Raw genomic sequence first — 72,089 nt, 5'->3', positions numbered from 1 at the left:
AGATAAAACGAGTGTGTAGTGTGTTCATACCAAGAAATGTGAACAAAAGTGCACTATAAAAATAAATCAGATCTATAACTGGAGCAGAAGGGGCGGAGCTTATAGGCCAGAGGCATCAAAATGAAAAGCACAATGTTGGATAAATTAGCGAGGTAATGCTTAGCGTTTGAACGGCTCCAATCTGCGATGTAGGAACCCACTGAAAAAATCTGTTCTACATTACTACATCGTAAATGCTTTAACGTATTAGATCATCGTACGTGATTTGAAACGCTTTATTATGTGTTAGAGCTGAAACCCGTGCTCGTGATTGATTAGTGGAGACACAGATTAGAGAAACTGAGAATTAAAACAAAGAGCGTTCATCAGGTTTATATTAATGTGCTCGTTCTAATACGTATAACGTTTCCATAGCAACAGCTCATTCACAGGGACGTGCACAGCAGACACTCCATATAAGCGGATTTAAAACATGTATGGAGTTGTTGACATGTAAGGAGATGTTTATTTAAAATTGTATGGAAGGAGTCTCCAGTGTCAGAGGTAAAGCTGTATCTTCAGGACAGGGGTAACATGACATGCTATGTTTTTTTTTTGTCTTATTAACTATAAGAGAGAGAGAAAAAGAGAAGCTGGTGAGGGAAAGACTGTTTATAGCTGCTATAACATAAGTGAGAACAGGAACTAAGTTGTTACATTAAAATGTGTCTATAAACAGATAAAAAGTATGACATATTGTTCGTTTTAAGATGTGTAAAAGGAATAAAACACTTCAGGACGTGCTGTTTTAGGAAAACAATCAACTTCAGGATGGTTACAGTGCCTCCGCTTCATCGCTCTACACTGGTGTGGATTATTTTCCCAAAACAGCACAACATCACAGCTGTGATGGATATGCGTTAGTTAAGGAGGTGAAATCTGGCTCTCACACACTCCTTGCACTGTTTGAGGCAAGTTCTGTGTGTGTATGTGTGTGTGTGTGTGTGTGTGTGTGTGTGTTCCCATGACCAGTGCAGTGAGCAGTTGTCTGAGAGGCTGCAGAAGCTCGACAGACTATAAAAGGGCGATGAGTCAGGCGACGACGTCGAGTCAAACGATGCCATATGGCTGCTGGAGATGGCGGGAGGTGAGAGGAAACACTCCTCTCTCTCTCTTTCCCTCTCTCTCTCTCTCTCTCTCTCTCAACGCCCAAGAGGATTCTGGGATTGTGGAACTGTGGGATTGTGGGATTGTGGGTGGCCCGGCTACGCTTTCACAGCTTCTCTGTGTCACTGATGGTGACGAGGCAGTGAGAGCTGAGGTCATCAGGTGTGAGTGTGTGTGTGTGTGTGTGTGTGTTTAGTCTGAATGAAGATCTCAGCAGGTCCAAACTGAGACCAGGCATCAGCTGTGAAACATGTCGAGCTATATCTGCCTCTAAAACACTTCATTATCATTAACACTTCATTAGAAGACTAGCAACTTTATAAGCCTTTATAACACATTCATAAGCATTATGTCAACCCTTTCTATATGAAGTAAGAATATAATTCTGTAAGTGTTATTATACAGTTAGAAATTTTTTTTTAATTCAACACATACCTAAGCATTTTGTGCATCTTTTAATATTATTTTTTCTACAAATATAAATTTCAGATCTTTATCTTGAATTTTTTTATTTTAATTTTATTTATAACAGTGTTACACATGCAGTTAGACTTTTTTTAAACAGCCCGTTCATACACATTTAATTTTTTTTTCTAAATGTTTTTTCTTACAATTTTTATTATTTTTTTTCTACAAATATACATTTTAAATACATTTTAAATACTTTAATTTAAATGAATAGAGTTATAAAGAGCATGCGTACTGCTAATTATTTTTGTCACATATTTATTATGCATTATGAATTGTTAACATGATGAATTATAAGTAGCGCTTATAACGCATTATAACACTGAAACCAAGCAGTGTTATTCAAACTGGGGCTTAATTCCTTTAGTATTGATATAATGTGTTATAAACACTGACTATAATGCATTCTGTTAACAATTTAAAAATGCATTATAAACATTGCTATAACCTGCAACACCTTTGATAAATAATTATAACAGTGTGAATAATGCCTCATGAATGCGTTATGACAGGTGATCAGTGTATTCTTAGGTCATTTTATATATGTCCTTTTTTTATAACAACATTACAAAATTCATAAGATTTCCATGAACCGTTCCATGAAAAGTGATGCTGGATGATTTATATAAAGGTTTATAGCAGAACTCATGAGGTGACATTAGCGTTTTTATGAAGTATAAGAGAAGATCTTTTCACTCTACTGCTCTTGCTGCGGCGTTACACACTCGGAGGAAAGCGCTATCTGCCCTCTTCCACATACATGCGCTCATAGATGCCTGTGATTGGCTAGTGTTGCTGTGATTGACAGGGGAGAGACAGTATGCCCCGCCCCCTGAAGAGCTGGGATTCAAACTCTTTTTATCTTTATCTGGAAACATCAGCTTCGTTAATATTGTTCACAAGCTCTCGCAGTCTGTCGACCATCTGGTTGTTAAGTGTTAAAGTTTCCCCAGCAACTGTTACCATGACACCTGTATTTCTATAAACTCCCGAGTCAACGCGAGATCCGTTTCTAACCCAGGATAAAGACGGGTCAGACGTTTCCTGTATTCCTCATTTCTCCCATGAGGATGATGAAGACGCTTCAGTCGAGTCTCAGCTTTTACGCAGTGATGTTTTCCTAAATAACATCCGTCTGTCTGCGCAGAGTTTATTTAAATAAAAATAAAACTCGGCGAGACCACCCGTCCTTCCCCATGTGGAGCAGGCTGTATTTGTCTTACCTCCTGAGCCCTGTTTAACCTCCTCGAGGAGCTAGAAAAACAAAAAATACAAGCAGAAAGACACATTATTCCTCCCAGCGTGGGGGCCATTACTTATCAACCTACACCAGTGACCTTAAGAGAAAACAGAAAGTGAGATTTCTCTTTGTTTTCATTTCCAACAGGGAAGTTTTAGGATTTTGAGGATTTTATTGAGTAATTATTCAGCGTGAAGGTTTTGACCTCTCTGTGTATGTGTTTATAATCTATACACTACACACACACACACACACACACATCTATAATCTTAAATATGATATTATGATCTTTAATATGATATTAAATCAGTCATGATGATATTATTTTTAATCTGTAGCATCTCTATTTAGATACAGTGTACATCTACTCCTACGTAAGCAGTAAAACACTGCATGTCATGCTGATTCAGGAAAATAATCAGCGACAGGGTGGTGTGAAACTTGATTATTTTCCTCTAACTGTACACCCCAAAGTGTTTTATTCCTCTTACACCACAGCAATTTGCCAACAATTACTTTTTTTTTTTTAAATTAAAGAATGACACGTCATAGATTTTATCCGTTTATAGTTACATTTAATGTTTCTGGGAAATGAGTTACTTCCTGTTCTCAGTTATAGCAGCTACAAACGTCATTCCTCCATCTCTTTTTTCTCTCTCTGGAAGTTAATAAGACAAAAATAAAAAATGCAGCTTGTCGTTTTTGTTATGGATAAACCACAAAGCATAACCTCCTCTGTCTTCAACCCCTGACACTGGAGACTCCTTCTATAAAAGTTAAATAAATGTCTCCTTACTTCAAGAAAACTTCACCATGTCAGCATTGGAGCTTCCCTCTGAATGCGCTGTTACTATGGAAACAGTAGCGTATTAGAATGAGCGCATTAATATAAACCTGTGATTTGCAGAATGTAAAAACTAACACACTCGTAGCTCAGTGTTTAATCCTGATTCACTTCAGATTTATTTATAATCTAAACAATTCCACTTCTCTCTCACTTCTCTGTGTGTCTCTGTACATATACGCTTTATTATCACAAGGAAAAGCAAATTCCAAGTCCAGAAGCAATCCCGAGCCGCCCATCTGACCACAGCTTCCCTGTTTTCCATCCACACCCACCTGCACACACACACACACACACACACACACACACACTCACACACACACACACACACACACAAGAAGAGTTTTGTTTATTCTCAGGGTTAAATGTTCACCAGGTGGTCCTGAAGATCTGATGAAGGTCCTCAACACAAAGTGACACATTTCCAGATCATTCCCAGATCATTCCCAGGACATTCCCAGGACATTCTCAGGACATTCCCAGCGCTCTGTTCTTCTCACGTATCCTGAGTGGTTTACAATAATCGAGCAGCTCCCGTCTCTCCACTCGCTCCGATAGAAAACCTCAGCGTGAAGGTGAAAAGTGTGTAAAGTAAGCATTCCTGTTCACAGAGGCTCCTCTGTGTGTGTGTGTGCGTGTGTGTGTGTGTGTGTGTGTGTGTGTGTGTGTGTGTGAGTGTGTGTGTGTGTGTGTATACCCTCTGTTTATTCAGGGGGATTTTTCTCCCACTAAAGAAAATGTGAGAAACTGTTTCATATGAAGTATGAAAGATGTGGCGATGTCATGATTTGACACACGAAAGTACAAAAAAGAAAAAAAAATCAATTTAGCTGATTTTTAATTAAAAATGATTCGTTATTAGTCGTGCAGTCCGAAAAACCTCCACAGACGACGTTTGCCGTTTTACTTCTGTGAATTCGGGAAGTAAATTCCTATCAGTGCCGAAAGACGGCTGCTGTTTTTCATCGTGTTGACCTAATTAGCACGAAACCTCAAAGTGATTAGCATCAATTTCCTAAAGCTGTAAAATCCCACAAGTTTACAAAGCTAGTTAGCGTAAATAAAGTCAATACAAACACAACAGTTTTTATTTTATTTTTTTTACAATAGAGCTGTAATTCCTGTAATTCTTATTTCATCATTTATGAAAAACTGTATCGTATATCATGAAGAACATTTTCTCACAGCATGAGTGTGTTTATTAACAAACACCAGATTTATGAGCATTAAAGAAGACAAACATATAAATATTAATAAATGGATAAAAAAAATCCATTTCAGTATTCAAGTCACAGGAAACCGTTATTCAGTTATGTCATTTAGGTCTGACATGAACATGTTACACTCATCATATCATTAAAATATAATTAGAATTAAATATAATATAATTAAAAGCTGTATAAATACGTTTTTTCCTGTAAAAAAAAACAAAAAAAAAAACACAAATTGGCATCAGTAGACACCTGAGTGAGACAAGGTGCATTGTGGGATTGTTTTCAAGATTTGGTTAAATTCGTGTTACATTCTGATCTTTATGAAATTAACCGAGTGTATAAAGTCTCATTAAATTATATCCCAGGATATAAAATGTAAAAAATGAAAAATATCACGTTAATTAACAGCACAAGACGGAATATATAGATTGTGTAATCGCTGATATGGTGAAGTTTTCTGTAACATTTATGGAAGGAGTCTCCAGTGTCACTCACAAGACACCAAGTCATAAAGATCTTCTAGAGTTACATCACGAGGACGTGTTTGCTCTGCCGATTAGCACTTTTAGTCTTTTAGTGCTAATCCATAATAATAAGTGGAGAACATTTTAGCTTACATCAATCCTGTTCCTAAATATAAATATAAATATAAATATAAATATAAATATAAATTCTTCAGTCAGATTATAACTGAAGTAGCATCAGTTTGCTAGGATTTAGTCCGAGTTAAGTCCAGAATTTACGTCATGTTTATGATATTTAAGCAGGGAAAGTTCCTCGTATTCAGAGTCGGGTTCCGCAGCTGGGTTTAATCTAACAAGATGGCTTCCGCACTCATTACTCAGCAGCACTGTCATGTGGGTGGTGTAATAACAGGTCACATGACCTGATCCAGCACTTCAAGCTGAACCTGAAAAAGAAGCTATTCTAAGATATATCGGAAGTCAATAAAACGTGTTGTAATGCAGATATTACTATTACATAATATTTAAAGAGTTTATTATTCATATGTTAATGAGATTCTTCTCATAAAATTGATATCATCCTCACAGGAGACACAACGTCTTGGGGGTAATATATAATGCACTGTTGATAATCATTTAAAAATTTTGCTATAAAAAATGTTTTTATGATTCAGAGGCAGTTTTATTATCTTTGCTTTACTACACTGACTTTATGGTTGCACAATGAAGAATCATTGACACATTTTTTGGAATTAAAATGCTGAATAAATCTGAAATGTTACAGAATAAGAAGGAAGACTATAAGAACATGACATAAGAACATGTTAGGAATGTTATAAAAACAGGATCTGAGGAACAATCCTATGTTATTGAACCACAGCTATGTAGCGTGGGTCGCTGTATATTTATGCAACATACATTTTATTTTTTCAGTTTGGAATTTGTGCTGCTAAGTTTAAAAGCAGCCTGGAGTGAAACACATCCAGCAGGAAGTGGGAGGAAACTCTTGCCAGGACGACTTCCTGTGGCCCACGATCCTGAAACGAAATGAGCCGTGATTAAACAAACCTGCAGTGATGGGTATAACGGGGTCACCTCAGGTCATTCAGGTCATTACAGCTGCATTGTGGGATTTTTTTCCCCAAGATTTGGGTTAAACTTGCTTTACATTCTGAGCTGTGTCAAATTAAGTAAGTGTATAAAGTCTCCTTGACATACCAGGATCTAAAAAATTACAAATATCACATTGTTATTAATAGCACAAGACACAGTCTACAGATTCCTTCTTAATGGTGTAAAATGTGTTTATGTAACAGTTATGGAAGGAGTCTCCAGTGTCAGCGCCTTGTAACAATCAGAAGTAAAGTTGCAACTTTAAGTTTTGTGACATCTTCAGAACAGAGTTTACGCAGAGTTTACGCAAACATGACAAGGATTTTGTACTATAAACGTATAAATGTAACTATAAACACTTCCATTACATACAGTACAAATAAAAAAACTGCTGTGGTATAAGAGGAATAAAACACCTCAGAGACGCGCTGTTACAGGAAAATAATCAACTTCAGGGTGGTATCAGTGACTCCAGTGACTTCATCGCACCGCCCTGTCATTGATTATTTTCCTGTAAAAGCACCACACACAGTGTTTTATTTCTTATATACTATAAAATTGCTTTCACATGATTATTTTTTTGAAATGATTCACTTATTGTCACACCTGATTTTTTTTAAATTTCAAATTTTTTTTCACATGATATGTACACATACGAGTTTGATTAATTCATTTTCACACGTGATCACATATTGATCAGATGATGTCACACGCATGACATGCTGAAATGTACCTTCCACACGTGACTCATGTTATTCACCTAATCACACATTCATTCACATCTGACTTTTTCCCCGACGTGATTCATTTATTTTCAGGTGTTTTTTTTCTACTTGCTTTACATACAATATGACATATAACTCATATAATCACACGTGAAAAGTGTGTGTAAAGGAAGTTCGTTAGAACATATCATATAAAGGAAAACATCTAAAATGGCTCTGAACATCATCAAATGATTCAGATTCAGGAAACTGAGCCTTAAAGAGGCTTAAGAGTTATTTAACACGAAGCAGTGGATAGAGTGAACGCGGGATGGACGGAGTGCATGTCCTGATCCGTCTCCTTCTCTCCGTGTGAGCGAGTTTGTTCTGCAGGAATGCAGTGAAAAGCTCAGGCAGAAAGATTGCAGGTGGAAATGAATCACTTCACAGCTGACAGGTTGGAAATGAACGTCCTGTTCAGCTCAGGAGCTTTAAAACGAGACAGCAGCTTCACTCCGAGTCGTAATAACCGATCGTTCACTCGTTCCAGCTGTAAATCTTCTGTCCAGCGTCTGGGAAACGACAGCTCATATTCGAGAGCTAAACAAGCATCTTTTGAACGCCAGCAATTTAGATGATGACAGTGCAGAAGGAGGGGAAGGAAACGTGAATGTTGTTGGGATGCGCAGCGCCGCACCGCCCGCGCTCATGGAGGATGATGGAAGGGTGCAGACGCCTCCAGGCTAATGATACATCTCTCCTCCACCAGATACTAAAATAAAACCGAATCTCACACACTGATAGTCGGGTTCTGTAGCCACGAGGGTTTAAACACAGCGAAGCCAGCTCTCAGATTGCACACCGCAACATTTCTGTAATTACACACATCTAGCTGCTGTGGTGGTGCTGTCGTTAGCTCGCATTGTGTTACTCTCATCCTGTTTAAAATTTTCCTCCACCAAAATAATGTCAAATTCTCCATCATACACAGAGTTTATCACTACAGGCCTGCTCGGTGTCTAGATTTCATAGATCTACATTAATGAGGTGTTGAATTCTGGATTGTGATTGGTCAGAAGGTGTTGATTAATTTTCTAGAACAGCAGCTCTGACAGTAGCGCAGCTGCAGATCACAGGTTTATATTAATGCGCTCGTTCTTTAATATATACGTTATCGTTTCTATAGCAACAGCGCATTCACAGGCTCCACATAACCTGATTAATAAACAATGTTGATATGGATATGGAGTGGAGAAATTCTCTATAAGGAGATGTTTGTGTAACATTTATGGAAGGAGTCTCCAGTGTCAGTGCTTTGTAACAGTCAGAGGTAAAGCTGTAACTTTAAGTTTTCAGGACAGAGGAGTTTACGCTTTTTTGAAGTTTCTCAGTAACATGACAAGCTGCGGGGTTTTTTTTGTCTTATTAACTTGAAGAGAGTGAAAAGAGAGGCTGGTGATGGAACGACTGTTTATAGCTGCTCTAACGTAAGCGAGAACAGGAACTAACTTCTTTCGCCGATGTTCCACAACATTAGATGTAACTGTAATTGGATAAAAATGTATGTCATGTGGTTCTTTGTAACTACAGTATTGTAATCGTTGATAAATTGCTGTGGTGTAAGAGGAATAAAACACTTCAGGGTGTTCTGTTATAGGAAAATAATCAACTTTAGCATGGTAACAGTAACTCTGCTTCATCACACACCCTGTTGCTGATTATTTTACTATAAGAGCATGACACTGTGAGGTTTATTATCTGAAACAAAACACAGGAAAAAAGGGAAAAAAGGGTTAATTTTCAGGGAATGAGTTTATTAAATGGTTAGTGATTCTCAGCTTTTGAAAAAAAAAAAGGTTCTACTTGAACATGTGTCTATCTTCTGTTCAATCCATATCCAAAAACCTTCAAAAAACATTTGGGAGTGTTTTCATGTAACATCCATATAATAAAATCCTTTTTCATTTTTCATCATTGAGGATGCATTGAGGATCATGTGACCCCACATCACTATATATCGTCATGGATACGCCGAACACGGCGCAGGACTACGACTCCCATCAGCCACTGCACCTCACCTGCTCATGACACTCACGTCACATGACTGTTTGTACCTGAGCTACGTTTACATATAACAAGCACTAGTATTTAAGTCATGTCCTGTACAGCACTCTGTGTCTAGTGTTTGTCTTTCGTTATTTTTGCATCTAATTCACGTCATGCTCATGTTGTTGCCTTGCCTTGTCTTTGTGTTTCATGTTTTATCACTTTCACTAAACTAAATCTGCACTTGCATCTGCCTCCTCTACAAAATCCAGGATATATACAGTAGATTACAGAATGATGTCATCAGTAACCTCGGCCTCTCCTCTAAATATCAGAATATATATATATAGATCCATAGGGAGATTATTAGCAGGTTATTAGCTCAGTGCACAAGGTGACAACTTTGAGCCTCATTTATCAAGCTGGATACGAACAGATTTATTTGTTTACACAAGAAATTCAGTATTCATCAGTGCTTGAAGTGGAAAAAAGTGCCAGTTCTCCCCTTATTCACATGATGGCGTGTGGCTCGGCTAATCGTTGAGTATTACGTTCTGAATTTCTCCAGTGAATTAAAGATACTCAGAGAGATCACTGACGTTCACGACGTAAATTTATTCACAACCATTTGGCAAACTACTCATTTTATAATATAGAATAATAATATATTATATTAAATATTATTTAATAATGTAATATCTGTATTTTACTGCAATAATGTAATAATATGATAATGCAATATCTGTATGATACTATATATTACTAGTTTCATTATTATTGTTATAATATTATGTATGTGTGTTTGTGTCATTGTCTGACTTACGCATTCTCTTTGTGCCTTTTTGGAGCCAGGCCAACATTACTGACATTAACATTACTTAGCATTAATGTTACATTACATAATTTAGACTAGCATTAACGCAATGTTACATAACATTAGACTAGCATTAACATTACGTTACATAACTGTAGACTAGCGTTAATGTTATGTTACATAACTTTAGACTACCATTAACTTTGTTACATAACTTTTGACTACCATTAATGTTACTTAGCATTAATATTACGTTACATAACTTTAGACTAGCATTAATGTTATGTTACATAACTTTAGACTATCATTAACTTTGTTACATAACTTTAGACTACCATTAATGTTACGTTACATAACACTAGACTAGCATTAACATTATTTAGCATTAATGTTACGTTACCTAACACTAGACTAGCATTAATGTTACTTAGCATTAACATTACATTACATAACGTTAGACTAGCATTAATGTTACTTAGCATTAATGTTATGTTACATTAGATAACTTTAGACTAACATTAATATTACATTACACAACTTTAGACTAGCATTAACGTTATTTATCTTGAGACTTGTTGAGAGAACAGGAACAGGTGAGCATCACGTAGTGCCCCCTGGGTAATGTAGTTTATGTAAGGTAATTATGAATCGCCGAGAGCCTGATATGAAGAGGACAGAAATCTTTTATCCACAGTGACTTACAGAACAGCTTTAGAGTCTCGATCACAAACACATCCTCATGCTAGTTCACTCGCTCAGGGACTAAGAGCCCCATCCTGAACATTTACTGAAAACCAGCCTTTTTATTTTATTGACAGTAATTAAAGACTAAAATAAAGAACAACAAATAAAATATTCATTGAGTTATGATAAAAGAAATGGCGGCGTATAAACGGAGGTCGGGTCGGTCCGTCTGCGCAGAGTCATAAGCCGTAAAAACAATCGCCTCAGCTGACTGAAGATTTAGTGCTTGCTTATTATTATTAATATTATTTTATATTCTATATACTATATAGTAGTGAGTCAAATTAACTTCTGCTTCTGTTTTTCAGCCTTTACCCTGATTGTTCATTTTGTGCTTCCAGCTGTCTGTGTACTTTACCTTTTATGGAGTTTTGTGGGCGTCGCTAAATGCTTTATACTTTACAGGTGATCAACATACACACACAAGTACGAAGGAACTCAGCGTTTCTGAAACTTTAGTAAATCCAGTGGAAAATTTTAGTTTGTTTGACTTACAAAAACATTTACAAGCAATTTTATTAAAAGATTGATAAACGAAGCGCAGTGTGTACAAATGAAGTGTTTAATAAGAAATAAAGCTGGCTCGTTCGTTCTCTCAGACGTTTGGAACGTGACTGTAATCTCCAGCTCTTTTTTATTTTTTCTTCGCTGTATGGCGCTGATCAAAAGTTTCTCCTCACCACTAAGTGCCATCTACACATCCAGCCTAAATATGAGGTTCCTCATGAAAGCAACCGTCTATTATCCAGCGGCGAAAGCGGCACGGCGTGCCAGTGTGAGGGAGGCGAGCTATTCCTGTAAACTTTCATCCACGCCTGTGTGTGTGTGTGTGTGTGTGTCTTTTTACTTCACCTTGAGCTTTTACTTTAAAGACGTTAAATATAAATCAGGAGAAATTAAACACAGGTGTGTTATAGACTGTGTGTTATTAACATAAGGATTATGACACACATGGCAGCCATTTCACCATCGCCATACAGATCATTTTGTAGGTGCACTATTACTACATGTAGCCCATCTCTTGTGTTGCACAAAGTATTGGCACCCCCTGTATCTTGCCAGTCAGTGGGAACGGACCACTGTTGAGTGGACAGCATCCAGGTGATGCTTCATTTATCCTCAGTACAGCAGAGTGTGTAAAGATCTTAAGTATCCATTCATTATGGCATAACAGTTTTTATTTAATGCCATGTGTGTTACTGTGTCTAAAGAAACGAGTAGAGTTCAGGCTTGAAAAAAAAATTCAAGCATGAAGCACGTTTCATTTCTCATAGATAGATAGATAGACAGACTGACTGACTGATGGACAGACACAGATAGACATATAGACAGCCAGAGAGAGAGAGAGACAGATGGTCATTGGTTCTCGTCATTGGTTTTGGTTTTGGTGTTGTTGTTACCTGAATGTGTTCACCTGTTCTGTGTTAGCTCATTGATTAGTTTGTTTATTTGTCATTTCTCTCTCCCTCCTCACGAAGTCTTATGATGTTTTTCGTCTCATTAAGTTCTGTGCCTTGTTTCCTGTTTCCTGGTTTTGACGGTGCTTTTCCTTGTAGTACCTCCACAGTGACAAGGAAAAGTACCTTTTAGTAGCTTATTGGTAAAAACACTACAACTGAAATTACACGTTGTTATTTTTTCATCTAGGTTTTTTTTTATCATTTTTATTTTCATCTATTAATATCATTTTGATTTTTAGAATTATTTTATTTATCCCTCTCCTGTGCTGTGGTGCTTGTGGGGTGAAAAAAAACCCTCCAGATTCCCGTTTTGATCCGTCTTTCCCCCTGCTCGTCTGCAGAGGTGGGAATGTCTTATGAAGATTGATAGTTATGGTTGTACTGAAATGATTGTAAAATCTACACACCTCATCTCTCTGCTCTGTTTAATCATAATGTTCCAGAGCCTTTTCAAACGCAGGGGGAGTTTCCCCGCCGAGTAAACAACACTTTCTGACGCTCTCGACACTAAAGAGTCTTTTTTTTTCTAAAAATAAGCTAGTTGAAGAGATGTGGAGGATGAACCCCTTCCCTCAAACAGATATGTGAGGAGCCGCGAGTCTCGGCTTGTCCAGGCGTCAGCCTTAAACTGTGGAGATGTTTCTAGAAGTTTCTCCCCCACTCTCGGAATGCCATAAATACTACACTTCAGAGCGTATATTTAGGCATGAATGAAAACATAATTTTAAAAGATAGTGTTAGATTATATTACGACAATAAATTGGGTGGAAAAAAGCTCACGTCAGGCCTGATATGGATAAAAAATATTCACTTTTCTGGAGATTTCTATTAATGTTTCCTACTTTAACATAAAAAATGAGATTTTTCAATAGAGTCCTGTATTAAATGTGTGATCACTTGTGTAAGGTAGAAACTGTAGAGTTTCACAGACAAGATTACATGCAGGAAAGTAGGATGGTTTACATTATTTTTGTTATATACAGTAATTAATAAGAAAGTGTGTATGTAAACATTTCAAGTGGTTACATCTCATCTAAAACAGACAAGCATTGTGGCAGTTACCACAAAACCTGTCAGTTATCAGTAACACAGCTGTCAATCATTCCAGATTTACATGTCGATTCTCTTATCTGTCATTTTTTTATTTAAAAAAGACTTTTTTCCGCATAATTTTGAGTGATAACTTGTAGCAGCGTACGTCTGTGTTGAACTGCAGAGTTAATATGCAAAATGTGTAAAGAATGGCATCGACACTGTCTCTCTCCTGGTTAAGATTAGCTTAATGTCACACGTCACGCTTTTGGGAAACGGGACCCAGGTCATTATCAAGTCACTCTTTTTTTTCCTTTATATATTTATACAGGTGTGAGATAAACCAAAGAGCACACAGACAGGATTTAATACCGAAACTGCACACATCTCTATTCAGAGGTTACGTAAAAGTTACGCACATGGGGCGAAGTTTGTCTACGACAGAGGCAGGTCTCAGTTACTCATGATTCTAATCTTGCACTTTTTTCTTAAGAGCGGTTCAGCGCTGTAAATATACTTAAAAGCTTTATGGAATGCTATTCGAAGCTGATATTAAATACATAAATACATTAAAATGACACTATTCATTAATTAATAATAAAGTGCATGTAGAGGTTTTTTCACATAGATGAATAATCTTAATCAGAGACATCACTCAGATCGAGGACTGAATTGTCGCTTGTATTTATGTTACATCATATTACATTTGACAGCAAAGAAAAAAAATGCAATTTCCTTCTTCAGTCCGCATTTTCTATCCCTATTTTTTCTATGTTTAATGGTGAGTGTTTGTGTTTAATGGCGGTGGTCTAGACCAGTGGTTCTCAACCTTTTTGTAGCCATGGATTCCTTTAACTGTAAAATAAATTCTACAGTTCCACTCAATATGGATTTATTTCATGAACATTATTTAGATTTTTGAAAATATTTTTTGGAACCATAGAGTTTCCTATTCCTAAACTTTCCACTGAGAGAAGACATTAGGTCTGAAATCACTTTGGTGCTTGGAACCCTAAATATAATAACTTTGATTCTTTCCATTACTGTAACAAAATTTTTTAAAAATCACAGACCCCCTGGCTATGCTTTCTAGACCCCTGTCTCAGACATTTCTACTGAAGAAAAATCTGGCAACCTTAGAGGTGTGAACTATAAAGGGGATTTTAATAATCTGAATGTGGAGCTCAGAAAATCATCAGAAGCATGTGCGTAACCCGACTCTGAATACGAGGAACTTTCCCCATGTACATACTGACATAACCTTTGGACTGTTAGTGCAAATCCTAAATATGGTCTTATTTATTTAAAAGTGCTTAATGAATAACGTTTACTTACACACTAACTAATCCAGTGTGTATCTAGTGAAGTCATGCGGTTGTCATGTTAGACTATAAAAGCATTGAAACATGCTCTTGCGCTCTAGTTCAGGCTGAAGCACTCTAACAGACTGTGATGGTTTTTCCTGAGCACATGTTGGACAGCACGCTATAAAAAACCCTGAACACAGATGTTCTACGGTTCACCGGCAGGATGAACGAGTGTGTGACTGTGTATAATGAACACATCTGTTCCCTAAAGCTCTAATTAGCGTCGAGTCAAATTTATCATGCGTCCGTCCCTGTCCACGTGTACATCCTGATTATTGTTAACATACAGTACGTATACGGTGTAATGGAGGGGTTCAGTAACCATGACGACACACTTAGAGGAAATCCACCTGTCAGGTTGTTAGGTCGACTAAGTAGTAAAGAGTCAAGTGACAAAATACGAATCAAGTAGACAGTGAAATAACTTCAGAAATATTGGCACCCTTCGGAAATAAACTTAAAAGGAATAATAATAATAATAATAATAATAATGATAATAATAATAGTTTTTCCTGGTCAGAGTCACAGTTGATCCGGGGGTCTATCCCAGGAACACTGGGTATGATATAGGAATTTACCCCAGATGGGATGCCAGTCCATCACAGGGTACGATGCACACACACACACATTCACACACATTCACACTCATTCACACCTTGGAGCAATTTAGCAAAGCCAATCCATATAGGAGGAAACCAGGGAACCCGGAGGAAACCCACATGAACACGTGGAGAACATTTGAAACACACATTACAGTACAGTACAACACAAAACACGTGCAACATGTCAAAGCAATAGAGTGATACAGTGTTGCATCTCAGAGCGCAGACGTAACTACAGATTTAAGCGATGTTCGTAAGTTACGTGAGAGTTACGCACATGGGTTGAGTTTGACTCAAACGGAGGCGTGTCTCACTTACGTGTGATTCTAACATTCAACTTAAGCACATTTTTCTTGAGTGATATTGTCCGATTGAGGAGCAGCATTAAGTGCAGTGCCACTTTCTGACAGTTTGATATAACCACAATACAGCCTGTCAGGCTGAAATTTATGTTTTGGCTCGGAATACCATTTGAGGCTGATATTAAATACATAAGCAGTGTCTCCGCTGTCATATATTTATCTTGAGGATTGAAAAAAAAAAAAAACAGTATTTCCTTTTCCAGATCTCATTTTCTATTCCTGAGTTATTCAGGTTTAAAGGTGAGTGCTTGTGTTTGAAGGCAGTGGTCTAGACGCTAGTGAAAACCCCTGTCTCGTACGCTATTACTCCAGAAAAATCTGGCAACCTTGGTGATGTGAACAATACGAGGGTGAGTTTAATAATCTTAACAGAGAGGGAAAAAATCGACTCAAGCGTGTCCGTAACCTGATTCTGAATGCGAGGAGTATGAGGAGGAAAAAGTCAGAGAGCATTGGAACAAAAACAACAGCAACAACAAAATATCACCCTTCATTTTCAGCTTGCTATGGGTTTAGTGCAGTTTAGATAGACTGGGTGTGTGAAGTGTAAGAATATTACAGAGATGGAATAAATGGATTTGGTTAGTGAGTGAAATGAGAGATGGGTCTCAAACATGACAGGATTCAGAACCAGAAAGGCAGCCTGGGGGGAAAAGAAGCTTATTAGGGCAGGCATGTCATCATGCTCTTTGGAAAGCGGTCTTGGTGAAAGAAATGTGATATTATTATCTGTACACAGGTATTAATTTTCTGCAGTTTAAGCCGAGGTTTTAATTATAAGCAGGAAAATTTAAAAAAGAGGAGGATGGGGGCGAGACGTTGAGCATCAAAAGAAAGTGAATCACTCACACCGGAGCCAAAATAGATTCGAGCACATGTGAACATGCTTTACAGCCAACCACAAGTGGTTTAAACCCAGGGATTAGTCGGCGTGTAGAGATCAGCTGTTACACACCCACGGCATTCAGCTTTGCCTTGTGTTTCCAGTTTTTATTCCAGCTGGAAAAAATCAGCTCCCATTTATTTAAGGGATCATTTAACGGTTTAGCTGATGGAGCTCATTTTTACGGTTCAGGATAAAACTCTGCAGCACCTCCCTCGCCCTGAGATATGAGCTGATATGTTGGAGTTTTGTGCTGCTTAAGAAAGCCCGACCTCAGCTTGAGGGAATACAAGCATTCCTTCACTCAGTCGCCTATAGAACGGACCGTACCAAATCCTAAATGCGTGGGGAGGTGGGGTGGTGTGCATGGGTTGTCACCATACAACATTTTCACCAGGATTATGTAGGAGTTAGAAAAGAAAGTTGTTCACTTAACTTAATGTTCAAATTAAAACCTAAAAAAACAATAAAAAAAAAGATTAAGCATTAGCATATGAATTCAGTATGATTAGCTTATCACCAGCCAGCTAATTTAGTTAAAATATACATTACATTTAATCTAGATGTATATTTGTTTTATATAAATGCTAGAGTTACTCCATTTACTTTAATGCTAGTTCATCTGTTAGCCTGTTTACTATAGGTTATGGGTTATCATGTTTACTATAATGCTAGCTTAGAATTAAATTTCTTGTTATAGCGCTAGTTAAGTGTTACTTTTCTTACTACAATACTAGCCTATGGGTTATCCTGTTTTGAATAATGCTAGTTCATGGGTTATGCTAATTATTATGATATTAGTTTATGTGTTATCTTGTTTCCTTTAATGCTAGTTCATGAATTAGCAAATTTACTTTAATGCTAATTAATGTGTTAGCCTGCTTATCATAATAATAGTTACACATTTAAGGTTTTCATCATTTTGGGACATTTTTTTTACTTAAATATAGAAATAGCTCGATGTTATGGAAATGGATATGGGAAATGGCCACTTTAATGACGCTTTCTCCACACAAACAGATATATCCTTGTAGTTGCACTGAATGACCACGTGTTAGTGCTATTTTAGGTCACTTCAGGGCGGGTCATCCCTCAGTGACATGATGTGATACCTACAGTTTTTTTTTTATTCTGAAATATTGATATCCACACCCATACGATGAAAGGTGACATCATTAATGTAATGCTTTTATCATGTTTTGGACTTGGAAGGTCATCCATATGATGATTTTGGAAACTCCAAATGTCAGGGGTCAAAGTAACCAGAAGCAGGTAGTGGAGGAGCAGGACAAGTCCATGTCAGATCTGGTCAAGGTGGAGATGGTGGAGCTGCAGGACTGGACTGGACCATGGCAGAGCAGGTTGAGGTGCAGAACTAAACGATGGCAGAGCAGGTGGAAGAGCAGGTGTTGGAAAAGGAAGGTGCCATCATAAAGAAGTGAAGCAGATAGTGAAGGAACAGAACTGGACCGTGGCAGAGCAGGTGCAGATGGTGAAGGACCAGATCAGTCGATGGCAGCTCATTTGGAGGACAAGACAGTGAAGGTGCAGGACAAGACCATGACAGAGCAGGTGGAGATGCACATGATGAAGGCCCAGAATTGGACCATGGAAGAGCAAGTAGAAGAACAGGCATTGGAGGAGGAGGATGCTGTCATAACTGTGCAAGTGAAGAAGCAGATGATGAAGGACCAGGACAAATCCATGGCAGAGCAGGTGAAGGTGAAGATGATGAAGAAAGAAGACACCACTATAACAGAGCAGGTGAAGAATCAGGTAAAGGACCAGGCCAGGATCATGACAGCCCAGGACCAGGAGCAGATGGTGGATGAGCAGGACTAGACCATGGAGCAGGTGGAGGTGCATATAGTGGAGGACCAGGACAACGGCCATGGCAGAGCAGATGGAGGAGCATATGGTGGAGGAGAAGGACAGGACCATGGCAGAGCAGGTGGAGGAGCACATGGTGGAGGTACAGGGGTGAACGATGACAGAGAAGGTGGAGGTGCAGATTTTATTTTTGAGTTCATATTTATCTCATTTGTAATATAATGCTAGTATAATGCTAGTTCATGTGTTAGCCTTTTTGCTATAACACTCAGCCATAATATGCTTCATGCGAGGGTCAGCAGGTCCACATGAAAATTCAAAACTTGGGTTAGAGTCCGTTTAATACCCTTATGACACACTAAACCCAGAGAAATTACACTTTTAGCTGCTGGCATTCGCAGTCTGATCATTATGGTGGAAGAGGTGGAGCCATCAGAGGGCTAGCGTGTTTTTTTTTTTTTTTTACGCCTTACTAACATTCAGTAGATACCGAAGTGTGTAAGTGAACTCTGACTTCACAAACTGCAAACCTGATGATTAGCATCAAATGCTAGCACAACTGCAAACTCAAACTTGGTTTAATTACTGATATTTTCACTTTCCAAATTTCCCTATAATAAATGTGTGTCAATCTTTTTTTCTCATTTACTTGAGTGACTGTATTTTCTGTATTTTAGGAAAGTTAACACACACGCACACACACACACACACACACACACACACACACGGTTATTTTTGAGGTGTTTATCCAGCTTAAAATACATGAAAACACACAGGCATTTGTGAGAGGATTTGGCTGCTGCACCAGTCATCTGGATTTGGTTCCCAACAGAAGGTTTTCTACAGACGCTTTTGGACTGTTTTTTCCCCACAAAGTGCCTCTTATGGAACCTTTATATAGCTTCATGGCCATAATGCTGAGCAGCTATTCTTTCTAAATGACTACAAGGTGAATTTCTCACTAAACCCAGTCTATATAAACTTGTTCTGATTTAAATGAAGCCCTGATTTGAAACCGTATCACTTTTGAAAGGATGTAAGTTTGATTATTTTAATGAAGTGGTGTGGTAATACAACATAAAGCAGGAATTAGCTGACACATCAAAACACCAAACCTAAGAGAATAGTGCCGAATATTGTTTAGGAGTACGCTATAAACTGTTGGAAATGTTTAAAAATTAAAAAAGAAACTACTTCTAAAGCTAATACAGCTAGTCAAGCTAGCTAACCGCGTGAATTTGTGCTATGTTAGCTAGCTTGGTGTCATGCTGTTCTAGTAAAATACTGAGAGTGTGATGAAGCTCTTAGCTTGAGTTACTCTTAGCATCCTGAAGTTGATATTATACAGGTATAATGTTGATACTTGACTGTACTGTAAATTATTCAATAGGCAGTGCTACTCATTCATTCAGTCTTTCAAGAGAATGGATTAGATGCCATCATTTTTTTTATTTTGGTTTTTCACTCTTTATAGTTGGTGAGTTTGATAGCTAGCTTGCTCCCAGGCAACTCCGACAACAAGATTAACTCCTAAACGTACAAATTTTGCACTGCATTTTGACTGCATACAATGTTACAATGTTTACAGTTTATTATTATTACTCTTTTTACTTGCTTAGATCACATTAATATTTAGAGTACTGTATGTGCAACATCTCCCAATATGCCACTTTTTGACTGCATACAATGTTATTTTTACTTGCTTACAGCACATTAATAATCTTGCACGGTCTTTTGTTTGTGTTCAATGTTTACACAATGTTTTGTACTGTGTCTGGGTCGGAGTGTGCAACTGTAGCACAAGAGTCTCACTGTATAGGCTATAGATGCTCAAGCACTCATTATGCACATTACAGTAAGCGTAAAATTGGCTGTGTACATAAAACTGTGATTCAGCGCCTTAAATTAATCGAGTAAAGTTGATTTGCGTACACGAATCGGCAACTCAAAACTAATTAAGGGCAGTAGTACATCAGTGGTTAAGACAATGGAGTGCTGATGGGAAGGTCGTGAGTTTAAGCTGCTACTGCTTGGCCCTTGAGCAAGGCCCTTAACCCTCAACTGCTCAGTTTAAACCAGATAAAGGTAAGTCACCCTGGATAAGGGGGTCCACCAAATGCCATAAATGTAAATTCTCAGATTTTTTTAAATGTGATTGCAGATTTTTAAAATAAAAATATTCAGTACAATGTCACAGGAGTGGTGATGAAGCCGGAATGCGTGTCTGACTTCTTCCCAGCTCTTTAGCCCTGAGCTGCATGTTTTGCAGTTTGGATGTAATAGTCATTTATTCAAGTGAAAAAAAAATGTCAGAATAAGTTTGTCATACTTTTCTTCGGCACGTGATGTGATCAGCCTTCTGATCTGATCTGCTTTCCTGACAGGCCGAGGCTGGAGCGAGTTGTTCAGCCTGAACGCACATCTGCAGAACACACTGCTGTGGAATCTGATCTGATCTGACATCACTCTCGTACAAACATGTCTCACGCCTTATAACAAGCTAACCAAAGACGCAGTGAGATTAACTGGTCTCTCAGTGAGACGGTTATCTGATGTAGCATCACGAGTGTCAGACTTCATCATTTCATCAGTTATTAAAAACAATATATTGGACTCTATGAAGCTAGCTAACGATGTAATGAAAGCTTTTATCATGTGTGTGTAAATCCTCACACTTTGTAGCTTTGTGGAGTTGTTCAGGGTCTCAGATGAGGTTTCTTACACTCTGTTATCTATAAACAGAGAAAAAAAAAGCAGACGTAGTTTGGCATCACTCCACACCAGAATCAGATTCAGCTAGGAGGCGTGGCCTAATGTCTGACGTAAAATTTAATAAGCTCTTTGCCCAAACATATCCGAGTTCCTCTTAGTTCTTACCTTTCGGGTTCATTCACTGCACTCACAAGTGCGATATTTTACAGTCAGTGTCTTCAACAGCTCGTGAAGATGAAAGTCAATGACATCCCAAAGTGTTTTATTCCTCTTATAACAATTACAATTTTCTACTAATTAAATTATATCGTTTTATATTTTATAGTATGAATAGTTACAGTAAATGTTGTGTTTTTTAACCACTTATAGTTACAATTAATGTTGTTGAACGTCCACAAAACAAGTTAGTTCCTGTTCTCACTTACGTTATAGCAGCTATAAAGAGTCGTTCCCTCACTAGCCTCTCTTTTCTCTCTCTTAAAGTTAATGAGACAACTGCAGCGTTACCGAGAAACCACAAAGAAGCGTAAACTCCTCTGTCCTGAAGATGTCTGAAAACTTAAAGTTACAGCTTTACTTTTGACAAAGCGCTGACACTGGAGACTCCTTCCATAAATGTTAAATAAACATCTTCTTATGGAAATACCAATTCCTGTGAATGAGCTGTTAATATAAATGGTAACATATTAGAATGCGAGCATCCAGCACGAAATCTTTACTTGAGAAAATGTTTATGTAAAAACTTTACACAAAAAATGTTTACATGAGAGAATCTTTACTCAAGAAAGTTCTAACATACAATTTTATGTAAGAAAAACGTTATGTATAAAAATCTGACATGAGAAATCTTTATTTCAGAATATTTTTATGTACGGAATCTTTAATTAATAATTTTTTTACGTATGAAAGCTTCACTTGAGAAAACTTTACATCTTTAAGAAAATCTTTAGATAAGAAATCTTTACATGATAAATTTTTACATAAGAAATCTTTTTTTCAGAATATTTTTTATGTAAGGATTTTTAATAAATAAAAAATTACGTGAGAAATTTTCACTTGATAAAAATCTTTACTTGAGAAAATCTTAAAATTCTTTACAAGGTGTGAGATGTTTTGTTCTGGATAAACCTGGAAATCTGATGATGCTGTTTCACACACTTTTTTTAACACTGTATAATTTTTTTTTTTTTTTTTAACATTGGTTAGGATTTATTGTACAGATGGCAAGTGTGTGATGGTTTAGACATGCAGTTAGCTTGATGCTAGTATGGTAGCTTTATGCTTCCAGAAATCCTGAGTGAGGTCTGTTAGTGTATGAACATTATGTAAAACCCCCAGAAAAACTGACAGATTGAAAGTTTTTAAAACCAGAAATTACTAGAAAAGGTTTTGCTAGTTTAAATATGTCAGCTGAGGACCAGTTTGTTTGGGCTAGCTACTAGCTATTATCTTGTATAAGTAAAACTGTTAGCAAACTTTAAACATTACAAATTATTACATTGTGTCATTAAAGATGTTAGCGAGCTAGCTAACACTGGATATGCAGCTCAGCAGCGTGTCTCAGTTCCGATTAGCCCGTTTCTCTCTCAGACACGTCTCGGATGAGGGACGCAGCCCGTCTCTGTTCTCTCCTCGGTTCTCCGGCTCGAGTGTCCGGCGCTCCTCCTTCACCTGGGAAGTCTCGGAGGCTGAAAGGCGGCATTGTGTCCCAGCTGGAAGGAATGTCCGAGTCACAGGCGAAGAAAAGAGTTCATTTGCACAGGAATGTAGAGGCTCGCTGACAACATTTTTAGAGGAACGACTCCAAGCACGGGGTCGAGTCGGAAAATACACTTTATGACCAATTGCTCGGTTCATGTGGTTTAGATAATAATGCTAATTTCATTTTTATAGAAAACAGATTGAGTCAAAACAAAATTCTTTACAGTTTGAAACTCTTCTTCTTTAAATTAAATTAGCATGTATGCTGTAAATACAAATGGCTAGCATCTGGATCATGCAAATTCTGTGCTTTTTCCCCAGAAATAAAATTTAAAAAAGGCCCTATCAGCTTTAACTGCTAAAGATATATACATTTGATTTCTATCTTTGGACAAAACACACTCAGATTGGTTCCTATATTTCTTGGAGACATGATGCTCCTTGATGTTGTAGCTTTAGCTGGATAATTGCTAATATGTTTACTTGTAAACATCGCTATCTAATAAACTGATCTGTATTAATGCGTTTATCTAGCACCCTAGATCATCGTACGTACCTGCAGTATGTTTTCTAACCATTTAACTGTCGCTAATGTCAGTAACATCATGCGTAACACATCATGAGTTTAGTAATGTTTCAGATAGAACCATTGGGGAAAAACCTTTACATAAGAAATTTTTACATAAGAAAATATTTACATAAGGAAATATGTATGTAAAAAATCTTTATGTAAAAATAATTTACGTAAGAAAATCTTTACTTAAGAAAATATTTACTTATCAAAATCTTTTCACTAGAAATGATTTTATGTAAGAAAATCTTTCCGTAAGGAAATGTTTTACGTAAGAAATCTTTACTTAAGAAAATATTTGCGTAAGAAAAAGGTTTACATAAGAAATATTTATGTAATATTTATGAAGTTATTTACGTATTTATTTTTTTTACATAACTCTATTACAGCATTATATACGCAAACTGAAAAACTTTACTTAACAACTACTTAACAAAAACTTTATGTAAGAAATGATTTATACAAGAAAATACTTTAAAATTTTACATAAGAAATTATTTACATAAAAAAATTTAACATAACTTTATTACAGAGAAACAACGCTAGCTGATAATTTTATATTCATATAAGACAAGAGACTTTATCCACTATTACAACAAGGCTTACACTTTGGAGCACTTCTGTGCTCTGTTTTTAGCCTAGTTAACAGTCACTAATGTCGCTAACGTCACGTGAAACACGCTAGCTCATGTGATTTAGCAGTATTTTAAATGTAACCATTGAATGTGATTCCACTGATCCCACAATAACAAGTACCGATCAGCCTTAAAGGTGCAGTCTGTAATAATTAAACTTTTTTTTCCCTAGATTTGTAATAATCCGAATTGTGTTTTAAACACATCTATTACAACTGATTTGTAATATTCTAATGTACTAGATCTCACTACTTCTGTTTACTTTGTTTCTGGCCCAGAAATAAGCTCCACCCTCATGTGGAACAAAGCAGCTCAGCTCCACCCCTTTTCCTATGTTTTAGAAAAAGTAAAGTAACTGTACATCAAACTCTAAACATTAAATCTTCTGGAGTCTAAAAAAAATGCCTCCATGTGCTCAGACAGACAGTCTCTCCTGACTCCTCCGACTTCACAACTGATCATTTAGTGTATAAAGTAAATCTGTAAACACAATTAAAGGTAAATTATGAGCCTCAGCATCATTAAAGCGCTTCCCTACATTACGCTGTGTTTTCCTCCCAGCACTCAGACGCTCAGACGCGATGATGAAACACTGTAGGAGGAAATAAAACACACACAGACGACTGTCTCTCTGAGCCACTGAGGATCTGGACAAGACAAAACCGAAGTGTGAGACACATGACTGTGTTCTCTACGTGTGTACAAACATGCCGGAGTCATGGATTTATTATTCAGGAGGATTTTTCTTAATCCAGTCAATTTGTCAATATTTTCACTTCTATAAAGACAATCTGTTACATTTGTTACAGCTGGAGGAAATGAGTCAAAATGGTTTATTTTATTGACAACACTGACATCTGGTGGCTAAAAGGAGGAATTTCAGCTCTCCCGAAGTCTACACTGTTAACAGACTATTAGTTAAAAATAACACATACCTCAGATGTAAAGCTGTAACTTTAAGTTTTCAGACATTTTCAGGACAGAGGAGTTTACGCTTCTTTGTGATTTCTCCATAACACTGCATTTGTCTTATTAACATCAAGAGAGAGAGAAAAGAGAGGCTGGTGAGGGAACGACTGTTTATAGCTGCTGTAACGTAAGTGAGAACAGGAACTAACTTGTTTCATGGACATTCCACAACATTTAATGTAACTATACTTACAATAAAATGTAAGACATGTTGTAATTTAATTAGTAGAAGATTGTAATTGTTGTCAAATCGCTGTGGTATAAGAGTAATAAAACACCATTTATGCAGAATGATTTCTTTATTTATTTCCGGTGTAATATACAAATTATACATTTTTATTCTTTTTTTCGTTCATGGAAATAAAAACAAACCCATGTGGCTTAGTTATGTTAGTTAACGTTTTAATCACATGATGTGAATTTTCACAGCCTTAGCACACAATACAGCAGACAAAGAAACATCATTTATAGCAACACAATGTTCAGTGTGTCTCTTAATTATCACAAGTAATAACAATGATCAAGGTGTTAGTGTTAGTTAATAACAGAAAAAAACCCAAGTGATATCATTTTCTATAAGGGGGTGTTCAGACTTTTGTACTCAACTATACATGAGTAAGTTCCCTCAGATTGTCCAATTTCCGTTAGTTTCAGGATTTTCTGGATTTCATTAAAGGGGTCTGAAAAGACACTAAAGGATCTGAAAAGTCGCTAAAGGGTCTGAAAAGTCACTAAAGGATCTGAAAAATCACTGAAGAGTCTGAAAAGTTGCTAAAGGGTCTGAAAAGTAGCTAAAGGGTCTGAAAAGTTGCTAAAGGGTCTGAAAAGTTGCTAAAGGATCAGAAAAGATGCTAAAGGGTCTTAAAACTTGCTAAAAGGATCTGAAAAGTCTCTAAAAGGATCTGAAAAGTCGCTAAAGGGTCTGAAAAGTCACAAAAGGGTCTGAAAAGTCGCTAAAAGGTCTGAAAAGTAGCTAAAGGGTCTGAAAAGTCACTAAAGAGGTATGAAAAGTCGCTAAAGGGGTCTGAAAAGTCGCTAAAGGGTCTGAATATTCGCTAAAGGGTCTGAAAAGTCATTAAAGGGCCTGAAAAGTCGTTAAAGGATCTGAAAAGTCGCTAAAGGGTGTGAAAAGTCACTAAAAAGGTCTGAAAAGTCCCTAAAGGGTGTGAAAAGTCGCTAAAGGGTCTGAATATTCGCTAAAGGGTCTGAAAAGTCATTAAAGGGCCTGAAAAGTCGTTAAAGGATCTGAAAAGTCACTAAAGGGGTCTAAAAAGTCGCTAAAGGGGTCTGGAAAGTCGGTAAAGGATCTGAAAAGTCGCTGAAGGGGTCTGAAAAGTCACTAAAGGGGTCTGAAAAGTCGCTAAAAGGGTCTGAAAAGTCGCTAAAGGGTCTGAAAAGTCATTAAAGGGGTCTGAAAAGTCACTAAAGTTGTTAAAAGGGTCTGAAAAGTCTCTAGGTTAGCAACAGTGCTTCTGAGTGACAGCTGGCATTTGAGTTTTCTTTCTCAAACCCCAGGCCCACCCTGCTGTACCCAGGCCCACCCTGCTGTTCAGCCTGGCTTCAGCTGTAACTGAGTGAAAATGGGTGAATTAGCAACACTGACATCTGTTGGACGGTTAAATAACTGACATTTCTGCGCACCAATCAAATCCTAAATAGAAGCAACGTCACCTCCTTAACCAATCACAAAACAGAAAGACATAATGATTGACACATTTCAGAAGCCAATCATTGCGGTTCAGATTAAGGCTCGTCAGTATGTTAACCAATCCGCGATCAGAACTCCTGCGGTCTTCCTGGATTAAACCCGCCTTCCGAAAACAGGGATGTATCTCAAAATGGCGGCCTGCTCCCTACATTAATGTCCTATGTAGGGTGTGAAATAACGGCTTCCAGTACTGTGTGTAGCGCGTAGGGCGCTAGCAGTGCGGTTTGAGACACGACCGCTGCTTGTGGAGCCAATTTCAACCGGGTATGTGTGCGCGAAATTATGATTATTACTGTTTTAAAAAATATATTATAATAATCGTGGGTCTTTTAAAAGACAAAATGTTTCTGTTTTGAGCTTTTTGTGTTAATTCACACACCTTTTGCTAACCTGATTAGCTTAGAGTGCTAAGAGTGCTAGCGTGCTAAGCTAACTAACATAACGTTAACTAGCGAGCTGCTTTTATTTATTTATTTATGTTTATTTATTTTTGCGAAATTATTTAAGAGCTGAAACAGCAGTGTGACGCGGAATAAGTGAGAAATGATGAGGAAATAAATGTAACAGCAGTAAAATAAAAGTATGCAGCGAGGCAGGATAAAGCTAGCTAGCTTAATTTATCCGGATTAATTTATCCAGATTAATTTATCCAGATTAATTTATCCAGATTAATTTATCCGGATTAGATTAGATAATCTTATATAGAATAATTAGCATGTAGCAGTAGAATGTGTTCCAGTGTTGCAGACTAATTTCAGGGGAAAGTAGGTAATGTGTGATCCAAAAGTCGCCTGGTGACGCCATAGATTAATTTGCATATTCATTGAGTTGTCGTGGTCATTTGCATATTAAAATAAAAAAAGGATTTTCTGAAAACACGTACAATAGCGTTTGGAGCAATAGCTACGTTTACATGCGCGTCAATACTCTGATATTAATCGGAATTTGGCGATATTTTAATTAGTTTTGAGTCACGTAAACGCTGCAATCTGATTGGCCGAGATTTGTCTTCAGATTAAGACGATATTTGGATTCTACGAATTCAGATTCCCGTCCGTGGAATATGCCTGCTTTAATCGGAAATTTAATCGGAAATTTGACCATGTGCTCAGGAATATTCCAACGCCGTATTCATATTCGGAATACGAATATTCCCAACTCGAATATAGACCTTAAACAGAATTTGATGTGCATGTAAACGTAGCCAGTGACGATCTGTGATTGGTCGTCTGGAAACAGTGACGATCTGTGATTGGTCATCAGAAACAATGTTGATCTGTGATTGGTCGTCGGGAACAGTGACGATCTGTGATTGGTCGTCTGGAACAGTGACGATCTGTGATTGGTCGTCGGGAAACAGTGACGATCCGTGATTGGTCGTCGGGAACAGTGACGATCCGTGATTGGTCGTCGGGAAACAGTGACGATCCGTGATTGGTCGTCGGGAAACAGTGACGATCCGTGATTGGTCGTCGGGAAACAGTGACGATCCGTGATTGGTCGTCTGGAAACAGTGACGAACTGTGATTGGTCGTCGGGAAACAGTGACGATCTGTGATTGGTCGTCTGGAACAGTGACGATCTGTGATTGGTCGTCGGGAAACAGTGACGATCCGTGATTGGTCGTCGGGAAACAGTGACGATCCGTGATTGGTCGTCGGGAAACAGTGACGATCCGTGATTGGTCGTCTGGAAACAGTGACGAACTGTGATTGGTCGTCTGGAAACAGTGACGATCCGTGATTGGTCATCAGAAACAATGTTGATCTGTGATTGGTCGTCGGGAACAATGTTGATCTGTGATTGGTCGTCGGGAAACAGTGACGATCTGTGATTGGTTGTTAAAGTCACTAAAGTGGAATAAAAGTCTCTGAGACTGAGTGATTTTTGAGTGTGTTCTTCTCTTCTAACAAAATTTTTTTTCCCGCTTCATGTTATGAATATTAAGTTTGTTTTGGTGCTTAGCTCCGCCTCCTCGTTTTGACCATTCTAGTGAAATCAGTGCCACATGAACATTAGTTTTAAATCTTAATCGTTGTATGTTTTGGTCTGTTAATTTCTCAGTGTGTGTGTGTGTGTGTGTGTGTGTGTGTGTGTAGGTGTGAGTCATGGCGCAGCAGGACGAGGACAGCGCCCCCACTAAGCGCAGTAAGACCCTGATCGTGAGGCACCTGCCTGCAGACCTGAGCCGAGAGGAGAAGGAGGACCTGCTGGTGTACTTCGGTGCCTCGTCCGTGCGCGTGCTCTCCGATAAAGGCCCTTTAGTACGTCTCCATAACGACACGCCGTCGCTTTATCATCTAATGATACACAAGTGCTACACCTCTCTTTCATTTGCTGGTGTGAGAGTTAAATGATCACCTCTGTTTTTTTTTTTAGAAACACACCGCTTTTGCTACGTTCAACAGCGAGACTTCAGCCTCGAAGGTAAGAGCACCTCGGTAACACTCCAGCACGTCTCATTCACAAGCACAGAAACAGAAACCACACACACACACACACACACACACCCCTCATATCCTACATCTCCTAACAAATCCAGGATAATACGACAGTAATAAGCCACGCGATTACAACATTTGAAACGGTCCGTAAAGGTAGATGAGATAGAATTCGCAGCATTTCTGCTTCCTCCAACGGAAACGACGTACGAAATCCGAACAGGAGACATGTTCGTCATGCCAGATGTGAACGGCTCCGTGTCTCGGCTCGATACACTCGATACAGGTGTGAACACCAGGTGTGAACAGCGCCTCTATTTCTATGTCTTATCTATTCAGCCAGAAAAATGGATTCATGGTAACACTATAAGTGCACACTGACATTACAAACACTTATTAGACATAAACACACACGAATTTGGACACGAGTGGTTGAGACGATGCCATATAACCACGAAAACCATGGATCACACACACACACACACACACACACTGTTTATTTCTGCAGACAACATCAGATCTGAAGTATTATGCTATTATGGTTTAAGATATTTAAACACAGCTTCTCTGTAATTAACATATATTTCTGTATGCGCATTAATAGATGGCGGTAGATCTAGAAATTTTTTTTTTGGCTAACAATACAGTAATTTTCTCTGTTTGTTTGTTCCAGACCACAACCACAGACACACCACTTTAACACACCACTTTGCACTTAAGCTGTCCTGCTTGTCGCAGCATTATGTTGTCTACAGTTTAAGTGTCACTCTGATGTACATCGGTTCAGAAGGAAAGGGGAAAAAAATCTCTAGAAAGGCATTAGCAACAGTAATGTTGCTAACTATTAGTTACGGTAGCTATTAGTTTAGTTTGTTTTTAGTCGCTGGCCAACAAGGTTGCAAGCTAGCCAATAGAAATTACATCATGCTAACCAAACTAAATAAACCCTATGACGATCTGTGTTGAACTAAACCCATGGGTTTATTTCTATAAAATAAAGCAGAACAGTAAACACGAGGACAATAAATAGTACATCGTAAAACTGAATCGTAAATATCTAAGTGTCTGGAAGCGGCAGTAATGAAGTAGCAGAGTAACCAAAATATGGAAATTTATAATTTATTTATTCTTGGACTCAAAGTAAATCCTCACACGCTTAGTTTAGGAGCTCTGCGGTTTTAACACTGGAGTGCCACGAGCTGTTACTCAAAAACACTCAAAAGAGCAGTCTGTCTTTTTTTTTTTTTCTTTTTTTTTTTTTTTTGTTAAATAGCAATCTGGAATGATTGACAGCAGGTGTTTTGAACTCTTCCATGTTGAGTGAGTGACTGGAAGCCCCGCCCCCTTTCCCTCTTCCTCACATTAGTAACGTTTCAGCCGGTGCTTTCCATAAATAATAAAAGACGCCTTGTTGGATTTATTTCCCTCCTTCCTTCCCTTCACCTTGTCGCAGGCTCTTCGGAGGCTCCATCAGATGAGGATTCTGGGTCACACGCTGGTCGTGGAGTTTGCGAAAGATCAAGAGAACGTCATCGTGTTGAAGAGTCCGAAAGTTTCCGACAGGTACGACTCGAAGCGTGTTCTGGGATGTCCTTTTCGTTAGTTAGTTATTTGTTTAACATCACAATACAATACAACACATAATATATAATCAGCTCCAGAATTATTGGCACCCTTAGTAAAGGTTATGAAAATGTCTTTGTGGTTAATCAGCTTAATCTCACTGACAATATCAGAGAAATCTACGCTGAAGTCTAGAAAATCCAGAACGTTGATACGCAAAACAGAGCTTTCGGTAGGTTTAAAGGCCACATGAGAGATTTTAAAAATTATCTGTAATAGGAAACCTGGAGATAGATTGATGGGAAATTTGTCTATTTTTATTGCTGAAGTACGCTAGTGCAGCGTGTCAGGATCCTGAAAAAGACTAAAAAAAACATGTACGCTATTAATTTAAATGTGGCACAAAGTCCAATATTTAAATTATAAATTAATTAGTAAAAAAAAAATGAAATAAAAGAGGAGATTATGAGTATCTATTGTTACCCCTTGCGTAAATCAAGCGACACCACGTGGGGTAACGACCCCTAGTTTGGAAACTCGTGTTTTATAGTATCATCAAATATCAAATCGTAGCCTTATGAATCAAATCATATTGTATCAGATTCAACGGTATCATCAAATAGCGAATCATTTCCTTATGAATCGAATCGTTTCCTTGTGAATCGAATCGTTTCCTTATGAATCAAATCATATTGTATCAGATTCAATGGTATCATCAAATAGCGAATCATTTCCTTATGAATCGAATCGTTTCCTTATGAATCGAATCGTTTCCTTATGAATCAAATCATATTGTATCAGATTCAATGGTATCATCAAATAGCGAATCATTTCCTTATGAATCGAATCGTTTCCTTATGAATCGAATCGTTTCCTTATGAATCAAATCATATTGTATCAGATTCAATGGTATCATCAAATAGCGAATCATTTCCTTATGAATCGAATCGTTTCCTTATGAATCGAATCGTTTCCTTATGAATCAAATCATATTGTATCAGATTCAATGGTATCATCAAATAGCGAATCATTTCCTTATGAATCGAATCGTTTCCTTATGAATCGAATCGTTTCCTTATGAATCAAATCATATTGTATCAGATTCAATGGTATCATCAAATAGCGAATCATTTCCTTATGAATCGAATCGTTTCCTTGTGAATCGAATCGTTTCCTTATGAATCAAATCATATTGTATCAGATTCAATGGTATCATCAAATAGCGAATCATTTCCTTATGAATCGAATCGTTTCCTTGTGAATCGAATCGTTTCCTTATGAATCAAATCATATTGTATCAGATTCAATGGTATCATCAAATAGCGAATCATTTCCTTATGAATCGAATCGTTTCCTTATGAATCGAATCGTTTCCTTATGAATCAAATCATATTGTATCAGATTCAATGGTATCATCAAATAGCGAATCATTTCCTTATGAATCGAATCGTTTCCTTATGAATCGAATCGTTTCCTTATGAATCAAATCATATTGTATCAGATTCAATGGTATCATCAAATAGCGAATCATTTCCTTATGAATCGAATCGTTTCCTTATGAATCGAATCGTTTCCTTATGAATCAAATCATATTGTATCAGATTCAACGGTATCATCAAATAGCGAATCATTTCCTTATGAATCGAATCGTTTCCTTGTGAATCGAATCGTTTCCTTATGAATCAAATCATATTGTATCAGATTCAATGGTATCATCAAATAGCGAATCATTTCCTTATGAATCGAATCGTTTCCTTATGAATCGAATCGTTTCCTTATGAATCAAATCATATTGTATCAGATTCAATGGTATCATCAAATAGCGAATCATTTCCTTATGAATCGAATCGTTTCCTTATGAATCGAATCGTTTCCTTATGAATCAAATCATATTGTATCAGATTCAATGGTATCATCAAATAGCGAATCATTTCCTTATGAATCGAATCGTTTCCTTATGAATCGAATCGTTTCCTTATGAATCAAATCATATTGTATCAGATTCAATGGTATCATCAAATAGCGAATCATTTCCTTATGAATCGAATCGTTTCCTTATGAATCGAATCGTTTCCTTATGAATCAAATCATATTGTATCAGATTCAACGGTATCATCAAATAGCGAATCATTTCCTTATGAATTGAATCGTTTCCTTATGAATCGAATTGTTTCCATATGAATCGAATTGTTTCCATATGAATCGAATTGTTTTCTTATGAATTGAATCGTCTCCTTATGAATCAAATTGTACTGTATCAGATTCAGTGGTATTGCCAAATATCGAATCGTTTCCTTATGAATCAAATCGTTTCCTTACGAATTGAATCGTTTCCTTATGAATCGAATTGTTTCCTTATGAATCGAATTGTTTCCATATGAATCGAATCGTTTCCATATGAATCGAATCGTTTCCATATGAATCGAATCGTTTTCTTATGAATCAAATTGTACTGTATCAGATTCAGCGGTATTGCCAAATATCGAATCGTTTCCTTATGAATCAAATCGTTTCCTTACGAATTGAATCGTTTCCTTATGAATCGAATCGTACTGTGTGGAAGCCCGAGGTGTACACCCCCCGTATCTGGCACTGAAAATATGAGAGAAATGTAACCTTTTTGAAATCAATTTATTCCACAAATATAGAAAAACGCTGGTCAAATTTAAGTAAATAAAGAAATAAAACAATGTCACAGTTATTGGCACGCCCAATCTTCTGACATTTTGTCATCATATGAAATTTTAAAGTAGTGCTCGTGGTAAAAACGTGCTTTTATGTGATTCACACACGAGCGGATTAGATATGAGAGCAGGAGTCATGTGTGTTTAGTGTTTTATGTTTTCTTCCTTGTCTTTGTATTTGGTTTAGCAAAAAATCCACACACCTAAAAGCATTAAAGCGTACAGACGCTATCATTTCACAGGGTTCAGTAGAATGATCAGATCTGAACGCAGTACACAGATGTAAAGGTATAAAGAGTCAGTGCGATGTTCAGATTGTGTGAAATTCCTGTTTCAGGTTTGCAGATGATCCGGATGAAAAGGAGAAGAAGGAGAGTCAGCAGCCGAGCGTTCCTCTCATCGAGACCGGCATCGCTCCCAGTCTCGGGTGAGAGAGAGAGAGAAAAGCAGAAAGAGGAGGGGAAAAAACTAGAGAGGAGGGTACAAAGATTTTAAAAAAAGAGAAGAAAGAAAGAGACTGAGAAGCTGATAAAGGAAAGAGGGAAAGATAAAGTAAATTTGAGAGTGACGTTGAAAGAAAGTCAGATAAAAGGTAAGTGAGAGGGAAGAAAGGAAGATAGAAAAGGAAAGTGGAAAAGAAAGAAGGACAGAAGAGAGAGAGAGAGAGAATAAAAATAAGAAAGAGTGTGTGTCTGTGTGTCTGTCTCGAGTGTGTGTGTGTCTCGAGTGTGTGTGTGTGTGTGTGTGTGTGTGTGTGTGTGTGTGTGTGTGTGTGTGTGTCTCGAGTGTGTGTGTGTGTGTGTGTGTGTGTCTCTCGAGTGTGTGTGTGTGTCTCTCGAGTGTGTGTGTGTCTCTCGAGTGTGTGTGTGTGTCTCTCGAGTGTGTGTCTCTCGAGTGTGTGTGTGTGTGTCTCTCGTGTGTGTGTGTGTGTCTCGAGTGTGTGTGTGTGTGTCTCGAGTGTGTGTGTGTGTCTCGAGTGTGTGTGTGTCTCTCAAGTGTGTGTGTGTGTGTGTCTCTCAAGTGTGTGTGTGTGTGTGTCTCGAGTGTGTGTGTGTGTGTGTGTCTCGAGTGTGTGTGTGTCTCTCAAGTGTGTGTGTGTGTGTCTCTCAAGTGTGTGTGTGTGTGTGTCTCTCAAGTGTGTGTGTCTCTCAAGTGTGTGTGTCTCTCAAGTGTGTGTGTCTCTCAAGTGTGTGTGTCTCGAGTGTGTGTGTGTCTCGAGTGTGTGTGTGTCTCGAGTGTGTGTGTGTCTCGAGTGTGTGTGTGTGTGAGTTTAAAGTTTAAAGCAGAGCTGATTGGTCAGGTGTGACATCATCAGTGGCAGTTAGAGTTAAACTGTGCCTGGTGTTAATCTCACTGATGGAAAGGAACGGATTAAAAGTATTGGCCCCTCGGCCGTGTGTGTCTGCGAGCGCTGCGGTTAGGTGGATGTTGCTTCTCTTAACTCTCAACACCTTTTGTGCATGTAACCTTCCTTATTGAGCTGTAACGTTGCTGCGGGCCGGGGGCGTGTGTGTGTGTGGGCGTGTGTGTGTGTGGGCGTGTGTGTGTGTGGGTGTGTGTGTGTGTGTGTGTGTGTGTGTGTCGGTCGCTGACAGGCCTTCTGCTCGTGCCATTTGGTGGCACCAGGTGGTATTTGATAAAGAGGCTCAGGGCGAAGGTATAATTTCAGCACGAGTCGCCGTCACCTCGCTTTCAATCACACTCACAACCGACAACCTCCTTCACTCCCTCTCTCCCTCTCTCCCTCACTCCCTCTCTCCCTCTCTCCCTCCTTCTCTCCCTCTCTCCCTCCTTCACTCCCTCTCTCCCTCTCTCCCTCACTCCCTCTCTCCCTCCTTCTCTCCCTCTCTCCCTCTCTCCCTCCTCTCCTCTCCCTCTCTCCCCTCTCCTCCAGCTCGCCGCCTCTCTCTCCCTCTCTCCCTCCTTCTCTCCCTCTCTCCCTCCCTCCCTCCTTCTCTCCCTCTCTCCCTCCTTCACTCCCTCCTTCACTCCCTTCTCTCCCTCCTCACTCCTCTCTCCCTCGCTCACTCCCTCTCTCCCCTCCTTCACTCCCTCTCTCCCTCCTTCTCCTCCCTCTCTCCCTCCCTCCCTCCTTCACTCCCTCTCTCCCTCCCTCTCTCACTCCCTCACTCCCTCCTCCCTCACTCCTCCTCTCCTCCTCACTCCCTCCTGCTCACTCCCTCTCCTCCTCCCTCCCTCCCCTCCCTCCTCACTCCCTCCTCTCACTCCCTCCCCCTCACACCCTCTCTCCCTCCCTCACTCACCCTCCCTCCCTCCCTCACTCCCTCCCTCACTCCCCTCTCCCTCTCTCCCTCCTCACTCCCTCTCTCCCTCCCTCTCTCACTCCCTCACTCCCTCCCTCACTCCCTCCCTCCTTCACTCCTTCACTCCCTCCCTCACTCCCTCCCTCACTCCCTCCCTCACTCCCTCCCTCACTCCCTCACTCCCTCCCTCCCTCCTTCACTCCTTCACTCCCTCCCTCACTCCCTCCCTCACTCCCTCACTCCTTCTCTCCCTCACTCCCTCCCTCACTCCCTCTCTCCCTCCCTCTCTCCCTCTCTCCCTCCTTCACTCCCTCTCTCACTCCCTCCCTCCTTCACTCCTTCACTCCCTCCCTCACTCCCTCACTCCCTCCCTCCTTCACTCCTTCACTCCCTCCCTCCCTCACTCCCTCCTTCACTCCCTCCCTCCTTCACTCCTTCACTCCCTCCCTCACTCCCTCTCTCCCTCCTTCACTCCTTCTCTCCCTCTCTCCCTCCTTCACTCACTCTCTCCTTCACTCCCTCTCTCCCTCTCTCCATCTCTCCCTCCCTCACTCCTTCACTCCCTCCCTCACTCCCTCCCTCACTCCCTCCTTCACTCCCTCCCTCCTTCACTCCCTCACTCCCTCCTTCACTCCTTCTCTCCCTCACTCCCTCACTCCCTCCTTCACTCCCTCACTCCCTCCCTCCCTCACTCCCTCCCTCACTCCCTCACTCCCTCCCTCCTTCACTCCCTCACTCCCTCCTTCACTCCCTCTCTCCCTCACTCCTTCACTCCCTCACTCCCTCTCTCCCTCTCTCCCTCCTTCACTCACTCCCTCCTTCACTCCTTCTCTCCCTCTCTCCCTCCTTCACTCCCTCTCTCCCTCACTCCTTCACTCCTTCAATCCCTCACTCCATCTCTCCCTCTTTCACTCCTTCACTCCCTCACTCACTCCCTCACTCCCTCTCTCCCTCCCTCACTCACTCTCTCCCTCACTCCCTCTCTCCCTCCCTCCTTCACTCCCTCTCTCCCTCCCTCCCTCCTTCCCTCACTCCCTCTGTCCCTCCCTCCTTCACTCCCTCTGTCCCTCCCTCCTTCACTCCCTCTCTCCCTCCCTCCTTCACTCCCTCACTCCCTCCTTCACTCACTCCCTCTCTCCCTCACTCCCTCTCTTCCTCACACCCTCCCTCCCTCCCTCTGTCCCTCCCTCTGTCCCTCCCTCACTCATTCCCTCTCTCCCTCCCTCCTTCACTCTCTCCCTCTCTCCCTCCCTCACTCCCTCTCTCCCTCCCTCCTTCACTCACTCCCGCCCTCCCTCACTCCCTCTCTCCCTCTCTCCTTCTCTCACTCCCTCCCTCTCTCTCTCCCTCCCTCCTTCACTCACTCTCTCCCTCACTCCCTCTCTCCCTCACTCCCTCTCTCCTTCACTCACTCCCTCCCTCCCTCCTTCACTCCCTCCCTCACTCCCTCTCTCACTCTCTCCCTCCCTCCCTCCTTCATTCACTCCCTCTCTCCCTCACTCCCTCACTCCCTCTCTCCCTCACTCCCTCTCTCCCTCACTCCCTCACTCCCTCCCTCACTCATGGTGTTAAACATAAACAAGACAAAAGGAATGACATGGATTTGCGCAGAATAAAAGTATTGTATAGAAAGAACAAAATGAATTACGCACAACGAGAGAGATTTTGAACCTAAATATTGTATACCTGTAATTTCATAAAGAAATCATCTTTCAGCTAAATGTTTCTTTTTTTTTTTTTTTCATCTCATTGCTTGTAGCTCCACTGAGGCTTAAAGTTGAAGTTGAGAAGCAGCGTTTTGTAGGTTTCTGTCAGGAGAACCTGCTCCTGCTGTGTTTGACTTGTCACTAAATTCAGCCTGTGAGAATGTGTGAGGTTTAAATAGCCATTTTCACCCAAATCCTTCTAGTTGGTTATATTTTAGGCCCCGGTCCACACCTCCTCAGCTCTCTCTCCCTCTTCCTGTCTGGCGGCGTCTCTCGCACTGATCAGACCTCTCAACTCCGCAGGTTAAAATTCCAAGCGAATCCGACACTGAAATATTTATACCCTCCCCCTTCGAGTGCCATCCTGACGAACATCACACACACCCTCCTGAGCGTGCCCAAGTTCTACGTTCAGGTAAGTGTGAGCTGATCCTACAAACACACACACACACACACACACACACACTTTTTACCACATACTTCAGTTTTTTAGTCTTAATAGATTTAATTGAGAAAAGCATACAAATTAGTCGATGAAAGTTTCCATCATTTTTTTTTTACTTAAATAACTACAGTAACTCTTTATGTACTTCCAAAATGCAAATGCATTAATTTCCCCCATTAAAATTTCTTCTTAAATAGAAAGCCAGATGCTTTACACACATACATTACACGTTTAATAATGTTACTCTAGAGAATGGGTTGATTAAGTGGTGGGTGTGGCTCAGTAATATGGCTATGTTGAGCATATTTAGTGTAACGTTACTCTGGTAAGTGTGTGTTTAGTAACGTTATTTTGCTGAGTAGGTTTAGTAACGATACTCTGGAGACTGAGTTTAGTAACATTACTCTGCCGAGTGTGTTTAGTAACTGTTACGCTGCCGAGTATGTTTAGTGGCGTTACTCTGGTGAGCATGTTGAATAACGTTACCATAGCGAACAAGTTTAATAATGTTCCTCTGTAGAAGAGGTTTAGTAACTCAGTAACTTGAACATACTCTGGTGAGAGTGTTCAGTAGCGTTACTCTGGTGAGAGTGTTCAGTAACGTTACTCTGGTGAGTGTGTTCAGTAGCGTTACTCTGGTGAGCGTGTTCAGTAGCGTTACTCTGGTGAGAGTGTTCAGTAACGTTACTCTGGTGAGTGTGTTCAGTAACGTTACTCTGGTGAGTGTGTTCAGTAGCGTTACTCTGGTGAGTGTGTTCAGTAGCGTTACTCTGGTGAGTGTGTTCAGTAGCGTTACTCCGGTGAGTGTGTTCAGTAGCGTTACTCCGGTGAGTGTGTTCAGTAGCGTTACTCCGGTGAGTGTGTTCAGTAGCGTTACCCCGGTGAGAGTGTTCAGTAGCGTTACTCTGGTGAGTGTGTTCAGTAGCGTTACTCTGGTGAGTGTGTTCAGTAGCGTTACTCTGGTGAGTGTGTTCAGTAGCGTTACTCTGGTGAGTGTGTTCAGTAGCGTTACTCTGGTGAGTGTGTTCAGTAGCGTTACTCTGGTGAGCGTGTTCAGTAGCGTTACTCTGGTGAGCGTGTTCAGTAGCGTTACTCTGGTGAGTGTGTTCAGTAACGTTACTCTGGTGAGTGTGTTCAGTAACGTTACTCCGGTGAGTGTGTTCAGTAACGTTACTCTGGTGAGCGTGTTCAGTAGCGTTACTCCGGTGAGCGTGTTCAGTAACGTTACTCTGGTGAGCGTGTTCAGTAACGTTACTCTGGTGAGTGTGTTCAGTAACGTTACTCCGGTGAGTGTGTTCAGTAACGTTACTCTGGTGAGCGTGTTCAGTAGCGTTACTCCGGTGAGCGTGTTCAGTAGCGTTACTCCGGTGAGTGTGTTCAGTAGCGTTACTCTGGTGAGTGTGTTCAGTAGCGTTACTCTGTGAGTGTGTTCAGTAGCGTTACTCTGGTGAGCGTGTTCAGTAACGTTACTCTGGTGAGAGTGTTCAGTAGCGTTACTCTGGTGACTGTGTTCAGTAGCGTTACTCTGGTGACTGTGTTCAATAACGTTACTCTGGTGAGTGTGTTCAGTAGCGTTACTCTGGTGAGTGTGTTCAGTAGCGTTACTCTGGTGAGTGTGTTCAGTAGCGTTACTCTGGTGAGTGTGTTCAGTAGCGTTACTCTGTGAGTGTGTTCAGTAGCGTTACTCTGGTGAGTGTGTTCAGTAGCGTTACTCTGTGAGTGTGTTCAGTAGCGTTACTCTGGTGAGCGTGTTTAGTAGCGTTACTCTGGTGACTGTGTTCAGTAGCGTTACTCTGGTGACTGTGTTTAGTAGCGTTACTCTGGTGAGAGTGTTCAGTAGCGTTACTCTGTGAGCGTGTTCAGTAGCGTTACTCTGTGAGCGTGTTCAGTAGCGTTACTCTGGTGAGCGTGTTCAGTAACGTTACTCCGGTGAGCGTGTTCAGTAGCGTTACTCCGGTGAGCGTGTTCAGTAACGTTACTCTGGTGAGCGTGTTCAGTAGCGTTACTCCGGTGAGCGTGTTTAGTAGCGTTACTCTGGTGACTGTGTTTAGTAGCGTTACTCCGGTGAGCGTGTTCAGTAGCGTTACTCTGTGAGCGTGTTCAGTAGCGTTACTCTGGTGAGCGTGTTCAGTAGCGTTACTCTGGTGAGCGTGTTCAGTAACGCTACTCTGGTGAGCGTGTTCAGTAGCGTTACTCCGGTGAGCGTGTTTAGTAGCGTTACTCCGGTGAGCGTGTTCAGTAGCGTTACTCTGGTGAGCGTGTTCAGTAGCGTTACTCTGGTGAGCGTGTTCAGTAGCGTTACTCTGGTGAGCGTGTTCAGTAGCGTTACTCTGGTGGGCGTGTTCAGTAGCGTTACTCTGGTGGGCGTGTTCAGTAACGTTACTCTGGTGGGCGTGTTCAGTAACGCTACTCTGGTGACTGTGTTCAGTAACGCTGCTCTGGTGACTGTGTTCAGTAACGCTACTCCGGTGACTGTGTTCAGTAGCGTTACTCCGGTGACTGTGTTCAGTAGCGTTACTCCGGTGAGCGTGTTCAGTAGCGTTACTCTGTGAGAGTGTTCAGTAGCGTTACTCTGGTGAGCGTGTTTAGTAGCGTTACTCCGGTGACTGTGTTCAGTAGCGTTACTCCGGTGAGCGTGTTCAGTAGCCTTACTCCGGTGAGCGTGTTCAGTAGCCTTACTCTGGTGAGCGTGTTCAGTAGCGTTACTCTGGTGAGCGTGTTCAGTAGCGTTACTCTGGTGAGCGTGTTCAGTAGCGTTACTCTGGTGAGCGTGTTCAGTAGCGTTACTCTGGTGAGCGTGTTCAGTAGCGTTACTCTGGTGAGCGTGTTCAGTAGCGTTACTCTGGTGAGCGTGTTCAGTAGCGTTACTCTGGTGAGCGTGTTCAGTAGCGTTACTCTGGTGAGTGTGTTCAGTAACGTTACTCTGGTGAGCGTGTTCAGTAACGCTACTCTGGTGAGTGTGTTCAGTAGCGTTACTCTGGTGAGTGTGTTCAGTAGCGTTACTCTGTGAGTGTGTTCAGTAGCGTTACTCTGGTGAGCGTGTTCAGTAACGTTACTCTGGTGAGAGTGTTCAGTAGCGTTACTCTGGTGACTGTGTTCAGTAGCGTTACTCTGGTGACTGTGTTCAGTAACGTTACTCTGGTGAGTGTGTTCAGTAGCGTTACTCTGGTGAGTGTGTTCAGTAGCGTTACTCTGGTGAGTGTGTTCAGTAGCGTTACTCTGGTGAGCGTGTTCAGTAACGTTACTCTGGTGAGCGTGTTCAGTAACGTTACTCTGGTGAGCGTGTTCAGTAACGTTACTCTGGTGACTGTGTTCAGTAACGTTACTCTGGTGAGTGTGTTCAGTAGCGTTACTCTGGTGAGTGTGTTCAGTAGCGTTACTCTGGTGAGTGTGTTCAGTAGCGTTACTCTGGTGAGCGTGTTCAGTAGCGTTACTCTGGTGAGTGTGTTCAGTAACGTTACTCTGGTGAGCGTGTTCAGTAGCGTTACTCTGGTGAGTGTGTTCAGTAGCGTTACTCTGTGAGTGTGTTCAGTAGCGTTACTCTGGTGAGTGTGTTCAGTAGCGTTACTCTGTGAGTGTGTTCAGTAGCGTTACTCTGGTGAGCGTGTTTAGTAGCGTTACTCTGGTGACTGTGTTCAGTAGCGTTACTCTGGTGACTGTGTTTAGTAGCGTTACTCTGGTGAGAGTGTTCAGTAGCGTTACTCTGTGAGCGTGTTCAGTAGCGTTACTCTGTGAGCGTGTTCAGTAGCGTTACTCTGGTGAGTGTGTTCAGTAACGTTACTCTGGTGAGCGTGTTCAGTAGCGTTACTCCGGTGAGCGTGTTTAGTAGCGTTACTCTGGTGACTGTGTTTAGTAGCGTTACTCCGGTGAGCGTGTTCAGTAGCGTTACTCTGTGAGCGTGTTCAGTAGCGTTACTCTGGTGAGCGTGTTCAGTAGCGTTACTCTGGTGAGCGTGTTCAGTAACGCTACTCTGGTGAGCGTGTTCAGTAGCGTTACTCCGGTGAGCGTGTTTAGTAGCGTTACTCCGGTGAGCGTGTTCAGTAGCGTTACTCCGGTGAGCGTGTTCAGTAGCGTTACTCTGGTGAGCGTGTTCAGTAGCGTTACTCTGGTGAGCGTGTTCAGTAGCGTTACTCTGGTGGGCGTGTTCAGTAGCGTTACTCTGGTGGGCGTGTTCAGTAACGTTACTCTGGTGGGCGTGTTCAGTAACGCTACTCTGGTGACTGTGTTCAGTAACGCTGCTCTGGTGACTGTGTTCAGTAACGCTACTCCGGTGACTGTGTTCAGTAGCGTTACTCCGGTGACTGTGTTCAGTAGCGTTACTCCGGTGAGCGTGTTCAGTAGCGTTACTCTGTGAGAGTGTTCAGTAGCGTTACTCTGGTGAGCGTGTTTAGTAGCGTTACTCCGGTGACTGTGTTCAGTAGCGTTACTCCGGTGAGCGTGTTCAGTAGCGTTACTCTGGTGAGCGTGTTCAGTAGCGTTACTCTGGTGAGCGTGTTCAGTAGCGTTACTCTGGTGAGCGTGTTCAGTAGCGTTACTCTGGTGAGCGTGTTCAGTAGCGTTACTCTGGTGAGCGCGTTCAGTAGCGTTACTCTGGTGAGCGTGTTCAGTAGCGTTACTCTGGTGAGCGTGTTCAGTAGCGTTACTCTGGTGAGTGTGTTCAGTAGCGTTACTCTGGTGAGCGTGTTCAGTAACGTTACTCTGGTGAGCGTGTTCAGTAACGTTACTCTGGTGAGCGTGTTTAGTAACGTTACTCTGGTGAGCGTGTTCAGTAGCGTTACTCTGGTGAGCGTGTTCAGTAGCGTTACTCTGGTGAGTGTGTTCAGTAACGTTACTCTGGTGAGCGTGTTCAGTAGCGTTACTCTGGTGAGCTTGTTCAGTAACGTTACTCTGGTGAGCGTGTTTAGTAACGTTACTCTGGTGAGTGTGTTCAGTAACGTTACTCTGGTGAGCGTGTTCAGTAGCGTTACTCTGGTGAGCTTGTTCAGTAGCGTTACTCTGGTGAGCGTGTTCAGTAACGTTACTCTGGTGAGCGTGTTCAGTAACGTTACTCTGGTGAGCGTGTTTAGTAACGTTACTCTGGTGAGCGTGTTCAGTAGCGTTACTCTGGTGAGCGTGTTCAGTAGCGTTACTCTGGTGAGCGTGTTCAGTAGCGTTACTCTGGTGAGCGTGTTCAGTAGCGTTACTCTGGTGAGTGTGTTTAGTAACGTTACTCCAGTGAGCACATTTTGTTCATCAGGTTTGCTAGTTTTAGCTAGCTAGTGCTCTATAAGTCTCACAAGTACAAAAAGCAGTTTTTATTTCTCGACATTTCAGGACTAAGCTAAAAGTGTTAGTAGTACAGCAGCATGTTTCTGCAATCTTTTTGTTAGCAAACTTGCACAGATCAGAGAAGATCGGTCTGGAGTCTACCTGCAGAGGTGCCAATATCTGCGGTTTAGCTTGACCAGCATGTCCTGGTTTTGGCCTGTTGCTATGGCAATATACAGTATGAGACACCTGAAATCAGTGGCTAAAAATTCAAACATGAATGAAATTCATTCTCTGGAGAAGGTTTTGAACTTTGGGCTTTCTTGGGAAAATATATATATTTTTTTTGTTCTCTCTCTTTCTTTTTTTTTTTTCTTCTCTTTTTTTCCCCTCTGTGCCTGGGAGAATTTTGTTGTTAGCAACGTTGGCATGTCTGTATCTACCAATAAACTCAACCATGACCGTTTTTTGCCAATTTTATATGGTCATTAGTGTATATAACATTATATAGAGCAAAATAATAATATTAAAATAAAATTGTACAGAAAGATGAAGTATAATAAGAATTAAAGTGAGAGTTACAGTGTGATAAAGTACATTTTGCTCGATAGTAGTTGTGCAGTTCCCCGTCTGTCCTCATGGGGATGCTGTTGCACTTCTGAGCTCTGAGGCATGCTGGGAAACGCAATCACACACAGCAATCTTGGCTGCATATGGAGCTCGGGTCCCAATTATTGTCTGTGAGACGCATAACAGCAGGTGTATGAAGGCAGATTACAACACACACACACACACACATACACACACACGCACACACACACATGCAGAGCTTGTCTACTGCTCTTTTGCTCAGGCTGATACTTTGAACTTGTTTCTCTGCAGGTTCTTCACCTGATGAATAAGATGAACCTGCCGTGTCCGTTCGGACCCGTAACCACCCCTCCTCCAGCGGTGAGTCTGTCCAGCTCAGAACCTGGCTTTATTATTTCTCCATAATTACATAGGATTCTTTTTCATGGTTTGTGAGATTATCGTATTGTATTAGGGGAAAAAAAAACATCCACATGCTGTAGCTGTACCTGCACAGTTTGGTCAAACATTTCGTTATTATGAAATAATAATCCCATTAAGATTAAAAAAAAAATTTGTTGAATAATCCCATTTGGCTGAAATAATAATCCCAATCAGACCAAATAATCCCAAATTTGTCAAATAATTCCAGTCAGATCAAATGATCCAAATCATTAGAAATAATCTAAATATGAAATAATCCCAATCAGTTCAGTTAATCACAAACGGTTAAGATAATCTCAGCCAGACTGAATAATCCAAATCATTTAAAATATTAGCTTAAATAATAAGCAAAAATAATCCCCATTAAATTCAATAATCCCAATGAAACAATGAAACAATGAAACAACCCCACTCAACTCAGACAAATCCAAATATCTGAAATAATCTCAATCATCTGAAATAATCCTAATCATTTGAAGTAATCCCAGTCAGCTCAAATAACCCCAGTGGTGTTCAGACTGTCCCAATCAGAAGAACCAATCCCCATCAGATCAATTAATCTCAGTCAGATGAAATTATAACAATCATTTAAAACAATACAAATCAGTCTAGATAATCCTGATTAGCTAAAATAAACCCAATCAACTCAAATAACCTTAAATTCTGCAAATAGTCCCGATACTCTGAAATAATCCCAGTCAGATTAAATAACGGGAATCATGTGAAATAATCAGAATACGTTGAAATAATCCAAGTCAGATTAAATAATTGAAATCATGTAAAATAATCCCAAAACTCTGAAATAATCCCAGATTAAATAATGGAAATCATGTGAAATAATTCCAATTGGGAAAATAATCTGGTTCGAAAGTTCACACTGTGATTATCCTTCCAGGTAACAGAGTTTTCACCTCTTTTTGATCTGGTAGAAATTTCACTCAGAATCAGTTTATTGTGTTCGGACTAGAGGTCTGAGGAGGTGCGTAACTGAACGTTGAGTTGACCTTCACACCTGGTTGATTAAAAACCTTCTAAAGCACAACACCGACATTAACATCCACACGTGTGCAGTGTTTCCAGCCTGATGATCAGTTAATGTCAGAGTGGGATAAAATGTCTGACTCTGCTGTTATTTCAGTACACAATGGCTCACGGCCCGTTGCCCCCGATGGTGCCCCCGCCCCCTGCGTTACCCCCGGAGAACCCCCCTCTGCCTGAGGGCACCAGCGATGAAGAGGAGGAGTCTGAGTACGAGAGCGGAGATGATGAAGATAAAGAGAGGTCTGGCAAAAGGATCTACTTTGAGGAAGATTCTGATTTAAACATTAATAACTCTGGTGTTAAATAGACAGCTAACTACATAGTGTGTAAAGTGGGCGGGGCTAACGGTGGGTAAATATTTTCTTGCATTACTAATCACAGAGCTCAGGCCACTTGCCCCACCTAATCCTTACCTAGTGACTCAAAGCTAAACTATGAGTTCAAAGCTATCCTGGAAATTAAAAACTAATCTAGTGACTCAAAACTAAGCTAGTAACCGAAAGCTAACTTGGAAAGTGGAAGCTAATCTAGTGAGCCGAAGCTAAAATAGCCTGTGAAAGCTAACTTAGCGAGTCAGAGGTAACCTAGCAAGTGTAGCTAATGTGAAAAATTAAAGTGAGTTGTTGCTATGTAAATAGTTGAACAGTCCAGGCAGTGTCTCAGACAGAGGGCTGTCAATCAACCATGCTCATTAGAATATTAAGCCACGCCCACTCATAATGAAGCATTTTATCACATTATCATTTTTTCCTTTATGTTATGTAAAACTTAAACTAACTCTGTAAAAACGTATTGCTAGCTGAATAAGTGGTGTGTGTGAGTGTGTGTGAGTGTGTGTATGTGTGTGTGAGTGTGTGTATGTGTGTGTATGTGAGTGTGTGTGTAAATTAGCATTCGTGTATGAGTGTGAGTTCGGTGTTTAATGCATGCTGTCTCTGCAGGATGATCAGGCTGATGGGGCTCGTTAACCATCCATGCAAACGACCTCTGAGAACAAAGATGGCCGCCACGAGGAAGAAACCCAAACTGAAGGACCTGCTGTTTACCCCCAAACCTGAACCGCACAGGTACCACATGCCCCCAAACCTGAACCGCACAGGTACCACATGCCCCCAAACCTGGTACCTCTCTCCTCCAAACCTGAACCGCACAGGTACCAAACTCCCTCAGACCTGAACCGCACAGGTACCACACTCCCCTTAACCTGAACCGCACAGGTACCAAACTCCCTCAGACCTGAACCGCACAGGTACCATACGCCCCCAAACCTGAACCGCACAGGTACCACACTCCCCCAAACCTGAACCGCACAGGTACCATACGCCCCTAAACCTGAACCGCACAGGTACCACACTCCCCCAAACCTGAACCGCACAGGTACCAAACTCCCTCAGACCTGAACCGCACAGGTACCACACTCCCCTTAACCTGAACCGCACAGGTACCAAACTCCCTCAGACCTGAACCGCACAGGTACCACACTCCCCTTAACCTGAACCGCACAGGTACCAAACTCCCTCAGACCTGAACCGCACAGGTACCATACGCCCCCAAACCTGAACCGCACAGGTACCATACGCCCCCAAACCTGAACCGCACAGGTACCACACTCCCCCAAACCTGAACCGCACAGGTACCACACTCCCCCAAACCTGAACCGCACAGGTACCACACTCCCCCAAACCTGAACCGCACAGGTACCACACTCCCCCAAACCTGAACCGCACAGGTACCACACTCCCCCTAAACCTGAACCGCACAGGTACCACACTCCCCTTAACCTGAACCGCACAGGTACCATACGCCCCTAAACCTGAACCGCACAGGTACCACACTCCCCCAAACCTGAACCGCACAGGTACCACACTCCCCTTAACCTGAACCGCACAGGTACCACACTCCCCCTAAACCTGAACCGCACAGGTACCACACTCCCCCAAACCTGAACCGCACAGGTACCACACTCCCCCCAAACCTGAACCGCACAGGTACCAAACTCCCTCAGACCTGAACCGCACAGGTACCATACGCCCCCAAACCTGAACCGCACAGGTACCACACGCCCCTAAACCTGAACCGCACAGGTACCACACGCCCCTAAACCTGAACCGCACAGGTACCACACTCCCCCAAACCTGAACCGCACAGGTACCACACTCCCCCAAACCTGAACCGCACAGGTACCACACTCCCCCAAACCTGAACCGCACAGGTACCACACTCCCCCTAAACCTGAACCGCACAGGTACCACACTCCCCTTAACCTGAACCGCACAGGTACCATACGCCCCTAAACCTGAACCGCACAGGTACCACACTCCCCTAAACCTGAACCGCACAGGTACCAATCCCCTAAATCTGAACTGCACAGGTACCACACTCCCCCTAAACCTGAACCGCACAGGTACCACACTCCCCTTAACCTGAACCGCACAGGTACCATACGCCCCTAAACCTGAACCGCACAGGTACCATACGCCCTCAAACCTGAACCGCACAGGTACCACACTCCCCTAAACCTGAACCGCACAGGTACCACACTCCCCTAAACCTGAACCGCACAGGTACCACACTCCCCCTCAGCCACTCTTACTAACGGTGCTTCATTACCAAAAGAAGCATCTGAGAAGCATCCACATGGCATGATGCTACCACCACCACGCTTCACAGTGGGGAACAATGTTCAGAGCCCTTTGTGACTCCGTTCAGCTAATTAGGTGACTTCTTACGGGTTCCACCACAACTAATTTACGGGTTTCACATCAGCAGGGGTGAATAGTTATGCAGTCACATCTTGTTTTTTATTCTTAAATAATTTTGCAAACTCTATTAATTTCCTCTCACTTTAATATTATGGGATATTTTGTGTATTCCTGACATTCAATCCCACTTCAATCTGTTTCAGTTTCAGATTGTAACACTGGAATGTGTGGAAAAGATCAAGGGGGGGTGAAATACTTATGCAAGGCCGTGTAGTGCACGATTATGTTTTGAGACAAAACCCATGACTGTGTGCGGTGTGTAAACTCTCACCTGGTGCACGCTCCAGGGCTGAAGCCTCACCTGAGAGCTGTTAAATCTCTCAAACTGCTTAAACCTAAAAATAAACGTGTAATGTATTCTGCGCTAGCGCTCCAGGTCCCGCTCTCAGGCCCTCTGACGTGTTCGAGCAGCCGCTTCATCTCGGACCCAAGAAGATCGAGTTCCACATCCCGGCTGAGACGAGTGTGAGAGCGCAGGAGGAGGAGGAGCAGCAGCAGGAGGAGGAGGAGGAGGAGGAGGAGGAGACTCGGGAGAAAGCAGCAGGTGATGCACAGCGCACTTCACAGCATGTTACACTCGTAATTAATGTAGTTCACATTATTATCAGCTCTTCATGTAGGTAGCCCCGCCCCCTTTTAGCATATTCTACTCTGTTATTTTTATTATTGAAATTACTTAAAGTCGAATCGTCTTTTAGTTTTTTTCACTGAAAGGTGTATACATATTTTTAAAATACTTTTATTTATTGTAAGAAACCTCATGTTATCCAACAATATTGTTAGTTAATATTTTCTATATTTAAAATCAATTGAAATCACTTTCAGTTTTTCCTTTATTATATAAATTCTTCTCACTGTTTTCCCGAACTGCTGTTTTTTTTGTTTGTTTTTGTTTTTTTGTTTTTTTCACTAATTCTTTTTTTTTTTTTTTTTTAATTTATTGATTTATATTATATTGAATATAAATTTTCCTGTTGCTTCTTTACATTATTTTTTCCAAGCTTCTAATTGACTGGAGAATCTTAATGTTTATAATCTATTTTTAAATGTGCTATTATTATTATTATTATTATTTTATTTTTTATTTTTATTTTTTTGTCATTGTGTTTTTGAATATTTGTCCCATTCTTTGTTTTTATTTTCTTTTAAATATTAAAATATTTTTTTTCTTATTTGAATAACAATAAATTTAATAAGTTATTGTTCAATGTGATTGTTTAATTAATAACAGTGAAATATTTATTTATTTTTTTTTAATTATTGCCTATTACTTTTTATTTTTTTCCAAACCTGTTTTATATATATTTTTTAAATTTGTTTAAAAAAATTTTTTTCTTTCTTTTTTTTTAATTTAAAAAAAATTTTTTTTAAGAATTGCACTTTTATAATTTTTAGTTAAATATAATGCAACAGAAGTGAGAGTTTATTTTATGAGAGTTAATTAATATTATAAATGCGATGTTTTTAAATATATATATGAAAAAGTGTGTGTGTGTGTGTAGAAAGTTGTATATATTTCTCTTACTGGATTGTGTCAGTGTGTCGACTGAGCTGTGGGAAAGAAAGCTGTGTGTTGGGTGTTAAAGATGTTTTTAACCACACACACACACACACACACACACACACACACACACGGTGTAAGGAGGATAAAGCGAGTCATGGAGTTGTTTCCGTTCTTCTTGCTTGGGACAGATAAACAGCAGTGTTTGAGAAGAAGAGGATAAGGCTTGAGATAATTTAGATCGAGAGAGAAAGAAAGAAAAGCTACATGCAATTCTCTGAGGAGGAATTTATCACTGCAGACTTTGGCTTTCTGCTCCAACACACACACACACACACACACACACACACACACACAGAGGCAGAGAGAGTAGATCTGTATGACAAGTTTCTCAGGGATTTGTACCGGGCCGCTGCTCTTCATAATTTCTCATCGTCTTTTTCTTTTTTTTTTCTTTTTTTGCTTCAAGCATGTGGCAGTACATATCACACAACACGACCTCTCTCTCTCTCTCTCTCTCTCTCTCTCTCACACACTCACACACACACACTAAAGAGATTTAAGTGGAGTAAGAGCCGCTTGTTTTACTGGCCTGTCTCCTTCTCTGGTTGTTTTCTCAGACGTGTTAGGATAACGGTGTAAATATTCATCAGCTCACGTCGCCATACGGGTGTGAATTTTTATTTACGATACAACTGCACACACACACACACACACACACACTGAGAGAACACTGTGTATCTTTACGGATCTGTGTGTGTAAAGTCTGATTCCACACTGTGCTGCTCTTTTGTTACTGCTGTTTATTATTATTGTTTTGTTTGGGAGGTGAAGGAGGCGTGGTCTCCGTGTCCAGGTTTAGTGCACTATGTAGGGAGTAGGTTATAATATCCTCTTCTATTATTATTTCATTCATTTTTTTTTTCATATCGTCTTATTTTCTAAAATTACTTTTTACTTTACTTCATATACGTCTCATCTTACCCTACTCTATTTTTCTAAATAATTTTGTTAGTGTTAAAAATCAGTTTAAAACATTTATTTGTCTAGGGGAGGATCTTCATTGTAGGTTTTTTACATTTGCGTTTCTTCTTCATTTTCTTCTTAGTATTATTGTCAACGTCTGTTAAGTTCATTTTTAAATAAAAATTTTATTTAAGATGTTTATTTGTTTAATACAAATTCAATTTTCCTATATTGCTTCTTTCCAAATTGCTAACTGACTATTTTAAAAATGTATTGTTATTTTTGGCAGTGCATAACTTATTTTTTTATTTATTTATTTTTTTTAAATCTATTTAATTATATGATTATATTTTAAATCTTTTTATGTGTCTCAAATGAGCAGAAAATATTTTTTAACATGTTATACCAGGTATATATGTGTTTCTGTCTCGGTGAAGGAGGCGTGGCTTCTGTGTCTCAGTCTCGGGGAAGGAGGCGTGGCCTCTGTGTCTCAGTGAAGGAGGCGTGGCCTCTGTGTCTCAGTGAAGGAGGCGTGGCCTCTGTGTCTCAGTGAAGGAGGCGTGGCCTCTGTGTCTCAGTGAAGGAGGCGTGGCCTCTGTGTCTCAGTCTCAGGGAAGGAGGCGTGGCCTCTGTGTCTCAGTCTCAGGGAAGGAGGCGTGGCCTCTGTTTTCTTCAGCCATCTGACTTTTACCTCTAATACCAGGTGTAATTGGCATTTAGGAGCAGATACCATCTCTGTTTTGAGTCATAATTGCTTCTCTCTCTGTCTCTCTCTCTCTCTCTCTCTCTCGCTCTTACAGACTCAGCGGAGCAGGAAGCAGGAGGATCGGGATTTGGGAAGCTGTATCCCAGCACACAGAGCTGCAGAGAGGAAGAGAGTGGAGAAGAAGAAGATGAAATCCCCTCTGAGTTCATCTCCAGGAGAGAGCTGGAGAGAGGCCGACTCTCCAGAGATGGTATGATAATCTCACACAATCTCATCCTCGAGTGCAAGCTAACGGAAACACACACACACACACACACACTTTAAACGGTATAAAGTGTCGTTATGAGGTGTTCGCACTATCCATGTTAATAAAATGGAAATGAATCATTTAATATAAAGCATAATAAGCTGTTATGGCAGGGAATCTCTCCATATGCGTTAATGGCGCTGTGTTTTCACACATATTTCCTGTTCTGTGTTGTAAGTTGTGTAATTATGTGTGTGACAGACATGAAGAGGATGTCTGTGTTTAAGAACTACGAACCCGGAGAACCAACATGCAGGCTTTATGTGAAGAACATCGCCAAACAAGTGGAAGAAAAAGTGAGTAGAGTATCAAAACGCTAGACATTTATACCACAGCGCTGTTAAATTCTGGACTCTGATTGGTCAGAAGGTGTTGATTAATTTTCTAAATCACAGAAAATTTTTCTCTTTTCCTCAGGACCTGAAGTATATCTACAGCAGGTACATCGATACATCATCAGAGGACGAGAGGAACAGGTGAGCTGCTCTATTACTCTGCGCTATAGCTATAAGAATACAGACCTGTAATACTCTTCAGCTAAGATACGTAACGATCCTGCTACAGAAAGTTTGTTGCTTACAAAGATCCTTAATCGTTAGTGATAACTTTATGGCTGTAAAGAAGATGTGTTTTGTTTGTAATGGTGCTTCATGTTACCATTGACTCAAGATAAAGACTCTAAAATAGAGGTGTGCATGTGACTGTTTTCTAATCTTGGTCAAGCCAGTTCCCAAAGTCTGAGCAATCCCGTCTACTCCCACAGACAGCTTGACTAATCCCACTCGCTACCAGGGACAGCCACTCGCTACTACAGACAGACAGCTTGACTAATCCCACTCGCTACCAGGGACAGCCACTCGCTACTACAGACAGACAGCTTGACTAATCCCACTCGCTACCAGGGACAGCCATTCGCTACCACAGACAGACAGCTTGACTAATCCCACTCGCTACCAGGGACAGCCACTCGCTACCACAGACAGACAGCTTGACTAATCCCACTCGCTACCACAGACAGACAGCTTGACTAATCCCACTCACTACCACAGACAGCTTGACTAAGCTTGACTAATCCCACTCACTACCACAGACATCTTGACTAAGCTTGACTAATCCCACTCGCTACCACAGACAGTTTGACTAATCCCACTCACTACCACAGACAGACAGCTTGACTAATCCCACTTATTACCACAGACAGACATCTTGACTAATCCCACTTACTACCAAGGACAGTTTGATTAATCCCACTCACTACCCCAGACAACTTGAATAATCTCACTTACTACCACAGACAGTTTGACTAATCCCACTCACTACCAAGGACAGTTTGATTAATCCCACTCGCTACCACAGACAGACAGCTTGACTAATCCCACTTATTACCACAGACAGACATCTTGACTAATCCCACTTACTACCAAGGACAGTTTGATTAATCCCACTCACTACCCCAGACAACTTGAATAATCTCACTTACTACCACAGACAGTTTGACTAATCCCACTCACTACCAAGGACAGTTTGATTAATCCCACTCGCTACCACAGACAGACAGTTTGACTAATCCCACTCACTACCAAGGACAGTTTGATTAATCCCACTCACTACCACAGACAGACAGCTTGACTAATCCCATTTACTACCAAGGACAGTTTGACTAATCCCACTCACTACCACAGAGAGATAGCTTGACTAATCCCACTCACTACCAGGGACAATTTGATGAATCCCACTCACTACCACAGAGAGACAGCTTGTATTTATTGTAGTATATGAAGCTAGTGGTGAGAGATGTAGATTTCTCACATTTTTGTAGTATTTAATTAACAGATTAATTGAGTAAAATATTGTATTACTTTTAATAAACACAGCTCTTGAAAGTCAGACTTTGATGTCTGAATGCTGCATTGTTCACTGTGTGTGTGTGTGTGTGTGTGTGTGTGTGTGTGTAGGTTTGATATTGTTTTAATGAAGGAGGGAAGAATGAAAGGTCAAGCCTTCATCGGGCTCCCCAGTGAGAAAAGTGCAGAGAAGGCCTTGAGGGACACGAACGGATACGTCCTACACGACAAGCCCCTAGTGGTTGTATCCTTCACTCGCTCGCTCGCTCGCTTCACGTCACGTCGCTCACTTCCACTTCTCCGTGCGGGGAAAATGTCAGTCGATCAGCGCCGTGTGATTTTTCTGAAGCCTGGTGCCGTTTGTGTGTTTTAAAGGAACGAATGCGGGGTTTGAATGTCAATTGTGTCTTCGTGTGGAGTGAATTTTAATCAGTAAGGTTTTGCTCTTTAATCGAAGGAATGAGTTCATGCTCTGTGTTTTAGACTTAACTTTAAACACTCCAGCAATTTGCTCGATCTGCGAAACCTAAACAAGACGCGGTGGATTCGAAGACTGGAAGCAAAAAACACTAAGCGGGTAAGTAATAACAGTAATAATGTGTAGGTGTATGAGTATAACTGTGGGCGGGGCCAAGTGAATGGTGTAGAGAGCTTAATGGGCGTGGCCAATTGGACAGTTAGAGAGAGAGATGAGAGGTCAGGTTAAGTGGACACGTACAGAGACTTAAGGGGCGGGGTCAAGTGGGTGGCTGCCGAGAGATTAGTGGGTGGAGCCATGTGGAGACCTACAGAGAGTTAAGGGGCGGGGTCAGGTGAGTGGCTGCCGAGAGATTAGTGGGTGGAGCCAAGTGGAGACCTACAGAGAGTTAAGGGGCGGGGTCAGGTGAGTGGCTGCCGAGAGATTAGTGGGTGGAGCCAAGTGGACACCTACAGAGAGTTAAGGGGCGGGGTCAGGTGAGTGGCTGCCGAGAGATTAGTGGGTGGAGCCAAGTGGACACCTACAGAGAGTTAAGGGGCGGAGTCAGGTGGGTGGCTGCCGAGAGATTAGTGGGTGGAGCCAAGTGGAGACCTACAGAGAGTTAAGGGGCGGGGTCAGGTGAGTGGCTGCCGAGAGATTAGTGGGTGGAGCCAAGTGGACACCTACAGAGAGTTAAGGGGCGGGGTCAGGTGAGTGGCTGCCGAGAGATTAGTGGGTGGAGCCAAGTGGAGACCTACAGAGAGTTAAGGGGCGGGGTCAGGTGAGTGGCTGCCGAGAGATTAGTGGGTGGAGCCAAGTGGACACCTACAGAGAGTTAAGGGGCGGGGTCAGGTGAGTGGCTGCCGAGAGATTAGTGGGTGGAGCCAAGTGGACACCTACAGAGAGTTAAGGGGCGGGGTCAGGTGAGTGGCTGCCGAGAGATTAGTGGGTGGAGCCAAGTGGACACCTACAGAGAGTTAAGGGGCGGAGTCAGGTGGGTGGCTGCCGAGAGATTAGTGGGTGGAGCCAAGTGGACACCTACAGAGAGTTAAGGGGCGGAGTCAGGTGGGTGGCTGCCGAGAGATTAGTGGGTGGAGCCATGTGGAGACCTACAGAGAGTAGGTAGGGACAGAGCTAATTAGATATCTACAGAGAGGTGAGAAGGGACAGGGCTAAGTGGACAGCTACAGTTCTGACTGGAGGGGTGGAGCCTTGTAGGCATCTGCAGACAGTTGGAGGGGCGGGGCCAAGAGGACACCTACAGGAAGTTAAGGGGTGGGGCCAGATAGACTGTTACAGAGAGATGAGTGGGTGGGGCCTAGTGGGCAGCTAGAGACGGCTGACGGGTGACGCCAATTGGACAGCTATAGAAAGCTGAGGGGGTGGAGTCAAGTGGAAAGCTACAGAGCTGAGTGGATGTTGCCAAGTGAACGTGTGCAGAAAGATGAGGGGTGTGGCCAAGGAGACAGCCGCAGTGTTAAGTGGGCGGGACCAAATAGAGAGAGCTTAAAGGGGGTGGGACTAACTCAACTGCTGAAGAGATTGGAAGATGGAAACTTCTGGAAGTTCTGGAAACTTTCTCTCCATGTGACCCCAAAAAATTGTGGATTTAGTGTGGCCAGAATCTTTTGATCACATGACCAGTAATTTTACATTTTTCCTGAAGTTATTAGTTGAACGTTATTGTGGTTTTATAAACCGAGAGTTAAATCCGTGTTTGTCCTTGTTGAAGATGTTGAAGTCACGTTAAGACACGTCAGTCACGGCTCTGCAGCACAGTGTGTGTATCCTTAATCCTGCATATCCTTTCACAGACTGACTGTAAACACTATTATTATTATAAGTATTATTATTATTATAATTATTATTGTTATTATTATTATTATATAATAGAATGATTTAACAATAGTGATTAAAGTTCCTCGTTGTTTTGAGCTCCATGCTCTCTCACTTGTGATTTCAGCTCCCAGGTGAAGAATCTCCTCCTCAGCGTCCTCACAAGACGTTCATCACTCTCTCCGAGTCCATACTACAGTCATTACTGTGTGTCATTGATGTAACGTGATGAAAATAAATAAAACATTTTACATCAGTACTGTGGCTCTGTGATTTTGTCACACACACACACACACACACACACACACACACAGTTGGGGAGGGGTTGTGGTGAGGTCGGGGTTGGATGATATCGATACTGCGATACTGTTATGTCACAATACATTTTTTGGAGAGTGTTGTAGATATTGTACGTATTTCTACAACATTTTTACTACTCGAGTCTTACAGCAACAACTACACATATTATTTACATCTGTTTTACCAAGTATTCATTTTTTTATTTATATGAACAGCTACAGACAGATTCTAATCTATCTGTCTGTTTCTGTCTGTCTAATCTTCCTCTGCTTTGGTCTTTTTTTGTCTTTGTATAAATTATTTGTCTGTCTAATCTAACTTTCTGTCTGCATTTTTGCTCATCTCTGTCTAATATACCCAACTGTATGTCTAATCTGCCTGCCTGTCTCTGTCTAATCTACCAGTCTGTGTGTATTTTGGCCTGTCTAATCTGCCTGTCTGTCTTTGTCTGCATTTTCTGTCTCTCTGTCCAATCTTCCTGCTTGTCTGTCTAATCTACCTGTCTGTGTGTATTTTGGCCTGTCTCAGCCTGTCTAATCTACTTGTCTGCATTTTTTGTCTCTCTGTCTAATCTTCATGTCTGTCTAATCTGTATAATCTACCAGTCTGTGCATGTCTTTGCACATCTCTCTGCATTTTGTCTGGTTCTGTGTAATCTGCGTGTCCTTCTCTTTGTCTGTGCATTTTTGTCTAATCTACCTTGTTGGTCTCTGTCTTCCAGTCTAATCTGCTTGTCTCTAATCTGCACATCTGTTTATCTACCTGTCTGTCCTTACACATCTGTCTGTCTGTACTTTTCTCTGCCCTTGTTTGTCTAATCTATCTGTCAGTCCAACAAATCTACCTTTCTGTGTGTTTTTTCATTCTGCTTTTCTGTCTCTCTACCTGGCTATCTGTCAGTCTGATCTACCTTTCTGTCTGCCTGTCAGTCAGTTTAACCTAATCTACCTATCAGCCCATCATATCTACCTTTCTGTCTATCTGTCTATCCACCTTTTTCTCTACTTGTTTATCTGTCTGTCTGTTCGTCCATCCATCAATCCCATCAGCGTTATTTTAGGCTGAATGTTTCCTTTGGATCTGATAGTAACGAGCCAGTTTGCATGTGGGGTGTGATGCTGATGTCTCTCTCTCTCTGTGTGTGTGTGTGTGTGTGTGTGTGTGTGTGAGTGTGTGTGTGTGTGTGTGTGTGTGTGTGTGAGAGAGAGAGAGAGAGAGAGAGAGAGAGAGAGAGAGAGAGAGAGAGAGAGAGAGAGAGAGAGAGAGAGAGAGAGAGAGAGAGAGAGAGAGAGAGAGAGAGAGAGAGAGGACTGATGGAGATGAGTTTTTAATGGGGACTAAATTTAGAAAGTGAGCTATCCGGCAGCCATTTCAGCTTTCAGCAACTCTGCAACAGATGGTGGTGTCAGTGCAGGAGCAGGCCAGAGATGGCGTGCAGACACACCACACACACACACACACACACACACACACACACACACACACAGAGAAGAAGTACAATGCAGAGGATCTGGATTTGAGGCGACCCTGCTGCACCTCTGTGCGAGGCCATGGCTCATTGGTGCTTGGTGCTTGGACCCCTTGCTACTTCTCCAGCACAGAGAGGTGAGAAAGGCTCTCCGTCTGGTGTGAAAGTTTTCAGAGGAATAAAAAAATGCTGCACTCGTGCAGCTACAGTTCAGCCTCAACCCCAAAACATGTACATTGTCTGAAGATTTAGATTTGTGCACTGGAGCTATGATGCTAATGCAGCTGTGGAAGCCTGTGGAAGTCAGTGGAAGTCTGTAACACCCCAAAATCGTCATATACTTCAGATGATATTGTCAAACTCCATAATCTCATTTTTAAATAAACGATTTCTCAAAATATCCGTGATACTCCATTGTACATCGACACATTTATATTAGCCTTAAACTTTAGGAGGCGGAGCTTAACGTTGTTTCATTCAATAGCTCATTCGCATGTTACACTCGCTCAGCGTCTTACTGGCATCCTTAGTTAAGATGGATAAAAATTAATATTGAAAAATGTCTTTAATTAGCTTTATGTCACTCTGAAAATATGAGAGAAATCTAGTTTATTCTATTTATTCTTAGAAGATTAGAAACAAAACTACGAAAAACAATGTCACAATTATTGGCACCCCTATATCATGAACATGTGTAAAAAAAAATCTACCTGTCCATCTGTCTGCCCATGTAATCTGTCTGTCTAAACTGTCTGTCCATCTAATCTACCTGTCTGTCCAATCTACCTCTCTGTCCATCTAATCTACCAGTCTGTCTATCTCTCTAATCTGCATGTCTGTCTGTCTAATGTACCTGTCTGTCTTTGTCTGCCTACTTGTCTAATCTACCTGTGTGCCTGTCCATCTGATCTGTCCGTCTGTCTTTGTTTATCTGTCGAATATATCTGTGTAACCCCTGGCACTTTTCGTCATTGTTTTCCATGGCCTGTGTTTGTGGAAGTTTATTCGTTAAATTTATTATTAATTCTGAGTATTTTATTATGTGACACTATTCCTCTACCTGTGACTTTGTTCCAAATCTAGTCCAAATCTCTTCCCCTTCAGTGAACTGGCTTTTCTGCTGGGTGATTTTTTTTTTCTTCTTTGGTATTACTGCTGTAGGAAAAGAAATTGTGAGTGCTACAGTTAAACCGTAGGCATTTCTAATCTGGACACAATTAGCCTAAACTAGCCATAAAACTGGGGTAGCTGAGCAGAGCTAAAGCCCAGTGTTTATTAGCTTTTCAGAACGGTGGAAAGTTTCATTCCAGCAAATCATTTGTTAATTGTCATCTGGACATTTTTAGCCCCTCATCCTGACAGACATAATTGCTTTCCTCCACCAGATTTCTCCTCCCAGCAAGCAGATTGTGGTTTCCAAAGCACCCAGTCCTGTCAGCTAGCGTCTGTGCTCCAGATCTGGGACAGAACAGGAGCTCGGGGACGTGATCAGCAGATGCAACCACGTTGGGGTACAAAACGCTATAAACGCTCGTGACACAGTCATTCAGGAAAACGAGCTGTCTGGAAAAACGATCTGTTCCTCCTGTTCCTCACGCTGCTCACTTCATTGTTCTGATGCTGTGTGTGTTGTGCGTCATCACGCGTACTGCTGTGAGTCTTTGACGACACACTGACTGTGGGAATGGTAGCAAAGAACGCCATTTAAACAGTTTATAGCAAATAAAAACAGAAGTACTTTACACTTAGGTAAAGTGAACATCTCTTCATGTCGTTATGGAAATTAACATTAACTCTGTGATATCATCATCAATCACGTACATGTTGTACACAAAAATATCTAATCTACCTGTCTGTCTGTCCATCTAATCTACATGTATGTCTATTCTTCCAAACTATTTCTATATCTACCTGTCTAATCTGCATGTCTGTCTGTCCATCTAATTTATTTGTTTCTGATCATCTAATTTACCTGTCTGTCTATCTGTCTAATCTACCTGTCTCTCTGTCACTGTAATCTGTCTCTCTGTCTATCCATATATTCTACTTCTCTGTCTATCTGTCTAATCTACCCATCTGTCTGTCACTGTAATCTATCTCTGTCTGTCCATCTAATCTACCTCTGTTGTTTCTTCTAATCTACTTTCTGTCTATATAATCTAGCCATCTGTCTGTATAACCTTCCTGTCTGTCTGTCCATCTAATTTACCCATCTGCCTATATAATCCAGATCTGTCTATCCATCTAATCTATGTGTCTGTCTATCCATCTAATCTACCTGTCTGCCTACATGCCAGTCTTTGTCTGTCTGTCTAATCCATGTCTGTATGTCCATCTAATTTACCTGTCTGTCTTTATCTGCCTTTCTGTTTGATCTACATGTCTGTCTTTCCATCTAATCTGTGTCTGTCTGTCTGTCCATTGACAATACCTGTCTGTCTATCCTTCTAATCTACCTGTCTGTTTGTTCAACCAATCTGCCTTTCTGTCTCTGTCTAATCTACTTATCCTTCTGTTTGTCTATCTGTTTGTCTGTCTGTCTGTGGATAAACTACCTGTCTGTAGATCTAAGCTACCTGTCTGTCTGTTTAACTACCTGTCCATCTGTCCATCTGCCTCTCTGTCTGTATATCTATCTAATCTACCTGTCTGTCTGTCTGGTAAAACGAACGTCTCGTCACATGGTTATGGAAATGAATCCTATCTCACGTTTTTTTTTTTTTTTTCCCCGCAGGTGAAGATCTGCGCAGACGTCGTCATCCATCACACGTGCGTGTCAGACGCAGGGGAGGACCGGCTCTCGACCCGCGGCTCATACTTCACTGCCAGCCGAGAGGAGTTCCCAGCTGTGCCCTATTCCTCCGCCGACTTCAACGATGACAAATGCACCAGCGGCAGCGGAAATATTGAGAATTACCGAGACATTTATCAGCTATAATTTCAGCAACAATGACAAATCGCCGGTTGGGAATGTCAGCGGACAGAGGCGTAAATAGGTTTGCTTCACTACATAAACGCTGCATATGAATTTCTTCTGAAATGTTTCCGCAGGTGTGAAACCGCCAGCTGGTCGCTCTGCTTGCCTCGACGCTGAAGGAGAACGGTCATGGGAGAGTCGTAGGTTACATGACCTGGCTAATGGATATGGGCGTGGCTAGGGTTCACTTACACACTCGTAAGCACATATGGTCCAGGAGACTCCATAACCTCAACACAAAGTGGTTTCCTGAACTCTCCAGGATTTTTAATGATCAAGAAAAGTAAGAAAACGCTTAACGTTAGCATTAATGTTATTGTAAACAGCTAACAGTGATACAATAACAAACCAATTAAAGCGCACGATTCGTAGATCTTCTGGAAATTATAATAATTATTTAATTAAATGGCCAGAGTAAGACACTACATTTTATTGGGAATTTTCTGGATATTGTAACCTTTAGGATATCATAAATGATTCCATATCCAATTTCACAACATTCCACTCTATTAACACATTTCCAACAACCAAATCTATTTACGTGTCCTGTTTGACAGCCAGCTATCATGGAAAGCTCGGAAATTTTAGCGGACACTCTGCATTTTTACATTTTTAAACCATTCTCTTGTTGCAACCAGTAAATATCTATTAACTTTTTAAGACTTACCACTTACTGTCTGTGTGGAGTTTTTGAATATGTTCTCGCCATGTCCATCTAGGTTTCCTTAGGGTTCGCAACAAGTCTGCTGGTACAATTGTATGCAAAAGTTTGTGCACCCCAGCCAAATTACATATTTTTTTGTTTGATTTTAGAAGTGTAAAGAAGTAAGCACAACCTCTACAGCAAAGTAATAAAAAAAATGGCATTTTCTGAGGTTACTTTTTTTTATGAACTTAAAAAATAGTAATTGTGGCCTGTGCAAAAGTTTGGCCACCCTTCCAATTGTAAAGTCTCAGAAATTAATTGACTCGTTAGGACTCATGTCAGGAATTGTCGTTAGGAGTTGTCAGCTGATGCCAATTCCAGAGCATTATAAATTCTCTGACTCGTCAAACTCTCAGCCATGGGCTCCTCTAAGCAGCTGACTGAGGATCTGAAAATGAATCTAATTGATGCCTACAAAGCAAAGCAAGGTCATAAAAAGAAATCAAAGCACTTCTGTGGTTACTACTTTTTATATTTTTATATAAAATATAAAATTATATCATTTTCATTAAATATAACATAACTGTGCATTAACATTAGCAGAAAATTTTTATTTGTAAAAATAGTTTGCTGCAGAGGTTGTATTTATTTCTCACGTCTCCAAAAATGTCATTAAAGAAAAATGTCATTTGGTGGGGGTGCACAAACTTTTGCATACAACTGTAGGTGGATTAGCTACAGTAAATTGTACTGGGAGGAAGGTAACTGAACTCTGTTGGGCCGATGGATGATGATGATGATGGTGGTGATGGTGATGAAGAGGATGATGATGATGATAATTCAGACATACACTCTGCTCAGTGTTTAACTAGATGCCAAAACATTTCATTACTTGTTATCTAGTGCAAATCCGATCCACTACTTTGGAATAATTGGGCATTTGGGACATTTCAGATTTGTCCACATTATATCTTTAGATTCTTCAAAGTAGTCTTGAAGCTTTGTGTCCCGCAGCAGCTTCATGAGGAGCCTGGGCTGCTTTTCTAACAGTCTTTGCATGCTGGGAACTCGTTGGCTGCTTTTCCTCTCTTCTAATTGAAAATGGCTAATTAGGGAGCATTTCAAAGGAAAATGTTCTTCTGCTTAAACTTTTTGTTTTGGCAGTAAATTCATGGGCATCAGCGTCACTGGATCATTTGTCTTTCAAGAAACAGGCCTTTATCTCAAAATGGCTGTGTGATTATTTAACAACAATCCAGGCCCAAATTTTGGACCCATACAACACTAATCCAGGATAAAAGGACCTACTGATGCTACTACTCAGTGTAAAACTAGCATGCTGTATTTAATACCTTAATTGTATACGTTAAATAGATTATGGAGCTGGGAGCTAGCTAGCTATTTATTCCCAGGCCTGTCTTGTGAGCTTATCTAATAGCAAGCTAATGCAAGATTGCTAGCTTTATCAAAGTTTCCTAGGTTTTCAATGAAGAAACTATATTTTTAAGTTAATTTCAATCTGTCATGAGTATAATCAGTATGACGGGTATGTCATACCATGTGACCTTCTTTTAAGCAGCGTAAGAAACCATGTGAATGATTTCAGGTAATGCAGCAGGGTCTATGATGTCAGGGCTACGCCAAGGATTCTATGTGCTCTCTGGTGAAAGAATGCGTATAAAATAAAAATGCTGTTTCTTCTTCCAGGTTTATATCTCACAGGTAATGTAAAGTTGCCCAGAATAGTAATGTAAAGTTATCCGTGGTAGTAATGCATTCATGAGAGTAATGCAAAGTTATTCAGGATAGTAATATAAAGTTATCTAGGATGGTAATGTAAAGTTATTCAGGATAGTAATGTAAAGTTATCTAGGATGATAAAGTTATGCATGATAGTAATATAAAGTTATCTAGGATGGTAATGTAAAGTTATTCAGGTTGGTAATGTAAAGTTATTCAGGTTGGTAATGTAAAGTTATCTTGGATGGTAATGTAAAGTTATTCAGGTTGGTAATGTAAAGTTATCCAGGATGGTAATGTAAAGTTATTCAGGTTGGTAATGTAAAGTTATCTTGGATGATAAAGTTATGTATGATAGTAATATAAAGTTATCTAGGATGGTAATGTAAAGTTATTCAGGTTGGTAATGTAAAGTTATCTTGGATGGTAATGTAAAGTTATTCAGGTTGGTAATGTAAAGTCATCCATTATATTAAAGTAAACTTATCCAGAATAGTAAAATAACATTATCCAGGTTCATTATGTACAGTGATCCAGAATAGTGAAAGGAATCCAGTATAGTAATGTAAAGTTATCCAGGATAGTAAAGTTATCCAGGATAGTAGTGTAAAGTTATCCAGGGTGGTAGTATAAAGTTATTGTAATGTAATGTAAATTTACATACTTTACTTAAGTTACATAGTAACAATAAATATCACTTAGAATGCAAAAGCGTCTGTAAATGTTTCATGTTTAGATTAGATATGATTGGCTATGTACAGACTTGTTCTTTCTTTAATCCTTATTCTTCAGGAGAAAAGTATGAATTTAAACTTACTCTAGATAATGAAAGTCATCCAATGACCTGTTGAAGAGTCCTTCCATGTGTAATCACTTCCTGAGTCAACATGTCAATTCCAAGGTATGCTTTTTCATTATGGAGCACCTGATGGCTTTCCCATGCATATTTCATGCGTACAAATCCTGCAACTTTCATGAAGTTGTCCAAATGAGTAAGCTGTAGAGGCGAAGTGAAGTCATTCATTTGAATAATTGATGTTTAATGTCTTTGATAAGAGTTGGCGGGAAGGTCGTGCTTGGTGCTCCGACCAGGGTAATGAGCTTTTCCTGCTGCCCAAACGTGCTTGTACTGGATAAACAGATAATCGGCCATGTTAGCCTGTCTTCTTGTATCACATGTAGCACAAGCTGCTTAATCACAGCATTTTGCTCAGATTGCTTTTATGTTGTCATTTTCTGGGATACTATCATTTTAGTTGCTGTGCCTAATTCTGAAAATAAAAAAAATCTAATAAATTTCGAAATTAGGATGTTCTTTCCCTTTACATGTGCTTCTGGGTAAATTTATCCAGGAAAGAAATGTTACCTAATGTTATCTTCATCAGGACAGAAATGTAACTTTATCCTCCAGGACGGTAACGTAACATTGTCCAGGAGATAAGTAATGTAATGTTCTCCAGGAGATCAGTAACGTAACATTCTCCAGGAGATCAGTAATGTAACATTCTCCAGGAGATCAGTAACGTAACGTTCTCCAGGAGATCAGTAATGTAATGTTGTCCAGGAGATCAGTAACGTAACGTTCTCCAGGAGATCTGTAACGTAACGTTCTCCAGGAGATCTGTAACGTAACGTTCTCCAGGAGATCAGTAATGTAACATTCTCCAGGAGATCAGTAATATTGTGCAGGAGATCAGTAATGTAACATTGTCCAGGACAGTAATGTTTTATTTGGGAAAGCAGCTGAGTGATCTTGAGGACCTCAAACAAAATAGTAGGGTTAATAAAATCATACAGCAATGTAAATTATCCAGTATAGTAATGTAACATTATCCAGACTAGTAAAGACACATTATCCAGTATAGTAATGTAACATTATCCAGACTAGTAAAGACACATTATCCAGTATAGTAATGTAAATTTAGCCAGTATTGGAGTGTAACATTATCCAGAATAGTAAAAATTATTCGGGGTAGTAAAATAAAGTTACCCAGGATAGTTATATTATGTTATCCATGATAGTAATGTAAAGCTATTCAGGATATTAATATAAAATTATTCAGGGGAGGATACTGATGTAAAATTATCCAGAATAGTATTTTTTTTTTACTCGATAAGAAGGTTGTGTGATCTCAAAGACCCCAAACAGAATACATACTGTAGGGTTATTAAAATCATTCAGCAATGTAATCTAGGATACTAATGTTATCCAATATAACATAAATAAGTTGTTTGATCTTAAAAACCCCAAACAGAAAAGTAGGATTAATAAAACAACACAGCAGCTCCTGGATGTGTCAGTGAGCCAGATGTGTTCTTGTAAAAGTGAAGAAGTTAAATATATTCTACATACAGAATAGTGGGCGTGTTTCCTGGAGCATCTCTGGTAAAGCTGCTGTTCTTCAGTATATTGAACAGCAGCGGATAGAAACACAAGATGATTCACAGCTTCTTTTAGGAAGTTCCTGTAAACTTTGGGAAGAATATTAGAAAAAGCTGAACTAATAATGTGTGTTTGGCTGCCAGTGTTTTTATAACTACATTAACGGCTCTTTTCGAAAAGATTTACTCCTGCAAGTTGTTGCTTTGCCCATTGGGACGTGTCAAATGTGGACAAAAGACTCCTGCGCTGCATTTATGCTTCAGATTTACATTAGCAGAGACGAGATGGAGGACGGCCACCATGCTCTCCATCTCATTCCTCTTTGTGCGCTGTCAGAAACTCCAGCTAAATCTCGGCCCTACCTTACATCCAGTAACCTTGCTTATTCCCCACAGTGGTATTTGTGTAGCTGTGCAGAATTTATGACGGCAGAAAACCATCGGAAGCGATCTAAGGGAAATATATAAATCCGCCGCTTGGATCTCTCAGGGCCACGGGTTTGCAGGCTGAGCAGAATGTGGAAGAAACGTCTCCCACTGAGCTGCTTTGCTTCTAATACGCCTCTTTATCCTGCGCTGCATCTCAAACAGGTGCTTCTGCCTGGAGCTGTTTCACTTCTGAAACGTCAGGAGGGCGCTGGAGCATCGCTCGAATAAAGAGGGTGCCGACATTTTAGACAGTACGCCATGCTGAGTGTGGGGGGTCTGAGCGTGTGTGTGTGTGTGTGTGTGTGTGTGTGTGTACTCTGCAGCAGTGATGCAGAATGAATTGGAAATCGTGGAGCTTTTCCTAGCGTAGGTCTGTATTTAATAAATGTTGATGTTACGCCTGTCTGCTGCACGGATCGATGTGGCCGTATGGGTGGGTTTCATTTAAACTGTATTTGTACGGTGCTTTAACAATAGACATTGTCACAAAGCGGCAAATCCGAACGTACTCCAGATGTAGATTCCGATTCCTAATGAACAAGCCAGAATAAAAGTGAAGAAGGTTGTGAATAAGAGTTCTGTGGTGAGAACAGCAGCAGCTTTTAGGTCCATATCTCCAGTATCTCCAGGAGAGATTACACACTGAAGGAAGAGCGAGAGTCTGGGAAGTGTAGAACTTTACAGTGTGTGGCAGTGTTTTATGTCTCTGTCTCTCTGTATACAGACCTCATTGGATGCTCTGTCTATAAAAGGGCAAAAGAGGTAAAGATGTAGAGGACTCAACCCCTCCCTATTTCTTTTTAAGTTAACCAGAAGTGCCATGTGACCGGACCAAAGCAACAATCCTGTGCATCAACGCCTCTTTTGTCGTATTGTTAAAGTTTTGGGTAAATGAGGATGATACGGTATGATTTTGTAGATATTTTTTAATGTACCAGCCACTTCAATAGGAAATCCTGTACTTATGCAGTTATCCAATCAGCCAATCATGTGGCAGCAGCACAATTTATAAAATTATACAGATACAGGTCAAGAGTTTCAGGTAATGTTCACATCAGATATCAGAATGGGGAAAATCTCAGTGATCTCAGTGACTTTAACCGTAGCATGGTTATTGGTGCCAGTGTGAGTGTTTCAGAAACTGCTGATCTCCTGGGATTTTCACACACAACAGTCTCTGGAGTTTACACAGATTGGTGCGAAAAACAAAAAACACTGAGTGAGTGACAGTTCTGTGAGTGGAAACGCCTTGCTGGTAAGAGAGGTGAGAGGAAAATGGCCAGATTGGTTCAAACTGCCAAAAAGGATATAATAACTCAAATAATCACTCTTTACAACCGTGGTGAGCAGAAAAGCATCTGAGGAGGCGTTACAACAGCAGAAGACCACATCAGGTTCCGCTCCTGTCAGCCAAGAACAGGAATCTGAGGCTAAACTGGACAGATGAAGACTGGAAAATCATCACCTGGTCTTTTATTAAAGTGTCCACTGAGTGGATGTATTCAGAATAAAGGTTATGAATGCTAACTCCGCCTCTTAACCCTTACCTTACACTTTTTCATGAAAATTGAGTTGTGTGAATTTGCAAGTGAGGAGTTTCTTTTTCAAGATGTTGAAAAAGAAATATCATACCTTCTAATTTCATTTAAAATACTAACCTTAATCAAACGAGTTTATCTATTTAGCTACATCTACTTTTAACTGAAGTATTTTAAAACCCCATTCTTTCATTTAAATATCATTGTTCTGTAATTTTCCCACACGATTGTGAAAAGCCCAGTTTAATCACAGTGCGCTCAGATAATCATGGTTAGGTGGTACAGTAATTGTGACGGGCTGAATGCTGACACGCTAATTGAAAAGCAGATCGATTTGACATGTCGTGTCTCTTCATAGCGATCTCTGAAGCTCTACATGGCTGATGGCCTGTCAGTAATTATGATTAAATTTTTATCGACGTGAAACCATCTAAAATTCATCACGCTGGTTCTCTGGAGTTTAATATTCCACACCAGTGCGCTCTGAACATGACCCGTGTGCCCTGGTTTGGAATTTCTGCCGGGGCGTCAGTTTGTCGATATCGCTAAAATGGCCTAAATGACTATAAAATGGCGAGTTTGGTGTCTGAGGCATTACAAATCCACACAGGGACTTCACAAGTTCAACCTCTGCCCTGCTTATCGGAAGATTTATTTAGAGGCATCGTGGGATTTCCCTGTGCTGACCAGCAAATCAATACTTTACACTCAACACCATGTGGCCAACGACGGGAGGTTGAAATCCTTCAAACACAAACGGTTAGTACCATTTTATTTATTTTCAGACGCTCTAAACATGCCGTTAAACACCTCTGATGTTTTCTGATGTGTAAATGTGCGATATTATGCTCAGTGAACAGATTTAAATATCGACCCTTTGTGTAGCGTAACTTTACGACTTCCGAGTTGCTTTAATGGCCCTCTATTCGTCAAACTGATTGGCAGGCGATCATGTCGTCTAATTAGTGCTGGATGTGAGCTGTTCAATTTTATCCAGTGCCAGTCAGGTCATGACTAATCCCCGCTTTCAGTATTGTCTTGCCAGAGTGTGCTCATAAATCCCAGTCCTCGCTGTTTTATTATTAAAGCCAGCCGGCTCTGTGTCCCACTTTAAAGGCAGCTCGGGGTTAAGCTCTCTTTTCATTTTCCGGAGAGCCGAAACCCATTTCGACATGCTCTGCCAATCAAAAACACCCCCACCCCACACACACACGCTCATATAATAATAATCTCGTAATAATCTCAGCCGTTTATGAAGGGTCAAGAGAAACACCGCTGATCAATTTGGACGGCTCCACCTGGTGCCGTTGGTGTTGTCCCCTCCTCCTTCCCAAGTGTAATTACAATTTGTTTTGAGATATTGAGAAATAATAGCTTTTCCTCGGTCATCGGTTACACTGGGAATTGCATTAGCGAGCTTTGTTTAAACAGCAGAGCAAATCGATACCGTCTTTATATATGGCGCTTGTCCCGGCGTCCTCGCTGACACCGTCAACTCCTCACCAAACTGCAAAGTTCATTTCAGAATGACGAAATTTACAAACATTGACAAAATTTACAACACCATTCAAGACAACACAGTGTAGAAATATACAACCTTCTAAAATATCTTTAGGATTTAGAAAAAATGTACTCTATGTACCTACAGTATAGCATTTTTAAATCCCAATTAGGACAGAAGAATATTAGCTACTTGTACTAACTTGTACTAATTAAAGTTTTTTTTTTTTTTTTATTGCAGTGTTAGCTATTATACATCCTGCTTAAAAAAAAGTCATAAGTGTTTAAAACAGGACCGCAAAGTAAACTCCAGAACTAGAAAAGACAAAACACTTTAAAATCACTACCTAATAAAATAGTTTTATTCCTCTTACACCATAGCAATTTGCTAAAACTCATACTTTTTATCTATTTATAGTTACATGTAATGTTGTGGAATGTCTGTGAAACGAGTTAGCTATGCATCTCAGCCTTTATTATCTTTAGCATACACACCTAACCCGAAGTCCGTGTTAAATGACGCTTATTGATCTGGATCACGTTACTGATCACGATCAGTGTTCAGGGAAGCTACTTTGCAGTTGTAACTTCTCAAGCTACAAGCTGTTATGATTTAAAAATAGCCAAGCTACAGCCAAACTACCGTTTTGATAAAGCAGCTAGCTACACTATAAGCTACTAAGAAAAAGTGCGTAGCTAGTCACACTGAAGCTTTCACTGAAACGACTGTGTCAAGAAAACAACAGCTGTAATGTTTCCATTTTATTGTGCAGCTAAGAATGTTCATGCTTCATGCAGAGTTTGCCCTAACAAAGAGATTTCGCTTTTCCCCAATCCACTTTGTTTTGTAAGAAATTGTTAATATTATTTAATATAAAACAACAATTGTAAAAAAAAAAAAAAAAAAAGCAGCTGCTTTATCTAGCTAACATGATGTAATGTTTAGATGTTTGCTGCTATATGAATAATAATGCTTATCATTGCTTTGTTACATCATATAGGCGGACGCTAATTATAATGATCTGACTATTTAGATTAGATTAAAATGAATAAATGCAACAATCATAAATCATTTTGCGTAGTTTACAAAAAAATGTGTCTCTTTTGCTGTGTGAATGTTTCATGCTGATAAGTGTTAAGAAACATGGCAGTGGATGTACAAAAGTCTTGTTCTACGCTAATTAGAAGTCCTGAACTCATTTCCTGAACATGTTTCCTGACGGATACAACAGTTTGTGTTTTTTTTTTTTTTATTCCAAAATAATGTTGAATTGGTTACGTGAAAAGGGAGAAAGTAGCAGTGTAGCGCAAAATATCGCTACACCCTACATGGTGGAAAACATGCTGGAAAAGCTACATTCGTTTTAAAAGAGCTCAGCTACTGCAACGCTGCAAAAACATTTAGCTATGCTAGTAGCCTCGCTACTCGTAACAAGCTACTCCCCAAAACTGATCACAATGTATATCTATGTATCTATATATTTATATTCTTTATCCTTTAGCTTCAGAAGCAGTTTGCTTACACAGTTATCGTTGCTTAAAATCCACCGCACTCCGTATTTATTAAGAAGTACCTGAGCTCATTATTGAGAGCAGGCGTCGTTGTTGGAGGCAGAAATGGTGAAGGTGTTGTAGGCGGTGCAGAAGTCTTTCCTCCAGGTGTGACGAGTCGATGAAGCTCCTCACAGCTGTCTGAAAGTGGAGGATTGAGGGGTGAGAGGGAGAGCGGGGAGCGCTACCAGCCTCTCCTACAGTCTCTCCCAGCTTGAGATGCCATAATGACCTGTCAGATCGACGGGCTCCACGCCAGAGCGCACATCCAGCGCTAGTCCGCAGGGGCCATGAGCCTTAATGAATGCTAACAGCGGCACTCGCTTCATCCCGGCTGACAGAAATGTATTCCTACAAAACGCAGATCCAAAATGGGACTTCAGGCTGAATTATGGCGCGTCAACGGTGCGTGTATTCGCTTAGCATAGCGATGAAGATGGGAAGACATCTCGAGGACACTGCTACGCTCGTGTAAAGTGTGTTAAAGTAGCGCAGTGACGATTAAACCCAGATTAGCTTCGATCTCCAGCTTTGAGGTGACAGTTTGAGGTGTTTTGTAAGGAATTAATGTTTCATAACTGCTTGTACTAAAATTACAGAGCTATCACATAACATAATTAGCATGGTCAAGATGATAATTAAAGAAATACCTCAGATTTTTTTTTTCTTACATCGTGTGTGTGTGTGTGTGTCTGTGTGTGTGTTGCAGATAAAAATCTCAACACGTTTCCCCTGTTCTGAGAAAATGACAGAAACCCATTAACTCCAAACTCACATCTAATGAAAGTCTAAGGACAGATCTCAACACTCTTTTATTTTACGTTCATGTTGTGTTTTAAATCGTTTTTTTTTTTCTTACACATCTCACAGCTTTTAATCTGCATTAATACTGGCATGCAATTACACATATTTGAATATTAAAGCAACTTTATTGTCAAACCTGCCAGAAACTTTATCCCAATGAACTCTGGGCTGAATTCTGTAACACATTCTGATACGGTTTGTGAGATTATACGATGAAGATCCTCTAACGGTGGACCTGTGAGTAAAGAAAATGACTACGTTCTGCTTACGTAGTACGTTACGTAGCTCTGAAAATCAGCTCGCATAATCACGAACACGAACACTCTCGGCAAGGCAAGTTTATTTATATAGCAGTGTTCATACACAAAGGCAATTCAAAGTGCTTTATCTACAGTAACACACATTCTACAAAGTGAACTTCAGGTAATAACGTGATTTTTTTTCTCTCCATTATCATGTTTTGTTTAAGTTTCTCCATCATAGCTACCATATTTGTAGCTGTTCCATAAGTTTGCCGTAGTCCTATTGGTGGATTTTATTTGAGTGTCGTAGTGTCGAGATTTTAATAAAAGTATTGTTTCACACTGAAAGGCTGTCTTTGGTCACAGTGGCACTAAATCAGCTGCTGATTTCAATTCATGACCAAAACATTCACTTACGATGTGTGATTTTTGTCTGAAACACCAGAATCAAGCTGAAAATCGCACTGTAGTAAATAGCTTTATTTTTCCTTCAACTGCCTTTAAACAGGATTCTATAGAGGCATGTATTTTATTTCATGATCACATTCTCATACAATCAAAATGCTAATACATGCTAATTATTGTTTTGTTTTTCCTGTGTCTGGCATCTCTGTAATTTCACTTTTCTTCTCTTTTTTTTTGTTTTTAAGATCTTTCGGATTCAAACCCCCGATAGCTATTGAGAATAATTAGCACACATAAAAACCCCTATTTTATTTACAATTTACAATTATCACACATTTGGAAAAACATTCATATCCTGTTTTTCTCTCCTGAGTTAATGTGTATATAAGTAGACTCACTAATGTGAATCTCGAATAATCGGCTTCAAATCATATAATTGTCGTCGAGTTCCTGTGATTTTATATCCTGATTACACGGTCACGTTTAAATCTCTTATTTATTACATTTACACACCAATTTAAACTCACTCGCTTCATATTAATGACTTGAGAGAAAGCGATTCCAAAACAAATCCATAAATTAAGACAAATAAGACTAGCTGTTCAGGTAGGACAAAAGTAATGGCACCCTGTTAAAGGAGGAAGCGTGAATTGGTGTGTCTATGGTAGCTGATGCTCTGCAGTGGCTGAGCTGC

At 40.5% G+C, this 72,089-nt stretch overlaps 1 protein-coding gene across 3 annotated transcripts; it reads left to right on the top strand.

Annotated features, from left to right (window-relative positions):
- Positions 1–26,745: 26,745 nt before the first annotated feature.
- Positions 26,746–55,672, top strand: rnpc3 (RNA-binding region (RNP1, RRM) containing 3). 3 transcript variants are annotated; one of them, XR_008302540.1, is made up of 17 exons: positions 26,746–26,893; positions 28,729–28,893; positions 29,009–29,056; positions 30,524–30,633; positions 33,655–33,744; positions 37,591–37,702; positions 43,862–43,930; positions 45,132–45,274; positions 45,976–46,101; positions 48,165–48,340; positions 51,064–51,219; positions 51,478–51,572; positions 51,694–51,752; positions 53,232–53,364; positions 53,625–53,697; positions 55,310–55,357; positions 55,541–55,672. XR_008302540.1 is itself a non-coding variant. In XM_034308814.2 (16 exons), the coding sequence occupies exons 2-15, from the start codon at positions 28,738–28,740 to the stop codon at positions 53,691–53,693; spliced, it is 1,542 nt and encodes a 513-aa protein (XP_034164705.2). In that variant the 5' UTR covers positions 26,746–26,893; positions 28,729–28,737; the 3' UTR covers positions 53,694–53,697; positions 55,541–55,672. The 3 variants fall into 3 exon arrangements, 1 of the variants encoding a protein (XP_034164705.2); XR_008302539.1 differs by having other exon boundaries at positions 55,310–55,398; XM_034308814.2 differs by lacking the exon at positions 55,310–55,357.
- The last annotated feature ends 16,417 nt before the right edge of the window (positions 55,673–72,089 follow it).

This window comes from Pangasianodon hypophthalmus, chromosome 1 (assembly GCF_027358585.1).
Source record: "Pangasianodon hypophthalmus isolate fPanHyp1 chromosome 1, fPanHyp1.pri, whole genome shotgun sequence".
Lineage (NCBI taxonomy): Eukaryota > Metazoa > Chordata > Actinopteri > Siluriformes > Pangasiidae > Pangasianodon > Pangasianodon hypophthalmus.
This window is presented reverse-complemented; position numbering and strand designations above follow the sequence as displayed.

Bases quoted from the DNA above. Each gene is read 5' to 3' on its own strand.
- rnpc3 (XM_034308814.2), top strand. From the start codon at position 28,738: ATGGCGCAGCAGGACGAGGACAGCGCCCCCACTAAGCGCAGTAAGACC. The intron at 33,745-37,590 runs GTGAGAGAGAGA...TCAACTCCGCAG, and splicing joins GGCATCGCTCCCAGTCTCGG to GTTAAAATTCCAAGCGAATC. The intron at 48,341-51,063 runs GTGATGCACAGC...TCGCTCTTACAG, and splicing joins GACTCGGGAGAAAGCAGCAG to ACTCAGCGGAGCAGGAAGCA.